Here is a 70,403-nt window from a genome sequence, read left to right as displayed (position 1 = left end):
ATACGGATCAAAATTTAAATTGGTGTAAAAAAAAATTAATTATTCTAATTTATTATTCAAACAGCGTCCACCAAGAAATGCAACCAAAACCAATGTACAACCTACTACATTAATACCAACACCAAGACCAAGGGCTAAAGATGATTCCCTCGTTGTTATGGCATTGATGATTTACGTATAAATTATTAATAAAGTCTAAGTCAAATTAGGATATTTGCCGCGGATTAAGAATTGAAATGTTAACAAACCAAAATATTTAATCCATTAAAGCAAGATTTATCAAAATATAATTAATTTATTTTTAAATTAAATGAAAGGATAATTCAATATAGAACAAAAAGGAATTTTACATGTTTATCTAATGGTTAGAGTGTCTAATCGTATTGATGTTAAGACTTTACCATTTTCTTATAATTTATAAAAAAAAATTCTTAAAATGAAATTCAAATAATCATTTAATCCATTATTTCACATAAAAATAACATTAAATCATTTTTTTAATTAATTGAAAATGGAAACCAACTCCTCTACTCCGTGTATTGTTGTCGTCCTCAATCAGAATAAAACGTGTCCGACTGATAAATTTTAAATTTTGTACGCCTAACAAAAATAAATCAAATTAAAGCTTGCTTAGGAAAGCAACTTTTGAAGGGTCCGTATAGTTTGCCTTAGACACTATATATAACTCATTTTTCATGTGTGTATGTGTGTCTATGTCTTCTTCTTTTTTTTCTTTTATTTGATATTTTAAACTCAAAACTTGCATATTAATCCAAAATCGTTGTTGAAAAAAATTAACTATACATGTTGTTCATGCTTGGTTATTATATCGTATGATATAAAATAATATAATCAATGTTAAATCAGTTGTTACGAAAATTAATTTAATCAAAGATTTCACATAAGTGTCCTTATCAATCTAACAACCCAAGCCTTTTTTTTTTAAATAATATCATAGTGTATGTACGCATTATTTATGATGTCAATGGTCGCACGGGGGAATTGGTCATATTGTTTTCCCTCAATCATTTGGTTGTTGTCTTTTATAATGAAAACGCAATTACAAGTCACTGTTTTCCCAGCAGCCGTCCATAAGAGTTAATTCCAATAAATGTCCTTAAATTACGAGCCTTAATTTAAATTCATCCTTAATTTTTAAAACATTCTAATTATATGTATAAATTATCATCATTTAGGTCCAGAATTTCTTTCTTTTTTTTAGTTTTAATTTTTTAAATTATTTTATTTTAAATTCTGTAGTATAAGATTTGATTGTTAAATTGAAGATTTTAATAATAGAAGGACTTAATTCATGTAATCTTAATAATTTTAAAATGTAATTAGAATGTTTTGAAGTTTGGGGATAAATTTAAAATAAGGGTCGTGGTTTGAGAATGCTCAATGCAATTAACTCTCTTTAAAAACAATTTCATTTGTCAAATCAACGCTTTAAAATTTCTTATAATTATTAAACATATATTAGATACCAACACTCTCAATGTGAGAATACAAATTCAATTTTAGAGACAACATTATTAAAAATAACAACCTCAAACATAAACAATAAAAAGATTTTTATTTTTAAAAACATACTAGATAAAAATAAGTATTAATTGTTGCAAGATTGAAAGATGATATAAAGCTCATAATAAAATGACATTTATTTTGAAAATAAAAAGAGGAAGCACAAAATAAAATATTGGATAATTTAATAACTAAAATTTCGTCAATCAATGATTACCATATTCAATTTATTCCGTAACAAAGTCATATAATTTATTAAAATTAATTGGTTCAAATCAATCCATTGCCTTAAGTGATAAAAAGAAGGTTAAATTATAAAAATAGTCATTTTTGTTTGTTTTGGATTACATTTTAGTTATTTATGTTTGAAATGTTACGTTTTAGTCACTTACATTATCGTTTTGTTACGAAGTGGTTACTCTACTATTAAACTCCATTATCTCCCTAATAACGGTCCTACGTTGTAATCCAAATGGATTTTAAATACCAACTTGGATGTCCAGTTCTTGGGATGAAAATAGGTTTTTAATTAAAATTTTTAATTTGGACTGCTACGTAGGACATCCAAGTTGGCATTTAAAACCTATTTGGTCTGCCGCGTAGACCCGCTGTTAGGGAGGTAATGGTAAATTGACCACTTCGTAATAAAATGATAACACAAATGATTAAAACGTAACATTTCAAACATAAATAATTAAAATATAATCTGAGACAAATAAAATAAACAATGACAGATACCTAATAAAATGGTTGAAATATTTCTATAATTTCTTCTAAAAGAAACAATGACAGATACCTAATAAAATGGTTGAAATATTTCAAAAAAAATTAAAAATAACATGGTTGAAAAAGTTACTCTCTATATATATCTCAAGCATTTATTTTCTCCTTTTAAATTAAAGAAAATTATTCCTTCCTATTTAAATTTTAAAAATCTAATAAGCCTTCTTTTTTCTTTAAAAAGAAGGAAAAGATAAAAGCTCTCTATTAAAATAATATTATCACAAATAAAGTTAAACCTTCAAATTTTCAAATTAAAATATCGCTTATTAGTAATTAATTTAATATAAAAATAGTTTGAACAATTCCTTTTCTTAATTTCCCCTGTATTTTGATGGTGACTTAATACCACACACCTCCGAAAAGCGCAATACGGCAACGTTTACGTTTACCAACCAAATCCCTACGAAGAGATAGCTGTTTGGCTTCCCACTATCCTATAAGACCACCAACAGACAATAAATAAGGCAGGGCGCAGGGGACCCTTTTCTTTATAATTCCTCCATTTACTTCAAAATGTTCAATGTACGTAATTAATAATAATTAATTTAGAGATTATCCCCAAATCCATGGGATAGCTCAATTTAGAAATTATCTTTATTTTTTTGATTTTCTTTTCATCAAAATGTGTTTTATTCTCTTTCATATTCTTTTTATGTTTATAATTATACATTTTATTATTAAATATTTTTTGTCCATTTTATGTTTATCTATATAATTTGGTGTCTTAATTCAACTCACTATAATCATTCAATTTTAATTTTAAATTTATTTAATTAAAATTATTATGCATTAACACAAAATATATAATCTCTTCGAAACATAATGAATAACATTTCCAGTTAAATTTAAATTAATATAAATAAAATATGTCGATGGGATTTCGATAATATAACTAAAGGTCAAGACTATATAAATTTAGAATCCTCGATTAAAATCTTAACACCCATAAATATTATATCTAAATTATCTCATATTATTTTAAATTTAAGATTGATCATGTATGGAGCAATCATAGTCACCATCATTTCCGGTGTTCATCTTTATTGCTAAAGTTTTGTTGTTGTTTTTCTTTTAATTGTGGATAATTAAGCATATGAATATGAGCACTTAATTTCTCCATAATTTTCTGCTAATCATTGTCTTTTAAATATTCCATTGTGGATTTAGGTGGTTAAGTGTTTTCTTAAACAATATGATATTGCTATTATCATTTTGCATTAATTCAGTGATCAAATGGATCTCTTTTTAATGCGCATCACTCTAATTGGACCACGATATTGTTCGATTATTTTATTTTATTTTTTTTATTTTTATGCAATTAAAGTTTGTTATAAGTCCTATATCATATCAAAAAGTTTGTCTTAACCCCTCTACTATTAAAAAAATTAAATTAGTCCTTACATGATAATTTTAACTTTATTGATGATGAAGTGACATGACTTAATCGTAATTAACTTGATATTAAATTTAAAGATTAAAGTCAATTAAAAAGTTAAACAACGGTTTTGATTCAAAATATTTTGTTTTTACCCCAAAATTGTTTTCAATTCAATTTTTTATATATAATTGTTGTGATTAAATTGTTTGTACTTTAGTTCATGTCAACCACCATTAAGTCATGTCAATCCATTTATTTTCAAGACCAATAAAGTGTTAATTTGATTTAATGTTAGGTCAGTCACTGTTAAACCATGTCATATAATTAATGGTAAAATTAATGTGCAATGATTAAAATATCGTTATTTCAAACGTAGAAGGACTAAAATGGATGTTATAATATTATATAAGTACTTATATTAAACTTTAATCATTCTTATGTTGTTTTAACTTGCAATTATTCAGGTCATTCAAAATTTAATTAGAATTATTTTTATTGAAATATATAAAAATAAAGGTGTCGGCCCATTAAAATATTAGGTTGTTTGATTCTGATGACAAGCGTTTAAGCTTTGATTTTCTTCTTTGGGTCTAGGCCTATTAATATTAGGCTATAGTTTACCATATAGATCGGTGTAATAATGTGTATAATTGATATCATTAAAAAAACCCATCTAGCAAGAAATTTAACATTCAGTCCAACAACTTCTTATTCAGTAATAAGAGTATTAAATTGTAAAATATAAAATTTTGGGTTGAATCCGAAAAAGAAAACCAACATTTAGGTTTGTGCAAAAAAGAAGAAGAAGATAGAAGTAATGATTTGGAGAAAAAAATTGTCATTCAACTTGTTAAATTATTCTAAAATTAAATATTTATCGAATAAAAGTAACCCATTTGAAATCGCATTCTGTTTTTAAAAATGTGAAATCAAAGTAATTGAATTTGTAAATTTTAAAATATACCAATCGAATATTAGTTTAATTGATATTGTTGCTATTACACAATCAATTCTCTCTATAATAATCACATGTTATAATAGCATTTCGCTATAACAGTTGAGTTTCTAGAAACCCAAATTTTTATGTTTTATTTTAACCACTTATGATAGTAACATCCATAATTATGAAGTATGTTCTTTATTAAATTAGTTTTCTATAACAACATATGCTCTAAATTTTTAAGTAAAATTATAGTTATTTCTTATAAGTAAGTCTATTAATTATTATTTATTAAATAAAAATTATTTTAATTAAAAATTATTTCAATAAAATGATTAAATTTCACTTGAATAAATATATTAATCATATTTCATTAATTGAACACAATCTACAATAAGTGAAATTAAAATATCAATTCAAGAAACTATTAAGTTCTTTGATTAAATATTTTACTATGGATTTGGAACAACATAGATTTATTAATTAATTACTTGAATTTACTAATTCATTATAAATTAATTAATTTAATTTGATAACTCATATTGATTAATTAAACTTATTAAATTTATGAACTTTATAAATAATCACGTGAAAGAACGTAGAATAAAATATGCATAAAAGCAATAATACGTGCATATGATATACATCTTTGAATTTTGTTGATTTGATTCTTACTTCCTTTTTTTTAAACATAATTCCCACCTTCTTTATTTAATGGAAATTCACGATATAAATTTTATAATAAACTTACATCGATTATCTTCCTATTTTTTGCGATTATAAGTGTATAGCAACTACTTTTTTTATAATAGATAAAAATTTAAGATAAATTAAACTGTTAGAGAAAAAATTGATTGGATAAAAAATTTGAAGGATAAGGATTGAAATATGCTTTAATGAATGATAAAAAAAATTGGATTATCTATTAATGGATTTAAAACAAACTCATTATTACTTGGTTTTTAATGTTTCGTTCTATCTAATAAATTATTTTTCAAAACTAATTAAGTTTGATAAGAGAGACAAGTAACATTTTAGGATAGGGCTGGCAGCACTTGCGGGCCTTGTCATAAAAGATGATGGGCTTTGGAACCATAAATTAGGGCTTTGGGCGACACAATCAACACGTCATAATCCCTAGCACGTGACTCTGCCGAGAAAAGGAGTAAAAGGCCAAAGGGAGCAGCACAGACCACTGACTCAGTCTCATGCTTTAGTAAGTTTATCTTTTCTATTTTTTTTGTTTGGGTAAATTCCAGTTCCAGTCATTTAATTAATGAGAAGTTTTTCCATCATTTAATTATGTGAAAGTTATGAAATAATCCCCAAAATTTTCTTTGTTAATTCAAAGTTGTTGTGACACAAGCTATGTGTTTGGAAGGAGTGATTAAGGGAGTGGACACCTTATTCAAGTACCGCAATAAATAGAAAACAAAATAGGGATACAAATGTTGTTTACATAGTTTGATTTTTTTATGTTTGCGGAGCCTGGCTCAATAAAATATAATCTATCTTGAACACTTACGACAAGCAATTCTAAATTTATCACACCCGTGACAATTTCCTCACTTTTATACCTTTAAGATTGATACTTTCACCACTAAATTTACCTCGTGAACTTAACAAGTAAAATCACAACACAAAATGTTTTACCATCAAAATGCAGTCATAAAATGAAGTTCATCACAAAAACACTTAATGCTCTATATACAATTTCAAAATATTATCTATTGATTATATAGAATATTTCATGACTTGCTAACATAAGAGATTTATCACAATTCCTATAAAACAATAATAAAATAAGAACTATCGCAATCAAGATAAAATAACAATAAGATAACATCTATCACAATAAATAAAAAACAACAATAAGATAATTTGAAAATAATAAAATAATAATAAATAAGGTAAACATAAATTCTTGGCAGCTAAAAATGTAATTGTAATAGGCCAATTTTGGCCTAGGCCCCCCAAAAAATAATAACCGAATAAATAAAGCCAAAGAATGCAATCGGTCGAAAACAAGCTAAAAATGGTCAAATTGAAAGACAATTATTAAATTGTGGCCTAATAAAAAAGATAGAGAAAGCCAATGAGTTATCAAATTTTGTTGACTTGGTAAAAAACAAAAAATAGGAAGATATTATTTTTATTTTATTTTACTAAATTAGTTAGGCTATTTTTAGTAAACCCTGTGTATATAAATAGGGGTATTTTGTTCTTTGAAGGGGAGGGGAGAATCTAGTGCAAAGGAAAATTTTCGAAAAAGTGATTTTCTTTTTTTCCTGATTAGACTCAACATCTCGTGGTTTTTTTTCTTTCTGTTCTTCTCTTGTTTTTTTATTTATTTTTTAAATCCATTTGCAAAGAAGAAAATAAAAAGAAAGGGATAAAATAGGGGTACCGGATTTGTTGATATGTCGTCGGAGTCTCTCCTTCGTCAAAATCAAATTCGACAGAGAGCCCTTTCTTTTTTATTCTTTGTGGTTGAGAATGCCAAACCCTTGAACAAGGCTCTTATGGGAGTGAAGAGGGGTGTTTAGTTTTTTATTTCTGCTTTTAAATGACTAAGTGTTTTAATTTTAGGGTTTATTTTGGTTTTATAATGTATCTGAAATGGCACCGTTTAGGGCCTGTTTCAGTGGCTCCAAAACGGTGCCGTATAAGGCGACCTGATTCAACCTGACCCGGTACCTATGAGGATCCGCGCATTTTGCTTAAAGGGGATATCTGCACGATTAGTCCCTTTCTTGTGCGCAGTCTTATGATTGGGCCCTATTCCAATTTTTTTTTATTTTGACACTGAAAGTTGAGCATTGTTTCAAATTAGTCCGCGTTTAAAATTGTGTTTCGAAGATTTGGGCATTTGCATTTTTTAACCTCGTGTGTTTTCGCGCACTTTATTTTGATCCTTGATTTTGTTTAATAACTTTATTTGTTTGTAAATCATTCATTTGATTTTGGTTTTTACTTCAATTGTGTCTGTGGTTTTTTTTTTTAGTTTATGTGTTTTATTCCTTATAATTTATTCATTATTTATCGTTAAAAGAAATTGTTTTAACATTTTTATTTTTTTCGCTTGATCTCGCATTGTTTTAGTGTTTTTATTACTTACTTTTGTATATTTTTATATTGTTTTTCAATTTTACTTATTTTATATTTTTATATATTTCTATGTTTTAAATATTTATGTGATATTTAATTTAAATATTCTTATGCATTTTATATATTTACACATAATTTAGCTTAAAATTATTTTCTCATTCTATGTATATATTATTGATGTTATATTATTTTATGTATATATTTTCTTTAAAAATCTATTTATATATAATTTATTTCCTATAAAGACCCTATTTTATCATATATTTTTGTTTATTTCAAATACTTTTATACATTTGTATTATCATGTATCAATTATTTATATTAAATTTTTATTTTACGATATTATTTATGTAGATTGACATATGTATTATTTTGTATATTACTTACCTTATAATATTTATTTTAAAATTTATTTGTGTATTACTATTTAATATATTATTTATTTTTACCTTTTATCTATTTTAAACTTTTATATCTATTACTTGTTTTAAAATTTTTCGTACTGTTTTGTATAGTGATGTTTTCAAATTTTCTTTCTTTCATATTATTCATTTTATTTTATTTTAAAACTTGTTATATTTTACTTGTGTAATTTGCTTGGAATTTCTTTTAAATTGGCTTTTAATTCATTAGCCTTTGATTATTAATATTAGTGTTTGTATAGTATATGATGGGTTGCCATTGCATGTACCCTAATTTGTTCCTTTGTGTTTTTATTATTTTTTATCATTCATGTAATATTATTGCCAGGTATTTTTATTTCATGCTCGATACTGTGCTTGTATGTTTCTTATTATTACATCAGGTTTTAAATTACAATTTCCATCCAATATCGATTGCCTTTTATCTTAAGTAAACTAAACGAATATTTTGAGCCGGTTTTATAATCGCTTATTTGAAAACTTCTCAAAAAAAGACTGTCGAAACCATTTTTATTTTGAAAAACGGGGATCGACTTTAAAACAAGGTATGAAGTCTCCACCAATCCTTTTTGTTTAGGTGTGATTGGGTCACCCTGTGGTCGATCATTTTAATAAAACATTTTTGGTTTATTAAAACAACGTTTTTGGTTTACGAAAAACTAGAAGACGGATTTGGGAGTAGGTTACGTGCGAGGAAGGATTAGCACCCTCGCAACGCCTAAAATTGGTACTGTATTGATCGATTAACGTGCTAATGTTGAAAATTTGAAAAGATTTTAAAATACAATCTTTAAAAACGTTTGGATAACTTGAATTGGATATTGAGGTTCTCTCACTTAGAAGGAACAAAATATTACGTCCAGCACGATTGGATACAATATTACGAACCATCGACACAAGATCATCTCAGGATTTCCAAAACACATGCACTTAAAAAAAAAGATATTTGGCTATTCGGCTCAAATAGTAAATCGAAACCCAGCACGAATGGGCACCATTTATCGAATTTCTAAATACGAAACATTGCCTTATTTTAATTTGAGAAAACATGGATAAAATTTTAAAAGGATATTTTGTATTTTAGTCGAATGGAAAATCGAAACCCAACACGATTGGGCACGATCTCCCAAACTCCCCAAATACGAAATACTGCCTCATTTTAATTTAAGAAAACATGGATGAAATCTCACAAGGATATTCCAAGGATATTCCATAGTTCAGTTGAATGAAAAAGTCGTAACCCAGCACGATTGGGCACGATTTCTCAAACTTCCAAACACGAAATATATTCTTATGTTGAGGGTTTTTCTTTTTTCTTTTTTAAAAACGCAAGTGGTTGTAAAATAAATAAAGATAAAAATAAAATGTAGAAAATAATGATTGATGAGAGTGCTTTTCAATTATGCTAAAGTAAGATATTTTAAAGTAATAGATAGTACATAAGTAAATCTTGAGAAAATCTAAATATGATACAACATGAGGTTTATAATATACATAAATAAAGCTAATGTTAATTTTATGTATGCAACAATATATAAAGCGATCTCATTAAATATCTTACATAATTCCAAAACCATATTATATGAGAGTTTTTGAACAATAAGAATAACAAAAAAAAGGGAAAAATAATAATAACGTTAATGAACCACTATGGTATCCGAAAATAATGGTAGACTAATAATAATAAAAATAGTACTAATACCACATATAAATAATAGTGTAAGAATACAATAATAGAAATAGTAACGATAATAATAATAATGTATAACAGTAAGGATAATAACAATAATAATATTAATGAAAAGAGTAAGAAAATAAATGGGAAAAAATGTAATAGAAATAAATAATAATCATGAAATGATACCAATAATAAAAATAGAAGGTAATAAATAATGATAAAAATAATATTAAAGCGAATTAATCAAAAAACCAAAAAATAATGGAAAAGACTAAATTGAACTTCAAATGGGAGTTTAGGGCGAACTTGGAAATAAGTAAAAGGGAATTGGACCAATTTGAATGCACACATAACAAAGGGAGGACAAAAAGCGAAATGATCCAAATCCCAAAAATGCAGTACTCAAGCATGGGCTAAATTAAAACAGTGTAGGAGTTTCGGGGGAAAATTTAGTAAATTTAAGAAATATTGAAACACGGCTCGATTGAACACTAGCGCAAAGGGGAAGGACCAGTAGCATAAATTTCCCCTACCAAGCCCAAAAGCATGATTCCATCCCACCCAAACGGCACCATCTCTGTCATAAGTAAAAAAAAAAAAAGGGAAAAAACTAAAACTTCATTTGGCAGACTTTCTTTCTGAAAAAATGGGTTTCAAATCTTTCTTTTAAAATTCTTTAACTTCTCCCCTCCCCCTTCATCAATCCATGGAATTCATCGGCGCATGCAGCACCTCCGTCCGTCGAGCGAAAGAGTAAGCAAAATTCCTCCTTTTTATAACCCGATAATATTCTACACTAATCAATAAATAAAAAAGAAAAAATCAAAACTAAAAATCTATGAAACCACCTTCAAACGAAATTGATTTTCTGCTCGATGGCATTCAATTTTTTGTGTGTATTCTTGCTTCGAATATGAATGTGTATTTTTTTGGTATTTGATTCCCGAAACAAAACCCCCCTTTACAATACATTTCTAAGGCTTTTATAGCCGATTTTACAACCTATTTCACTTGTTTGCAGGTTCATGGGCATGTACGTCTCTTGCGTGGAGGTGGAGTGATGCATGACGCGGAGATTTGCACGACGTGCGGTGCCTGGGGATTGTTTCGGTTGCAAACGGCAGCTCCTTGGGTTTTTTGTTGAAATCTGTTTGTGTTTTGGGCCATTTGGGTCGTGTTTGTAAATAGGTATTTAGGTTTGGGTCTGTTTTTGTTGGGTTTTGGTTTCTAGGGTTTTGGGCTGGGCAAATTTTGGGCCTTACAAAGACAATATTTTGTGTTTGGAGATTTGGGAAATAGTGCCCTAACGTGTTGGGTGTCGATTTTCCGTTTGACCAAATAACTGAGTATCTTTTTTTTTTAGGCATGAGTTTTGTAAACCCTAAGATGATTTTAACGTATTGGATGTGATATTTTGTTCTTTCAGAACAGGAGAATCTTAAAATCCAACTCGAGTTGTTCACGAATTTTTAAAGGGATCATATTTTAACATTTTTTCAAATTTTCAACGTTAGGACATTAATTAATCAATTGGTACTAATTTTGGGTGTTGCGAGGGTGCTCATGCTTCCTCGTACGTAACTTACTCTCGAACCTATTTTCTATAATTTCGTAGGTCTAAATCAATATTTTAAAAAAAAAAGTGTTTTATAAGGTGATCCAATCACACTTAAACAAAAGGATCGGTGGCGACTCTATTTTCATTTTAAAGTCAACTTAGTTTTTTAAAAATAAAAAATAGTTTCGACAGTAATGTTTCAATTCAATCCAATATCCACAATCCAAGGGATTAGATAAGGGTAATATTTTTTTTTTCCGATCAGGCCCAAAATGGACTTTAGCCTAACACAAAATATATATTTTTTTCTCAGCAAATAAACAAAATTTGATTTAAAAAGACATATATACTGATTTTATTTGATTCTAAACAATTTGATTTGGTTTTATTCAAATTGATTTAATTGCTCATTTAATGCAGATTTTGTATCATTATTCATGGATATTTTCAAAATTCTTCCATATTGAATGCCTCCTATAAAAGGCTAAGAATTCTTCAAAATTTCTTAGACAATTACACTCTCTCACACCGAACTTATTTTGCTCTTCAAAATTCTTCTCTTGCTACTATTTCAATCATCGTGTTGTTTGTATCCTAGGAGACAGTCGACCAACGTTTCTCCAAGTACCGTAAGAGCGGCCGAATCTATCTTTAGGAAACTTTGTAAAACAGACCTCAACATTTAGTAAAACTCGATTTTTCTTTTAGATTTCTGGTTTTCGTTAACTTATTTTTTTCATATATGATATTTTAAATATAAATTATTCAATTTATTTTATTTTATATAAATATTTGTTTATTTATGTTTATATATTCGTTCGCTAACGTGTTTTGTCCAATAATTTTGAGATAGAGCTTTATTATTTTGCAATTCTCTAATCCGAGGCAAACGAGACACCAAGGCAAAGAAAAAAATTGTTTTTATTTGAAAATAAAAATTAAGATTGAATAAAATCTGTTTCGAGCTGTTCAACAAATTTTATTTCCGTTGAAACATATTTTATTTAATTTTAATGCTTGTTTGGAAACAAAATCAAATATAGAATAAAATCTGTTGATCGGCGGGAACAAATCCCGAAACAGATTTTATTAAATTTTTGTTTTTATTTTCAAATAAAAAACAAATTTTTTTCTTTGCTTTAGTGTCTCGTTTATCTCGGATTAGAGAATTGCAAAATAATAAATCTTTGTCTTAAGATTGTTGGACAAAACACATTAGGGGAAAAATATATAAATATAAATAAACAAATATTTATGTAAATTAAATTAAATAATTATATTTAAAATATTAGATATGAAAAAGTAAGATAACGAAAACCAGAAATCTAAAAGAAGAATCAAGTTTTACTAAATGTTGGGGCCTATTTAACACAGTTTCTTTAAGACAGATTCGACCGCTCCCATGGTACTTGGAGAAACGTTGATTGACTATCTCCTAGGATACAACAATACGATGATAGAAGCAATAGCAACTTTACAGTGATCAATGAACAAACATTATCTTTTTCTATCACCGAAACGTTGGAAAATATGAAGAGGAAAATAGAAGAATTTTGGAGAGCAAAATAAACTCAGTGTGAGAGAGTGTGATTGTCTAAAAAATTCTGAAGGATTCTTCGCCTTTTATAGGCATTCAATATGAAAGAATTTTGAAAATATTCATGAATAATGATACAAAATTTGCATTAAAGGAGCAATTAAATCGATTTGATTAAAATCAAATCAAATTGATTGGAATCAAATAAAATCAAGATATATTCCTCTTTAAATCAAATTTTGTATATTTGCTGAGAAAAAAAATATTGTGTTGAGCTAAAGTCCATTTTGGGCCCGATCAGAAAAAATATATCTTGTCTCAATTGAACATCCAGGTTAGTATTTAAAACCCATTTGGATTGCCACGTAAAATTTTCGTTAGGGAGGTAACACATCTTAACAACAGAGTGACTATTTCGTTAACAAAACAATAACGGAAATGTAAAACGTAGCATTTCAAACATAAATGACTAAAACGTAATCTGAAACAAACAAAAGTGATTATTTTTATAGTTTACCCTTTTTTTTTTTATATTCACGCATTTTATTTCTATAAAATCAGAGTCAAATCATGGGGAAGATATGATTATCATTACATGTGAGGCATTCCATAAGGAAATATTTCATGGGGAAAAGAAAAAAAGCAAATTGCAAAATTTTCCGATCAAAGCATGCGATTTGCATATAAATGTATTGAAGGGATTTCTAGTACTATATTGCTCTAAATGCTTGACTTTAGCATGGATTATTTTATTAATAAAATGGAATTTACATATATTAGAAATCTATGGGATAATGGTAAAATTTATCCTTGAACTTTAATAAATCTTTCAATGTGGCACCTCTATTTCTAAAATGTTTGATGTGTTATTTGAACTCCGGCTATTAAACTAGTACCTCCTTCTAACGGTGTTAAAATCTTATTTCATTTGACACGTGATACTATGTTAAGTATTAAGCCTCTTCTTTTGCATGAAATGTGAGATTTTGTTGAGTTTACTCAAGTCTAATTGTTGCCTGATTGTCAGATCTAATAATCTAATCGTTTTTTGACTAAGAAATCTTTACATGTACATGTTAAGACTTTGGGGTGATAGAAAGCATTATAAGAAGTATGTTGAATGATTGAAAGAGGAGGAAAGCTAGCAACCTAACAACCTAGCTTTCAAGAAACGAAATTGTAAAGAGACAATAAAGATAGTTGAATGGTAAGACGATAAAAGAATGTATTATATTAACAATGTTGAATCATAGAAAAAGAAAAAGAAAAAATGGAAGAAAATGAGAAGAAAGGAATCTCTGATGGAACTACTGATTGTTAAGAGCAGTTTCTTTGTTATTTTCATCTATAAATGCACCAAATAAACAATGCTTAAGAATAAGCTCAATTAATAATTGTTAGAATTAAGTGACCCAAATTCTTATTTAAATAAAATACGATGGAAAATAAAATAAAAGTAAAATCCATATAGAACTAGACTTCTTTTATTTTATTTTAGAATAAGGTTTTAAACCTTATTAAACTCCATCTATTTTATATTGATTAGGATAAGGTGTTTCAATCCTACTAGAATATGGCTTTGCAAGCCTATAAATAGACATAGTCTATTCCTCTTGTATTTGTGTAAAAATTTTTCGACATAGTGAATTTTCTTCTCCTCCGCCTGTGGTTTTTTTCCGAAAGGGTTTCCACGTAAAATTTATGTGTTCTTTATTTTTATTTATTTTATTCTATTTTATTTTTCACAAATCGGTATCGAGCTTCCGGTTATTCATCTCGATCACGGTAATGGCGTCTTTGAAGTATGAAATTCACCGTTGGATCGCAACACCGATTTGCGTAGGCAAATTAAGATGCAAGCGCTTCTTGCACGATGGATCTAGAGGATGCCCTGCTAGGATAGATAAGATGCCTTCGACATTAACAGATGAAGAGAAGAAGCGTAAGGATCGAAAGGCATTAACACAATTACATCTGCATTTGTCCAACGAAATTTTGCGGGATGTGATGAAAGAGAAAACCGCCACGCATTATGGAAGAGGCTAGAACAAATATGTATGTCGAAAACTCTAACAAGCAAGTTGCATATGAAGCGGCGTCTTTATGCTCATCGCTTGGAGGAAGGTGCGTCAGACACGAACACTTAATGTTGTTTAAAGAAATTCTCTCAAACTTGGAGGCCATGGAAGTTCAAGATGATAAGGAAGATCTAGGGTTGATTCTACTTTGTTCGTTGCCCGCCTTATTCAACCTTTAGAGACACGATTTTATATAGCCGGAGTCTCTCACAGTTAATGAGGTTTATGATTCTTTAACCTCGTATGATAAGATGAAGCATCTTGTGGTTAAACCCAACTCTCGGGAGAGGGTCTCATTGTTCGTGGGAGACAAGACCGAATGTTGATGATGATCGTGGTAGAACACGTGAACGGAATCCTCGTGGTAAATCTAAGGGTAGATCGAAATCTTCAAACAGAGGTAAAACTTGCAACTTCGAAGAAGAAAGGGCACATTAAACTGAAAGTGCTATAAGCTACAAAATAAGATTAAAAGGGAGGTGCGAATCAAAAGGAAAACAAATGTAAAATTCCGTGAAGTCGATGTTGTAGAAGACTACAAATGATGGTGAACTTCTAGTTGCTTCTGTCAATGATTCTAAAGTAAGCGAGGAGTGGATACTTGATTCAGGCTGCACCTTCCACATGAGTCCCAATCGGGATTGGTTTACAACTTATGAAACAGTATCTGAAGGTGTTGTTTTGATGGGAAATAATGCTTCATGTAAAATCGCAGGTGTTGGAACAATTAAAGTTAAGATGTTTGATGGAGTTGTCAGAACACTTAGTGACGTGCGGCATGTTCCAGAATTGAAAAGAAATTTAATTTCGTTGAGTACTCTTGATTCAAAAGGGTACAGATACACAGCTGAAAGTGGGGTTTTAAAGATTTCCAAAGGGTCCCTTGTTGTGATGAAAGGGCAAAGAAAGATTGCCAAGTTATATGTTTTATGTGGTTCTATCATATCGGTGATGCAATTGCCGCTTCCTCTTCCTTGTCAGATGATGATATTACTAAACTTTGGCATATGCGCCTAGGGCATATGAGTGAGAATGGCATGGCAGAATTAAGCAAAAGAGGACTTCTTAATGGGCAAGGAATTTGCAAACTGAATTTCTGTGAGCACTGTGTTTTTGGGAAGCAAAAGAGAGTTCGATTCACTAGAGGAATCCATAACACGAAGGAAACGTTGGAGTATATCCATTCTGATCTGTGGGGGCCGTCCAGAGTGCCTTCGAGAGGTGGAGCTAATTATATGCTAACCTTTATTGATGATTTTTCCGTAAAAGTTTGGGCGTTCTTCCCAAGCGAAAAGCGATGTGTTTTCCACATTTAAGTCTTGGAAAATTATGATTGAAAAACAGACGGAAAATGATAAAATACCTGCATGCACAATGGCTTAGAGTTCGCTCGATGAGTTTAATAGATTGTGCAAGTCGGGGGATCATGAGACACTTGACAGTTCATCATACTCCACAAAAAAACGGCGTTGCGAACGAATGAACGAACGATCATGGAGAAGGTTCGATGTATGTTGTCAAATGCCAACTTACCAAGTCATTTTGGGCGTATGCGACTCTCATCGCATGTTTTTGATCAACCGATCTCCATCCGCTGCCATTGAGAAAAGACTCCACAAGAGGTATGGTCCGTAATCCCGCTAATTATTCGATTTAAAGATTTTGGGTGTCCTGCGATGCTCATGTTGATAATGGAAAATTGGAACCGAGATCCATTAAATGCGTTTTCTTGGTTATAAAGTGGTGTAAAAGGCTATAAGTTATGGTGTCCTGAAAATAGAAAAGTTGTGATTAGCAGAGATGTTGTTTTTGATGAAACCGCTATGCTATCTAACTTATCTCTTAAAGACTCTTCCAATAAAGAAAACCAAAAGCGGTGGAGCATCGATTAATACGTAATCAACTCCTCAAGCCAAGACAAAAATTGAGAATAGAGTTGCTTCTTCACCGCAATACTCTATCGCCAAAAACAAGACAAGAAGAGAAATTAAACCTCCAAAGAAGTATGCCGAGGTTGATCTAGTTGCTTATGCTTTAAATGTGGTGAAGATATAGATGCGAATCAAGAGCCATTTAATTATTCGAGAGCGATTAGTGTGAAGACTCGTAAAAGTGGATGTTTGCTATGCAAGAGGAGATGGAATCACTCCACAAAAACAGAACATGGGATCTTGTAAAACTTCCTAAAGGTAAAAAGGTCATTCGTTGTAAATGGGTGTTTAAAAGAAAGAAGAGACTCAGGAGTTAAAGAACCCGGATATAAAGCAAGGCTTGTTGCAAAGGGTGACAATCAGAGTGCCATCTTTCTTACAAAAGATCAAATGTTTCATGAGAGAACAAAACACATTGATATTCGGTATCATTTTGTTCGTGATATTATTGCTCGTGGTGATATTGTTGTGAGCAAAATTAGCACTCATGAAAATCCTGCAGATATGATGACTAAGTCACTTCCTATAACCAAGTTTGAGCATTGCTTAGACTTGGTTGGTGTTCATTGTTGAAGTTAAACCCTTAAGGGGTTTTTGGAAGAGGTGAAGAACTTGTTTATTGAAAGTTCGCGATGAAGAACTTGTTCATTGAGAATTTGTGTCAAGGTGGAGATTGTTAGAATTAAGTGACCCAAATTCTTATTTAAATAAAATACGATGGAAAATAAAATAAAAGTAAAATCCATATAGAACTAGACTTCTTTTATTTTATTTTAGAATAAGGTTTTAAACCTTATTAAACTCCATCTATTTTATATTGATTAGGATAAGGTGTTTCAATCCTACTAGAATATGGCTTTGCAAGCCTATAAATAGACATAGTCTATTCCTCTTGTATTTGTGTAAAAATTTTTCGACATAGTGAATTTTCTTCTCCTCTGCCCGTGGTTTTTTTCCCGAAAGGGTTTCCACGTAAAATTTATGTGTTCTTTATTTTTATTTATTTTATTCTATTTTATTTTTCACAATAATATTAGAAAGACTTCCTTTCTTTCATTATTTCTTCAAAAATTCATTATCATTGATGAATTCTCATATAAGGACACTTAGTGAGTGGTGACTAACTTTATCTATAAATATCCCCTCCTTCGTCATAAGAGACAATACCTTTTTTTATGCCAAAAACACTGCTCAACTGTCTCCATTAAGTCCGGCTTTCTGCATGATCACTTCTCTTCGCCATGTGATCTGTTCTTTTCTCATTCTTTGCCTCAATAGTAACAAATTTAAAACCATTGCTTTACTAGGATTAAATGAATGAAAAAGAACTAAAAGTACTCTTGAATAACAAAATAAGGAAACCCATTTGTTAATTTCCTACCTAAAGAAAGATAGGCCTGAAAAAAGGTACCTTAGAAGGTCCTTACATGCTTAGCTAGAAACATGGTTAAATGGTTCAAACATAAAATATAATGATAATACCATAAATGGACCATCTCGAAACATTAACAAGTTCTTAAGAGATTTTTTCTCGAAATCAAAGTAGCGAGAAGTAGAGGAAAGGGGAGAGATGTTGCGGGGAACAATGACGGGAGAGCAAAATTGATAAGAAAATGAATGATTTGTTTTTAATTTTTATGTTTTTTTTTTTACAATCTTCTGATCATTTAAAACAAATGATAAAATTGATATAATGTATAAATGTTGACTGTTGTTTTTATAATTAAAATCGAATCGATATAATATGCAAATATTGATGGCTAAATTTACTATTATACCAATTAAAAGCAAGTCATGTTTCAAAATATGAATTGAATTATAAAATAGATAAAATTGAGAAAATTATATACTTTAAAAATATTAATAATTGAGCGACTATTTATGTAATTTACTTTTTGGTAAACTAGGCTATTAGATTATTAGTAATTTAGACTTTAGTCACTTAATTTCAAGAAATTATAGAATGATCATTGATTAAGATTTTTTTATTTAAGTATGTGGATTGTTATTATTATTATTATTTTTAAAGTTTGATTGGTAAGTTTCAAGTAACAATTCGATGATCAGTACGATAGAACAAGACACACTAACAAATAGATAAACATACCTTAAATTAAAGTCAATATGATGACCAACATTGAAAATTGGATAAGAAGAAAGTCATTCAGAGATTGGTTAATAGATTTGTGACATTCAAGACTGTTTTATAAAAAAAAAAAAACCTAAACTGTGAAAGAGGAGTGAAAGTAGAAACTCCGATTGTACAAACAATGTAAACAGAAAAATCATAATTTTAACAATATAATAATTTAAATAAAAATTTCAAATAATTTAACGATATCTCATATATTTTTAAAGTTAACCAAAAGGTAAATTTACAATAACATTAGAGTTTGATAACAAGTAGGATTTAGATGATGTCAAATATCTTATAATATATAATATAATATTATAAAATAAGTATAAAAAATTTAAAACACATTATAATTTTTAACTCTTCTCTGGTGTTAAAAAATATTATTAAAGTACCAAAGATTATCTCTTTTTTCTATTATAAATCTTAAAGAAAAGTTTAAGAAAAAAAGCTTGTCACAACAACCGAGACCAAATTATGTATTGGGGGATATATTCTAGACGCGTGTCTTGACTGCGCTCAGGACTGGGGCCCATTTCTCGCAGTTATCCCGTTGAAAAATTCGAATTTGCATGGTGGGAACTGTTTTTCCCAACTAAGAATTCCGGAAAGAAACCAAGTCCCTCGATATGCTTTGCTAAAGACAAAATGAATCACACAAATTTCTTGTTTACCATTGTACAAGAAATGGTTCTTTGGTAATTACAAATATTTTTACACATAAAAAAGCCAGCTACACCCAGATAAGATCAAGGAAAATAAGCTTGGATTCCAAGAAGAATATTTGGAAAATGATTTCCTATTCCTAAAGAAAAACAATGGACAGCCAACCCAACAGAGTGTAAAGCTAAGCAAAGAAGCTTTAACTTCCAGTACAAATTAAAAGCTTACAAATACGCAACGGCTCTTTCCTAACTATTTTTTGTTCGACGGTCCATTTCCCTTTGTGCGTTTTTGTTTTTGTTTTCGTTTCAGATTTTCAAATTAGCGTAAAACGGACTCTAATAATTATTTTCCAAAAACAAAGAGAGTAAAGTGCGGAGGAGAGAGAAGAAAACCCTTAATTGGGGATTTGGATTTACCTTTTAGATTCAAGTTCAATTACGCCCCCTTTCTACAGGTCTGCGGCATCTTTTACCAAATCTTAAACCCTTTCAAGTACGTAACACTATCGCTTTCTCCGCTGCCGTTTTACTCTTTTTTGGTCTCGCCGTTTTGGATTAGGCGGTGGCGGAAATGAGCGTTGAGGGTGAGGCAACTCAACTTCGCGATGCTGCCTTGCCATAATAATATCTCAGTAACCAATGAACGACCCACTCGTCTCCCTCGAAGTCGATGTCGTCGTTGGCGTCAGAGCCGTGCCGGTATTGCCTTCGTTGCGGTTGCCGCGTTGCTTATCTCTACTGCCGCTTGGCTTTCTCTTGTTTTCTCCGGCACTACCACTCATCGGTGGCGTCGTTTTAAGTACTGGGAAGGGAGTCCACATTCCCTTTCCGGTTCCATACCCTGGTCTTCTTTTCCTGATCGGTTACCGATTCCTCCTCTTCCTCCTTGGTTTGATTCGTCACAAGACACTCCTCGTAACCGCAGTCTCTCTGAGCGTGGAAATGGAAAACGAGAGATTTCGTTAAACGACATCGTATTCGGTATAGCTGGATCCTCGCATCTATGGAAGCGACGGAGAGAGATAGTTCGGCTTTGGTGGCGACCTTTGGAAATGCGAGGTCACATTTGGTTAGAAGAGCAGGTCCCTCCAGAAGAAGCCGACGATTCGCTTCCTCCGGTCATGGTTTCTGAGGACATCTCACGTTTCCGTTATACTAACCCGACGGGCCACCCCTCTGGTCTCCGAATCTCCCGCATTTTAACGGAATCCTTCCGCCTCGGTCTGCCCAATGTCCGGTGGTTTGTTTTGGGAGATGACGACACGGTTTTCAATGTAGACAATTTGGTGGCAGTCTTGAACAAATATGATCATTCGGAGATGATGTACATTGGATCGCCCTCGGAAAGTCACTCCGCTAACGCGTACTTCAGTCACTCCATGGCGTTTGGCGGCGGTGGCATTGCCATCAGTTATCCTCTCGCGGAGGCGCTCTCTAATTTGCACGACGAATGCATTGAGAGGTATCCAAAGCTTTATGGAAGCGATGATCGTCTACACGCCTGCATTACTGAACTCGGTGTTCCTTTAACTAGAGAACATGGTTTTCACCAGGTAATCGGAGGATAAAGTTTTAGAAATTCTTCTAATTGATCTACTTAAATATGAAAGACTAATTGCTTTACGTGTTTTGATAGTGGGATATTAGAGGAAATGCGCATGGTCTTTTATCTTCTCATCCAATTGCACCATTCATTTCAATTCACCATGTGGAATATGTGGATCCATTTTATCCTGGATTAAGTTCGTTGGACAGTTTAAAGCTTTTTACGAAAGCTATGAAAACTGAACCCAGGAGCTTTCTACAACGATCAATCTGTTATGATCGTGAAAGGCATCTCACCTTTTCGGTTTCTCTTGGTTATGTTGTTCAAGTGTTCCCAAATATCGTGTTACCTCGTGAGCTAGAACGTTCAGAGCATACCTATGTTGCCTGGAATAAATTAGGACATCCCCAAGAATTTGATCATGACACTAGGAAGTCATACAAATCTGTTTGCAAAAAGCCAGTTCTGTTTTTTCTCAAAGATGTAATGAAAGATGGTAATGCTACATTGGGTTCGTATTCCCGGGCCAAAGCCAAAGATGATCTGAAAAGAAAGGTTTTCTGCTTTCCGCATCCGCCTCCATTGCAGTATGTGCAGAACATCCAGGTTTTAGGGTATCCTCTTGGAAAGAATTGGCATCAGGTGTGTTATATTCTCATACTTGTTTTCTAAGTTTTTCCCCCTTTAGGTAGTTTCAAGGCCTTTTCGGTTTCATGATGCTTTGTATGTACTCTGGCAGGTGCCACGTCGGTTATGTTGCAAGGTAAACAATACTGGTGATGAAGCCTTTCAGTTGATGGTTGGGCAGTGTGAAAAGGGAGCTCTTAGTTCTTTTTCTGATTCTCTGTGAATGATTGAGTGATGCTGTTGAGTATGTATATTCAGGCTTCAAGATTGGACCTCAGGCTATCTTGTGCATTATGCCTTTTAGCTGCATTGAAGTTTTGGGCTGTGCCTTGAGATCAACATTTGGCTTTTTTCTTATTTCTTACCTCCTATATCAACTATTGGAGTGGTTTGTTGTACACACTACACAGTTGATAGAGTTGAAGATTTAGGTTGCAACTTCAGCTCAGTCATTCAATTCTTGCCTTCATTTTTGTTCAGAAGGTAATTCATCGTATACTGATAGCTAACATTTTGAGCTTGTTGATGCAGTGAAACTGGTAGTTATTTGTGGATAACAAAGATTAAAGTAGTTAATTTTATTTCCAGTGTGCCTCAAGATCCTCGGTGTTGTGTACAACTTCATTAATTTTTATTGTTTTTGGTTGAACTTGCATGAATTGAAAAGAGTTGTTAGTCTTGAATAAACCTAATCGCCCCATCTAGGTGATTGGTCTTGTAAACTAATTATGATGGCAGAATGACTAGCTCTGAAAGTGAGGAATATTCCATTAAAAATGAACAATCTTATACCAAAACAGAATGAACAAAATTTATCAGTAAAATAGTTTTGATTTCCTTGTCTATTTTAAATTGTACGCTTATGGATCTCGAGCTCGACTTTGCTAAGAGCATTCTCTGTTTGTGGCTAGCTACACATCTCTATTAAGTTACTCCTAGTTTACCATTTAAGCCAATTGTATTGAACTAATATTTAGGTATATCCTATGAGGTTTTTGTCTCTCCACCAAGCAATTCCTTTACTTTCTCTATTTCCATTGTTTATTGTTTTACCATGACCAGATATTTCCGTTTTATTTTATACTGCTGTTGCAGTGCTTTTTCAAATATGAGTCCTGCATTGCTAGTATTTGGACTGTGAAATCCTAGATTCTGTTAATTTCTTCGTTATCGTATTACGAAGTTGCATATTGAGAGGAGGTTAAGAAAGGTACAAAATAGTGTTTTTAAATTAAAATTGGAAATATGTAGCAACTAGGATCAGGGCATTCTATATACTCGTCATTTATCAAGGTGAGCCTTTTAGTTGATCATGATTGATTCTATGTGACTGAACAAATGCCTCGTATACTTGATTTACATATCATATCCATAGTTGCATAATCCTTAGCCCTGTGGTTGCATGTAGAGAGGAGGTTAAGAAAGGTACAAAAATATGATTCGTGGACCATCTTAACTTTTTAAACTGCGCATGTATGATTTCTGTGGATCTATTTGTTTGCCTTTTCTTCTAGTGCTGTCAAGTTCTCTTGTAAAGACATTCCACTTGATCTACTATTTTCCTCTAGTGCCGTGTGATTTTCAAAACTGTAAGAAACATTTTTCCATTTCACTTTTCTATTTCTCAATCAACGGTTGTTATAAATAGTTGAAATGAGGACTATGGGTGGAAATGAAACTGCAATGTCTATCACTAATATTATGCCATGAAATGTACACCAATGGACAATCAGTTTCTCTGTGCTGAGATCATCTTGCTTGGTACAACACATTCCTTTTTCACTATTTTCTTCTAGTGCTGTGTGATTTTCAAAAATGTAAGAAACATTTTTTCATTTCACTTTTCAATTTTCACTGCAGTTCTATACTTTCCTGTGGTCTGTGATATGCATGATCTGGCATTCTGATGAAAGAAACCTTTTGAAAATGTGGCATTAGTCAAAATGTTCTCCTTTTTCCTGTATCTTTTTTTCTTTGTACTATATATCTCGTTGATACACTGTTTGGTTGAAAAACAAGATTAGCATATACAATATACGAAGGTAATAGAACAAGTATAGCATATTATCGACCTTACTGCATCAACCCCTCTAAACAGTAGGAGTTTATCCTTCTCAGATTAATAACTCTTATCAAAGTTAACTGATGGTGATGACCTGTGTGTGTGAAGATGGGTGAAACTAGGATTTAAGAAGTCAAGCTATCTAATCATTGCACTCGATGGCACATTTGTGAAACTATAGGTGTGTAACTTAGTCACTAGCTAGAAACACTAACAACTGCATATTAGATGCACCCTGTTATGTTTGTCTCTTGGATCATAGTTCCTTATGCTTTTGTTATGAACATTTTAGGACATGCTGAGAATTTTGATTGCATCAAAATAGGAAATATTCTTCTTTCTATTTCCTTGTAAGAAAGAAATATGCCTGTTTTTGATCTTATGGTGACTAAAAGGAGCGAGTCTTTGATAGCTAGGATTGCATTTCTCACCTTCATGTGTTTTTTGATGGTTGTGAACTTTTCAATATTTTAAGGAAAAGATTGAGTTTGACTCACTGTGTATCTGCTACTTCTCTTTGTCAATGCATATGGAAGGCAGAAAATTTTGGAAAAAGATAGAAGTATAGAAATATTAGTTATTGTAAGGAAAGCGGTGATATCCTATGTTGCTTCGACTCTTTTTTTTCTTTTTAAATACTTTTTTTTACTCATTACCAGCACATGCAGACACACAGGTACAGGAATTTAAACTTGTATTTAAAACATACTTGCAGCCGATATTCACACCCGTACTTGACATCTGAAATTTTCTGATCTTAACCAACCCTTGAAAACATTCTTTCAATGAACCCCCCCGAAAGAATTGTACCCTCCATTTTACATAAGTCACAGGGAAGCAGCCATTATAAAAGTGTACTTTTAGCTGATATCATTTCCTTTAAACACTTGTTAGATCCTCTGGAGGAAGACTGTTCCAATATTCCTTTCTCTCCACATTCAACCAAGGTAACAAACTTTCTTTGAAACATAACTTACTTTGACATATGGTCCTACTACTCTGCCTGTAAATGTTGACTTAAAAAGTAGTTGCTTAACGTTGAGGCAATTATTTAAAATTTGGGATTTTTGACCAAAGGAACCGCCCATCTCATTTCTGTCCCGGTTTCCAAATATTACTATGATTGATGTAAATTTGAAGTGTTTTTTCTTCCTTTTGCTTATTATTACTACCACGCGGTTATCTATTGGCCAACCATGTGATTATCATGGAATGAAAATGAGCCCCCCTTTCCCCTTTTCTCGAAAAATATGAAAATGTATATATTTATAGTTATACAAAATTTTTGTATTATTTCTTTCGGGTCCAAGTTGCTTTCAATGTTTAAGCTCAAAGGGCATAACATCTACCAAAAAAATCCAGCTTGATTTGAGAGTTCTGCTCGACATTGTTACGTGAAGTTATGAACCCCAAAAGTGGATTTGGATCACTATAGCACATTAAATTCTTTTGGATCACTATAGCACATTAAATTCTTTTGGGTTCAATTGAATGCAAATTTGGATCTAATAAACATACAAAATTATTTAAATCCAATCTAGGGTAAAGATAAAAGAAATTATTATTTTATAAAATGATCGGATATTTGGTAATTTTTTTACGTTCAATTCAATCTCTCATTTACTATGAGTTTGTATCTGATACACTGATAAGTTAAATATTATTTTTATTGTATAATATAAATATATGAAAAATAATTGGTACACTATCTCGTATTATTAAAAAAGTAAATCAAAATCAAAATTCAATAAAATTAATGTTTACTGTTTAAAAATATTATTTATTATTTAATATACCTTTTAGAAAGAATTTTGTGATTTTATAAATAGAATATTTTATTCGAGTTGAAATGTAATTAAATTTTAAAAAATAATAAATGTTAATTTATTAAAATTTGATTTTATTTGAGTTTTAATAATTAATGATTAAATTGATTATTTTTTAATAATGGAAGATTTAATTTAATCCGTGCATATAATTTATTCAAAATTTTATAATTAAGTAATTATTTTATTCAAATAAATAATATGTGACCAATAATAATAGATGTAATTTTAAAAGTGAAATTCATAAATGTGTTACTGATTTTTTTCCCGTTGTGTGGTTTATAATTGCGTTTGAGACGTTGAAAGCACACGCACTGTTTACAGTTCACGCCACCTTTTGATGTTTAAAGTATTAGTGACATGCACCTTGGTTTTTATGATATTTATTTTTTTGCCATACCATTTTTTTTTAAACTTGTTTCAATACCTTACAAAATTCCCACTAATGGTTTTATCTTTCTCTTTCAACAAAAAATAAAAATAAAAAAAGAGGAGGAAATTTTAGTGCAATTATTCTAAATTCCCAACTGACTATTTCAACCCTACCTTCTATGAGAGAGCCTATGGTCGGGGAAAATACCTGTTTTGAAGTAGCGGGGCAAAGTGAACCTGAATATTAAGTTATATATTTTTAAGAGAGTTAAAATATAATTTTTTAATATGTTGATATATATATTTTATATTTTTAAAAATTATAAAATTAAAATTTTATCATTTTAGAGAGGTCAAATCATAATTTTATTATTTATTTATTTAAAATTTTATAAATCTTGTAAAAACATAATTTTTCATTTAAAAGAGGTAAAAGACATACTTGACCCTAATAATTAGACGAGGCAAAATAACGATTTGGTTAAAAGAAAGTTTAGATTTAAATTTGGTAAGATATGAATGAGATAAACTTGTTTATTAGTTTATATATTAACAAAATATTAGAAACATATTTGATATTAATGATTATTTGTTTTATGATTAAATTTAAATGTAAATTAAGATATTTTAATTATTTAAATTAAATTGAGCAACACCTAATTGTTTAAGATAAAAAAAATTCACCCGAACTTATCTGAATGAAATTGAAACTCCAATTCATGAATAAATCTAGGGCGTATTTAGAAAATCATCAATTAATTGAATTTGAGTGTAATTACTTGTAATTATATGTTCGTGGTATATTGTTTGGCAACTATTGTAATTAGTTGAAACACTTCAATTACACTTTCCAATTAATAGGGATTAGGATGAGAATTGAAGTAATTATGCGGATAATTACAAATAATAATACTTAAATCTAATTACCTTATAACTTTTCTAACATGACCTACATGATTTAAGTTATAAAACTTATTTTATACAATAATAATATTTTAATTTTAAGACATGTTTTTATTTTCAGAATATAATTATTAGTTATTTTGCTAATATTATTTAAGTAATCTAAAAATTTTAATGACGACAAATAATTACTATACATTTTAACTTACTAATTAGATAACTAAATTAAATAATATTTATCATTAAATGTTAGATAATTTTAACTCAAAAATATGAAATGCTCGAATAAGTAAATTATATAGAATATTTATTTTTGTATTATAATTGAATATTTTCTTCTACTAATGTATTCTATACGGTGATTTAATCGATTTAATTCGATTGTAGAAAAATAAAAAAATTATATTTTCATTGTTGAAGCACATTAATAGTTTTATAATTGTATTTAGTTTCTTCAGTGGCTGGCAAGAAGTTACTAGAAGAAATCAACAGTCTACATTTGGAACACATTTGATTTCACATTGCTTTCAGGCTATCCCTAATTTAAATAATAAAAATAATAATTTAAAAAAAAAAAGGGAGACACCATCTGATTCAGATGTACTGGCATCAATAAAGCTTTAAATAAAGTTTAAAAAACTCACCACTTCCCACTAGGAATCTATGATATAATAAACCCCTTGAATAAATTACTTCTATACATGTACGTATACATTATTTGCAAACTACTACTACCATTTTTAATTAATTTTTTAAGAAAAAAAAGTGGACATATACCATTACCAACAAGCAAAGAATAATTATTGTTATTATCATAAATCAGAAACCCAAAGTGTGTAACTTTCTTCATCACCTGTCTTTTCTTTGTTTCAGTGAGAGAGGATATTGAGCTGCAATTTAACTAATGACAAAGAAAGATCAATTTTCAGGGTTTAAATCCCAATGTTTTTTTTTTTAAATCTAGAAATTTAATTTAAAATTTTAGTATCTATAATTATTATTTCAATTTATGATTTTTCTTCATAAGAATTTTATATATATGAAATGATTGGGTTAGTGTGAGACGCAAGTAACTACATGTGAAAGTGAAGAATGTGTGACGGGATGAAAGTGAAAAACAAAAAAAAAAAAAAAAAAGAAGAAGAGAGGCGAGGGGCATGTGCGACTGGTTGGGCATAGTATAACGGGGGTGGATCAAAGGATTAATTGCAGCCGACGTTCCCCCTAATTTTTTATTTGGTTTTTAAATTTTGAAATATTTTAATTCAATTTTAAAATTAAGTATTGTTTTTCATTCTCTTAATTCAGTCTTCAACTTTAACCTTAATTATATAATTATTGATTGATTTGTATGATAATAATTGTATAATATTTTTAGAAAAAACATTAAATTTAGATGTGCTCATGAGTCGATATAAGAATAACAATGGATAAAATGAGATAATATTATGCTTACCCGACTTTGATCCGTACTCCGAACTTTTTATACTATTTTCATCACCGACTAAGAAATGATTTATTTGAACTCATTGAACTCATCGTGAAATTCTAAATAATGTTTTATGATATACTAATCTTTAAAACTTTAAATCAAATATATAATAAAAGTGGACAATATAACAAAATATATAAATATTTTTATAAAATTAAAATATATATTATAGATTATTATAAAATAAAAATTTAATTAAAATGTATAAAAAATAGTTATGAAATTATTATAAGAGTATTTTGTAAATATATCATGTAGGTGGGTTAATATCACCTAAATTCGACCTTAAAAATCTTAATAGAAAAACCACCTTGCATTATTTCAGAACTTGATTTCTAGAAAGAATGAAAAAAGCTGCCTCTAACGGGTTGGGGTAGATTGGAATTCATTGGGTTCATTCTTTTTTTACCATCCCAAAGTTAGAGGCTACGCCATGCATGGTATCAGCACCATATATGGTTGCCTAAGCACTCAACCTAACTTGAAATATGGATTTTAAATTTTACCTAAACTTGATAATATATTTTAAATGACTAACTTAAGCTTATTTTAGCTTACCCATACTATAATTTTTATTTTTAAAATAAAATTATTTTTATTTAATATTTTAATTATATATATCTTTTACCATCATTATATATTTTTATTAAAATTCTAAACATGAACAGCTTAACTCGCTTTTAATATTTATATTATAATGTAAAATAATTAATCTTCATATGATATAAATTAATTATAAAATAAAGAAATAACTCATTATAAAATTAAAAGCGAGTTGAGTTGGATTGTGCTTGTATTTGAATTTTACTTACTACTCAAGTTTGCCCATACAATAAAAAGATATTTTTTTGCTCGAACCCCTCTTTCAAGTCTAATATTATTCTCCAAACCTTTTATGTTTCGAGAAAGCCTTTGAGCTTAAACAGATAACCTAATCCTTGAATCATTGTAATCATATCCAAGCTAGCATTTAGCGATAAACCCGATTAGACTGATAGTTTAGCTTAAGGATTTAATTGGACCGTTTTGAAAATTAAGGATGAAATAAAAACCAAAGTCATAGTTTGGGGAGGTATAGTGGAATTAAGCCGAAAAATGAAAGATGGATGGGTGGTGGGCTAATGGGATTGGCTGGCAGATGGGGGAAAAACGCCACGCACGTTCTTACCTTAGCACCTCATATGTATTGGGGCCTTTGACAGCTGTGTCAATGTGATCCTGTCCTGTACCTTATTATCCTCACTTGTAATTTCATATCAATATATTCAAATTATTACATTATACTCTTCACTTACTATTTTTATGTAATAATAAATCTAATTAATTAATTAAAAAAAAGATAGGTAGCTTAAAGATGGAGATTAGTATCTTACCAGCAAATATTACACAGATATTTGAGGTTCATGTATTTAAAAAAATCAAATGAAACAGAGTGGGAGGCGATCCTTCAGGGTGATTCTTAATATTTTAATTAATAATAAAACCAATGGCCCCAATCACATGCAACTTACTAACACCGGACCCACACCTTTGTTTAACTAAAGTAAATATTGTCTTTTTATTACCATTTGCCCACAAGGTAGATCTATTGCTTTCCTTCCATTTTTCTTTTTAATTAATTAATTTTTTAATAAAAATTAACATAGCAATTAACCCAAATTTAAAAGCGCAGCCCAAATGAACGTAGAAAGCATGCAGACTCTGCTTTAACAACTTCAAAACCCTAATTTTTCTGTTTTCTTTTTTTTTTAAATATTAATTATAAATTCAAATAAGGAATACTTTGGAGTGTATTATTGATTTAAAAATAATACATGAATTAATGAAATAAAAACCTAGAGTAATAATTTTTTTAATTTAATAAAAGACATATTGGGGAGGGCGGGGGCGGGGGGGCAAAAGTGGTTTTTAACAATTATTAGCTGTTACTCAAAAAAAAAAAAAACAATTATTAGCTGCAAAGTGAAAGCGGCTGACAACACAGCTCTCGCCTTTGTTTTATCATTTCATATTTTTTCATTTCACCATCTTTCTTTTCTTTCTTTCTTCTTCTTCTTCTTCTTCTTCTTCTTCTTCATATCTTATTCTCCCTCTCTCTTAATCATCATCATCATCATCATACTCCTCAAATCTCCATCCATTTTTTTTATCTATAATTCTCTCTCTCTCTCTCTTTCCTTCAATCCCTTTGCTTTATTCTGTGTAAAATTTATGCAGCGGGGTACTGCAGCTGTTTTTGTTGATAATGATTATGCCCTTCTGTTATTTGTTTAATTTTCTCAGAGAAAAAAAAAAGCTTTTACTTTATAAAGAAATGGAGAAAACAATAAAAATCTAAGCACTAACTCGTAGGAATACTCTTTCTGGCTTTCAGTCTTTCCAGTTGTCTTTCTCTTTCTCTCTCTCTCTTTCAGTTCCTTCTTTTCTTTTTCTTTTGATTTATTTTTCAAAAGAACAAAGAATTCTTCAATCGTATTTAACATCAACCCATATTTCACCAAACTTTCTCGAACTAACTGTTTTTGTTTAATTTCTCAATTATTAGTCTCCATTTTCTTTGTTTTTTTTTCAACATACCCATCACCTCCAAAAAGAACACCACCGATCCCCCTCTCTCGGTGTGCGGGAAGGACGAAATACAATTCAGCTGAATTGTGTACTAACCATTGATGAGGAGGAGAAGAAGAAGATCTTGATACACCATTGATAAAAGAAAATTAAATCGAAAGATCATTGTTCTTCAGCTTTATCGACATCACAATTAAATTACTGAAGGGGATATGCAGCAGGAAGGTGGTGGTGGTGGAGGAGGAGGGCAGCAATCTCAATACGGTGAGATGACGACTGGTCCTCCAACGACTGGTGCAGTAAGCGAGGCGTCGGAGCAGTTAGTGGAAGCGGCGTCGCCTATAAGCAGTAGACCACCAGCTGGGAATTTAGATGAGTTCATGAGGTTAGCAAGTGTTGGCGGTGGAGACGAATTAGGATTAGGGGACCGACATGGTAGTGGCGGCGGCGGAGGAGCTGGTGTAGCAAGTGGCAATCGGTGGCCACGTCAAGAGACTCTTGCTCTCCTCAAGATTAGATCAGATATGGATGCTACTTTCCGTGATGCCACCGTCAAGGGCCCCCTTTGGGAAGATGTTTCCAGGTAAATTAAATTAACTAAAACCCATAGATCATTTCTTCTTCTCTAATTCAACAACAAATAAAAATCATATAATCATTATCACAGATTCATAACAAGCATTGCTTGCTGCTCCCACTGAAATATTAACGGGAATAGTTATTTTTTTCTCTCTCAATCTGAAATCTGAACCCCAAACAAACAAACGCACGCACGCACATGGTTTCTATCTGTTTCCATCACGAATCACGAGTTGGGGGCATCTTCTTTCTTACAATTAAGAAATGGCCCAGATCCACTGCAACTACTCTCTAGCCAATCCTATCTTTTCATTTTTCCCCCTTTTTTTAGACATCTTATTCTCCTTTATTTATTATTTACTACTACTGTACCCATCTAAGTGATTTAAATGCCTATCTTATTTTATCACTTTGAAAATCCCGAGAGGAATTCTTTTTTTTCCCCTCTATTTATTGAACTTATCAGTCGCCATGGAAGAAAGGCCTCCCACACTCTCCAGTTTCACCCCATCAACCATTTTTAATTTTACTCCTTTTCTTTTTTGGGTTTTTTTTTTCAATCAATAATAAAGGTTACCATTGATTATTACTATGGAAAGTATAGATGAGGTCAGTTGGTAACTGTGTGAGAGCATTTTCATATTATATATATAACTTGTTCCATTGAGAGTAACATGGGAAACAATACCATAGATGAATTATATGAAAAAATAAATAAGGAGGGGCCTGGTTTTGCAGGAAGCTGGCGGAGTTGGGTTACAAAAGGAGTGCTAAAAAGTGTAGGGAAAAATTCGAGAACGTCCACAAATACTACAAGCGAACGAAAGAAACTCGTGCTGGGCGTCAAGATGGTAAGAGTTATAAGTTTTTCAGCCAGCTAGAGGCGCTTCAAACAACTTCCGGTGCCGCTCCTGCCAACGTGTCAATACCGGTGATTCCTGCTACTGTCGCCGTTACCGCTGCCAGCTTGGACGTGGCTCCTGTTTCGGTTGGGATCCCAATGCCTATTTCTTCTGCTGCCAGAATTGTTCCACCTACAACAGCTGTACCAATGTCTTCTTCCTCTTTCTTATCCATGCCTGGATCTGCTCTTGCTCCAGTACCTGTAGCAGTGCCAGAGCCAGCGATGGCGCCAGCGCCAGCGCCTCCTGCTGCCACCACGGCTGCTCCATTTGGAATTAGCTTCTCTTCTAATAGCTCTACCTTCTCTCAAGGCTTTGACGATGATGAGGAGGACGAAGATGAAGTTGGAGTTGGAGGAGAACCGTCAAGCATGGCTGGCACTAGCCGTAAACGTAAAAGGTCGTCGTCAAGAGGAGGGAGTGGTAGTACGACCAGGAGAATGATGGAGTTCTTTGAGGGTTTAATGAAACAAGTCATGCAGAAACAAGAAACCATGCAACAAAGGTTTTTAGAAGCCATGGAGAAGAGGGAGCAAGATAGGACGATAAGAGAAGAAGCTTGGAAAAGACAAGAGATGGCAAGGTTAAGTCATGAACATGAACTCATGGCTCAAGAACGAGCCATTGCTGCTTCAAGGGATGCTGCTATTGTTTCCTTTTTGCAAAAGATTACTGGCCAGACCATACAATTACCCACTACCGCAACTGTTATTGTACCCGCACCTGCACCACCACCACCACCTCCACCGACACAACCGACCGTCTCCGTTGTTCCACCAGAGGTCCCTATTGCTCCACCATCGCATCAAACACCGTCATTAACACAACAAAAGCAACAAGAACAACAACAGACGCATATATCTCACCATCAACCACCACCACCACAACAGCAGCCACAAGTTGTTCAACAGCAGCAGCAGCTTCACAATATGGAACTTGTGAGGCATCAACAACAGCCCATTACTACAGAAATAGTAATGGCAATCCCGGAACAACAGGTCCCACCACAAGAGATTAGTGGGAGTGGGAGCTTGGTGGAGCCAGCCTCATCTAGATGGCCTAAAGCTGAAGTTCTTACACTTATAAACCTGAGGAGTGGGCTTGAATCCAGGTACCAAGAAGCTGGGCCTAAAGGTCCTCTTTGGGAAGAAATCTCTGCTGGTATGTCCAGGTTGGGTTACAAGCGAAGCGCCAAACGATGTAAGGAAAAGTGGGAGAACATCAACAAGTACTTCAAAAAGGTCAAAGAAAGCAACAAAAAACGTCCCGAAGATGCCAAAACTTGTCCCTATTTTCACCAGCTCGATGCCCTTTACCGTAAGAAAATACTTGGTGGTGGGACTAGCAGTGGCAGCTTTAGTGACCATAATAGACCCGATGAAGAAACGTCACGGCAGCATCATGACCCCACACTAAGCACGGCAGCACCGCAACCATCCCAAAACGAAACCGGAGCTACTGCTGATGTGGTGACAAGCAAAGAAGGCTTACCTAGTCATCCCTTTGGAGAAGGAAACGGTGGAGCTGCAAAGAAGGTAAATTCATTTTCACATTGTTCATTAATTAATAATTATCATTGCATTTTGATTAGCCATCATTGTATGATGCGTATTGATTAATTGTTGGGTTGGTATTGAAGCCAGGAAGTACCGTGAGGGAGCTGATGGAGGAGCAGAGGGAAGGGTTACACCACCAACAACATCACCATCGAGGACAATCCTTGTTGGTAGATGGGTATGGTAGGATCGATGAACCTGATAGCGATATTATGGATCAGGAGGTTGATGAAGATGACGATGAGGAAGACAACGATGACGATGATGATGAAGAATTGGAAGAAGAACGAAAGATGGGTTATAAGATAGAATTCCAGAGACAGAATTCAAACACTCCCAATGGAGGAGGAAATGGGGCACCCTCCTTTTTCACCATGGTTCAATAACAATGGAAGGCAGTGATCAGTGTTCACCCCATCACAACAAAAAAGAAAAAATGTACCATATGTACCCCCCGTGTGTGCAGAAGCTCAACCAAAATACCCTAACAAATGTGTCCTTTTTCCCCATTTCTCAGTCCTTTACCTCGTATACCCTTTCTTTTCAAACCATTTCATTTCAATAATTCAGTATCACCTTCTTCATGAATCTCCTCATTGTTTTCAAATTAGCTCCAGTCCCATTAGCTGACATTGGCAGAGACGCAGTTCCACTTTTGCATTTATTGATTTGTTGGTGAATAAGGAAAATCCCGTTTTCAAAGGAAAAAAACGGGATCAGAGATTGAATTGAGCAGCGAGAACAAAAAAAAAATAAGCTTGGGTAAATTACCAGCAACACCACCAAAAAGAAAAAGGCACAAACAAAGCATAGAGAGAAAGAAAAGAGATTAAAAAAAAAAAAGTGATATTTTTATACATTTCTCTCTTACTTTGTTTAGTTCAATTTAAGAGTTTCATGTAAGAATATGAGTTTGTTTCCTTCAAAAGTTTCCTAGAAAATTCTTTCTTTTTCCATCAACTCTGTACTGACTTGTTTCTCCTTTGTTATCAAATTCTTGATTTATAATTTTATATCCAGGTGGTAAGGTTTTAGCAGTTTCAGATTTTTTTTTCCTTTTTGGTTTCTCAAAAGAGAATCTCACAGAACAAGTACCGATGGAATCAGTTAAATAGTTACTACTTAAAGGAGAAAGGGTTGTAGTTTTCATCCATCGTCATCGAACCCTTTTTTTCTCCCACTTTTTTCTTCCATATTTTATATATAAAGTCTTTGCTGTGTCAAGGTATTAAGTGTTCGTCTTCGTGGCCATGGAATTCAGTGACTGCACGCCCCTGGCCACCTTGTCATTTCTGCTACTGTGACTGTCAGTTAATATTATGCTTGCGTTTTATTAGATTTTATTTTTTAATCGAAAATCCATAAATCAAATTTAATATTAGTGTTACCGTAACAACTTTAAAATTTGTGATAAATATTTATTTTAATAATAAATTTATAAATTACGAAAAATTAATTATTGTACTCAAAATGATAAATTCTTCGAGAAATAAAAAAAAATTAAAAAGACAAACGTAACAAACTGAAAGAAACATTACTAACTGTGTTGGTAATCATAAATAATCCTTTCCAAAAGAAAATCATAAATAATTTGGGAAATGGGACCACTCGCCACTGCTCTGTGCTCACCACTCACCAGTCGATTGAAGAGAAATTTCAAATAATAACAGAAAAAGATGGCATTTTTTTGGTCATTTATAGCCGTTAGATATACATTTCAATCGTATCTATAATATTTGATGATGAATGAATAACATCATTAAATTAACATAATTAAACATTAAATATATTATCTATTATAAATAAGTATTAATAATTTTCATATTTAATATCTTCAATTAAAGATTTAGGGTCTAAAGTCTTAACATTTTTAATAATTAATTCAAATAAAGTTATTAATATTTATTTATAAATTCTCTACTATTTTTATTTTATTTAATGATGAGGTGTCATGTTATTATTCATCGTTAGTGCATGGAACTTATGCATCGACAACGCATCAAATATTCTCGCATATATTAAATCCCTTGTTGAATTATTGTTACAAGCTAATCTAATACCAACTTGATTAAATAAATGTAATTTCATATATTTATATTTATATAAAATTAATAAAAAATATGAGATTTGAACATAAAATATTATATTTTTCAAGTTTTTAACTTTACTATTATATTTTTTCAAGTTTTAACCTGATTTCTCTTTTGTTTCTATGTAATTTCTTTTTCAACCATATATATCTATACTATTATTTAAACTCTGGTTGAGTCGATGTTATTCTTAAAGTTTCGGAATGTCATTTCGTAATTAAAATATGTAATATTTTTCGAGGGTATTATGATATTTTTACTTTTTAGAAAAATCAATAAAATATTCATTTGGTACGCTTTTAAACCTCACGCCATTACATTAATAAAACCTTTAATTTACCATTCAAGTAAAGCAATTTTTATATATTTTATACATTTTAATTTTATTATCCATGCTTCATTACCTACATAAGTTGTATAAATATTTTATTAATAATGTATCGATTAAGTTGACGTCATAAGTTAACTTATCACCGCCTCAAGATTAACGACAATACAATGATAAACAATTTAATATAATTTTTTCATTTTAATAACGTATATATTTCAGATGTTATTATTAATTCTAATTTAAAACCATACATTTTATTATTTATTATATCTAATTTTAAATAGACATATATTTATATCTAATCTGTAATTTTCACACGTATATATGTATATATTAATAAGATATCTAGTATTGTAGTGTACGTCTCAAAAGGAAAATTCTTTATTATTGGTATTAGTTGCCATTTATTTTATTCTATTTTTCGTGCAGAACCCGTGAAAGTATTTAGATTTTTCGTCTAATAAAAAAAGTTTCATTATAATTAAAAAAAAAAACTTAGGGCAAATTAACAATATGCTTATTAATATTATTTAATTTGTATCAAACTCAATAAACTAAAGTTTTAAATAATTTAAAAATTCTAATTATTTTAGTTTAGATCAACTAGCACTTACAAAAATTAAATTCAAACCTATAATTCTATTTCCAACTAAAACCCCATTTGAAACCCTAATCTACCCCCAAAAACCTCAACATATGCCCCCTAACCATGTGCATGCAATTTTACTACCACCATAAACTCCCCCCTCCCACTTGTTTTCATTTTTTATTTGCTTTTTTTTTTTTAATTTCTATCTTTATTTATCAACTTACTAGTAATCCTTCTTCATGTGCCTCTGTTTCTATAAAGGAAAGTAATATTCTTATATATAAATAATATTAACATGTAAGTATATGTATGTGTATAGTATTAATGGAAATGCGTGGCCCAGCAGTGCTAAGTGAGTGATCAATAAGAATACATATATCATGAATTAATAATAATCATCATATGATTATTGATAGAAACTACAGCGTAACAGTAGTTCCATGTGCGTGTGGGTGCCTTTTTGGTTGGTGATGGTAAAAAGAGAAGGGGAATACACATTGGGCTGACGCCAATGCCAGCAAATATACTCTTGAGTTCAACCCGAATTATATAATGAATACGAATAAAAATCGAAAAAATTGGACATAAATACTTTTATGAAATTTTTTTCGGGAAAAGATAAAAAATCACTAGTAAAGATAATTTTATTAAACCAGCAAAAATCGAAAAGGAGAGTACAATATAGAGAAACAAATAAACCCTAAATTCAAAATATAAAATTTTCTCGAGATTCTCACAAACCCTTTTAATTTTGTTGTTGTTATTCTAAAACTATTTAGGGTTGCTAAGAGCCCTATTTATAGGTTAAGTTTTTTGTACAAATATGACTAAAACATCCCTAGAATAATTATAGTTAGATTGAAAAAAGATAACAGAGTTTAACTAGGAAAATAAACCTAGTTGAGTAGGAAACACGTCGCCACGTCACTATCAGCTCGTTAGGACGTTGTGGTCGCATCGTTGGAATAACAGTTCTTCCTCGTTACGACATCAATTCTGTTTCGACTAAAATGTGAGACACACTCTATATATATACCATAATTTATGCTGTTTAATTCATATTTTATAGTTATATATATCGAGAATTTACATGTATAAATATACAAACAAAAAAAGATAAACAAAAAAATAGACAATTTCTTTTCACAATAATTATGTACAATCAAACTAAAATTATACATATATCGATTTTATATGATATTACTTGAATTTAAATACTTAAAAGATTTAAGATTTCAACAATTATAGAATATATGGTTAGGAGGGACATAAATTGATGCAGCCATCAAATCTCCCACTAAATAATTATATCCTATTCTCTTTTTATTTTATCCTCCTTTCACTTAGCTTTTGAATTTGGGATTGGGAAATGAGAATCAAAAGCAAATATAACACTGAGCACATGGAGAACGGACAATGGGAGGACATGAAGCATGTGCAATGCGCTACTGCCCTTATAATGCGATTGTGAATGAATGAAAGACACACACCCTTCAATTATACCTATCCATAACTTCTTTCTTTTTTCCTATAATTAATATTATAAGTAAAACCTCTTTTACATTCTAACTCGCAATAATTTAAATTACTCAAATCTAAAATTTTAAATCGAAATATTTCAATTTCAAAATAACAATTGAAATTAATCTAAATATTATTCTATCAACTTGATTCAAATTAATTTAACTTTAAATTGATTCGATCTTTATTACGAGTTAATTGAAAAAGTATAACTCTATAAGTTTACACAATAATATTTAATCTTTCAATTGAGTTGATGTTACGAGTTAATTAAAAATTAATTTAATTAGAAAATATAAAAGAACTATTTTTAGATAAAATAATAAATATTTTTTGGATTTTTATATTTTATATATTTTAAAAAAATTTATAATTAATTTAGAAATATTAGTGCATATGTGAATATGAAAACCCATAAATTTTAAAGTTCAATTGCAACTATATTTAATTTTTATATAATTAATTAATATAAACTAATCAAACCAAAATAGAAAATCTTAATCTCAATTAACTCAATCAAAAATAAAAAAATAAACATTCACAGATTTTATTCTTCTATAAGAATTTTTATCCTCCACCACTTCCCTTTCGATTTTAATACTAGTTTTATATCTCGATGTTTATCATCTCCACTCATGTATTTTCTTTTATCTCCTTTAAATATTTTATTTCATAATGTGTAATTATTTAAATGATTTTCTCTTATTTTAGACATTATAAAAGCTGCATTTGCATATCAACTAAAACCCAAATCTAATTAATAAATCTTCGAAAATCTACAATAATATTGATTTAACCTCCAACCAACAAAAACCTTCAAATTTCTGAACTTATTCTTTAATTTAATCAACCAATAAATACTATCTGAAAAATAACTTACATCAAGGTAATTTGATCTTAAATATAATTTATTGTCTCATCTCATATACAGTAAAAGAAAAACTAAACCTAAAATTTAAATGCACCTAATAATAATCGAAAACACATCTGTCAATTCATCACATTCATAACAACTATGGACCAAAAATATATATAGAAAAGAAAACAGTAGAGAAGTACTGGCAAACAGAAAAATGTAGAAGACAACTCAAAAGGGGTTGATTAAGTTGCCCCACCTCTAAACAGTTGTGTATTAATTAATGTATGATGTACATAATAATAATTCATCTCCATATGATGAATCTGGGGATCCAACATTTAATAATGGAACAGTGACATGTGAATTAATGATTAACACCACCCTTTTAAGGTACCCAGTAATTGCTATAAAACGATTACAATTACCCATATTTACAGATGGGATTAAATTAAAGTTCACGCTTCTCTTTTTCGAGTAATTATACTTATTTCGAATTAATTTAACACGATTTATATTATACATTAATACATATTTAATCCACTTTTTTTTTTTTTTTTTACTCCAAACATGTGATATAACTATTAGAGTTGTTGAAAATCAGACCAAGCGCGAAATTGTTGAAAATCTGAGTCATCTCTGTTCATTCCATAGAATAGGATTGTTTAGTTAAAATTTATTAAATATATAATTTTGATAATTAAATAGAGTACTTAGTTAATAAAAAGTATGGATTTGACTTAATGGTATAATTTTTAGCATATAGATAAGGATAAAATATTAAAATTTCAAATTTCATCACTAATTTTTTAATAATAATAAAAAACAATACAAAGCAATGTTTTTATTTCATGGTTTGATAAATTGTAATAACGATATGACATTATTTTATACATTGGACACATTTTTTATCTATCTTTTATTGATTGGACAACTTTTCAACCAATTTTATATATACATTAGCCTAAACTCTGAACCAGTCCTAAAACATAATCAATGTTTTATTTTATACCCTTAAAATCCTCATTAACAAAACTCATGAAAATTAGTTGCATTACAAGCCAATTATTTGTGCCCAAAACAGAAGCCAATCCTTGGACTTGGCAATATCTTATAAACTATAGAGTTACAAAATGGTGAAGAACTTCAAGCCCAATAAGGGAAAAAAAAAAAGGAAATGCCAACAAATATGGACTGACCTTCACCATTTTTGGATCCAGGAAGCTCCCAGATTTGAGATTCCCTTCTTGACTTTTTGCAAATTTAAGTGAGAGTTCTAGGCATTGCCCGTTTCCATTTACAAAGGTGAACTGGCCATTGCCTCATTTAAACAAACATGTTCAAGACACCGTAAAACATTAGAAACAAAATGAGATCATAAACGCTATGTTAGGATTGAGCTAACAATTACAAACACCCCCTCTACAACTCTTGCTTGCCCTTTGTTTTTTTCATCTTTGCCTTAAACCTTGACTTGGCAACGAGTGTCTGTACCGTGTTTATAAAGTTCCCAACAGCCATAACAACCAAAAGTATGCCACAAAAAATTATCTGCCAAAACCCACATTTTTCTATCACTGATTACATTATTTTCTAGCATATATACAGCAGTAATACTTGTTTTCTGATTTTGATGTGTGTTTTTTAACAGCATAAATGAATGAAGAGAGAAGCTTTGAGAAGTGAAACTACCTGCCATTCAGGAACAACCCAAAAAAATGCTGTCTTGAGCAATAGTACTCCAACATATGCCTCGAAACCCTAAAATTATGTTCACAAGCACACGAGAATATGATAAGGTTTGATTGATCGAAAACTGATCAATTTATGAAATGCATAGAAGGCAAGAACGTACTTCACCTCAAAGTTGTATGGCCACTTCAAATAAGTTAAACAGATTACTTATTAGTCTAAAAGTGGTATGCAACTCAAAATACCGACTTATTTGTTGACTTGAACCATATTAATTTATGGAAATCATAAGGACATTTTAAGTTTGTGAGTTTCTGAAGGCTTTAGACCCTTTTAGTAGAACTACATAAAATGGAAAATTTCCCATCTAGACATTCTTACCAATTAGTCAAAGTTCGCTTGTATTACCTGCATAAGGAAAAGTATTGGACATAAAACCCACAACTGACCATCTACACCAGCCGTTTCTCCCCAGACAACATCCATTCTCTTAGCCTGAAATCAACCATGTTAAAGATTAGAACCCAGAATTCTCCATATTGCAAGGATCTGATGGAGGCATAATAGCTACTACTCATGGCCAGGATTTTGTAAGATGTAAAAACAAAAGGGCATTCAGACCAAGGTTATAACTAGTATGCAAAAAAAATTAATGTTGATGAAGGGGAAAAAGATGTTCTTGATGCAGAAAGAGCAATAGCAACTTTCCTAGGGCAATACGAGTATAAAGTCTTTGGCGCTGATATCTATTTTGAAGAAGCATGGCAACCCCTTGCATCATAGCCCATTGAAAGAAAAGTTCTACACCCCTCTGCAGAGGATCGAACAGTTCGTTAATCGATGACACAAAATATAATTACTGAAAAATAGTACAAGAAGGACCTGCTTCTGAGTACAATTAGGCTGTCCTTTAACCTCCCAAGTGATACTAACTAGGGCCATAGCCATGGCACAATAGTGATGGTATATCCACCTGGGAACGTGTCACAGTCAACAATTCAATTGCAAGACTAACCAGGAAAATATGATTCACAAACACAAATTACTGATAATAACCAAAAATGAACATTAGAAGTTTTAGAATTGATAACTAACACATGGGAACTTCATAATATAGGTAATAAATTTAACTCCCAAGCTGTCATAAGCCACAATCCAAGAAACATGTATCCGCACAAAACTGAGAACATATTAAATCTAGACTAGATAAGTAATTTCCACAAAATCATAAAATCATACTGATAAAGAAGATTCCACAAGGTACTGGAGGCTTCATGGCTAGATCCAGTTACTGAGTGGATTCAAACAACTTCAAATAACCCAGATAAAACCATCATGGATAAAACCTCTTTCCCACTGATTTTGACATGTTGAAGTTGTAATTAATGCAATTCAGCCCAAGCTAGAAGGGCTTATATAGCCAAGCAAAATGCACGTACACAATCACTAGCAAGACTACACACTCTCACAAACATATCATGCAATGTAGCCAAGACAATAAATCAAGAGGTTTACAGAAAGAGCAATAAGAGACTGTTCCAAGCACTAACAGCAATCGATCTAAAACCAATTACCTACTTGAAGGTCTAAATATTTGATTCCAACCAAGCAAGGAGTAAGATATAGATAAACCATCTACAGCACAAGAAATGGTTACAAGTTACAGCCAGTACATAACATCAGTTCTGATGAAGTAAACAAAGGAGAAATTTAACATTGAAATAGGCACCATCCATCCATGTCCTAACACAAACAAATAAGAATATCCCACCCCATACTGGTGACCTCTCACCTTCAAACTCTCCTGTGATGATCTTAGGACATCTTATTCTCCCTGATGCATTTTACTTACTAATTTCTACTTCTCCATTCACCCAGGTACTCACACACAAGCAGGAACTCTGTAGAAAGCAAATATCTCATCCAAGTGGTCCTATACAATAGCACAAGTTCACCAACCTAAGCATGGGAGAGAATTACAACATGAATTTGATTACTCCAGAATGAAAATGTGATATGGTAGGACGATTGGTGTTAGTGCATAAACATGAACCAGAACAATGACACCAATTGCTTAAATCTTTCAAGCATCGTACCTTAGCTAGCATTACATCAAAACTAGTCCCCTTAAATGAGAAACAGGAAAAAGAGAACCATCTGATAGCTAGGAAATGAGCTTATCTTCAAATATAATCTTGGCCACAAGTCGCCATTTGCCTGAACTTAAACTCACCTCCCAGGTTATTTTAATCTCAAAAGTACTGCATATCACAATCACATTTTTCATGACAAAGTCCCATTTTGACAGACAAAATCAACACTAGAAAGCAAACAAGCTTTGCTCTGAGGAAACTCCAGAAAGAAGATGATATGCAATTACCATGGACAAATATCACTTCCATTTGACCGCAATATGTTCTCACGTAAAGCCAAACCAGTGTAAAGGAACAACAACCATGCCTGACAAAGCATACACTTGGCATTAAATCACAGAAAATAAAAAGGAACTTGGATTAGATGCAAGAAATGAACTAAATCCCTGAGAACAAATCAACAACCTAAGGAAAAACATGTATAATACCTGGTACAGCTGAACTGGAAATGCAGGCAAGCATCCTTCCCAGATCCAAGATCTTAAAATAAGCAAAGTTAATGGGAAGAGAAGAAACAGAAAGGCAGTCCTATCCTGTTGAAGGAAATAGTACTTAGTAAGTAGAAATACTTAAATTTCAAATATTCCCACGTTTTTTCCCTTCAAAAAGCAATAAAGAAACCATGAATCCAGGAAATGCTACTACTAAAATTTGAAGTGTAAATATAAAGTGGTAAGCGATGACTGAAATGTAAAATCCACCTGCATGTGCATATCGGGGTAATGACATGCGATTGTGAAATTAAAGAACATATCGAATGCCAAGCAAAACACAATCAAATAAAAGAATTTCTTTAAAAAAGAAAAAGAAAAAAAAAGAGTCCAAGAGCATGATGCTTACTCTGTAGCTGTTATATTCCTCTTTAACTTTCAACTGGACGTCTTTGCGAGATGCACGCACATTTATTGTCCCAGAAACGTCTTCAAAAATTTTCCTGTCATCCCCAATTAGAAATTCATAACATCAGGAACTTCAAATTACTTCATTCAAAGTACAAAAAAAAAAATAGAAAAAGAAAAAGAAATTACAATACCCTGATATTTGGCAGGAAGAAAAGCAGCGGCATCTCCATCGGTTACAAAGCATCTGGCTCTCTCTAAATCCTCTTCGAGCTGTTTCAAATCCAAAATTTAATTAATTTTATTAAAAGATGAAACAATAAAAAGGAAGGTGCAAGCAATGTAGGGAGTTTCTTTTAACCTTGTCGGCGAGCTCGGGATCCAAAAGCTTTTGAGAGAGTACGGAAGTGATCAAGGAACGGAGGCGGCGAATAGAGGATTCGAGGGAATTAGCTCTTTGACGAAGGGATTGCTCCTCATTGGATAGCCTCCATAAAAGCGAAGCGCCTGATTCTTGCAACTCCCTCGTTTGCTCCAGCACTTCCCCTACTTCTTCTTCCACGTTACTCGCCAATTCCTCCACCTTCTCCATTTTTTAAAAACTTATTTTCTTCTCAGATTTTCAATGTAAAAGAACAAATATATATATACACACACACACAAACGAATAAATAGTTGGATGCTTTGCTCACTACTATTCTATGATATCACTCCCCACTTCTCTGTTTTTTCCTCTTTAAGCTTTTATTGCGGGAGACGATAGAAAAAAAACCAGAAGATAAATTATGATAGATAATAAATCTCTTAATCTCATATTGTTAAAATCCTCAACTCGTTAAATATTTGGAATTCGTCTTTATATTTTTATTTTTACAAATTTTATCTTCCTATTTTTAATTTTTAAAAAATTCTAATCTACCAATTACACTATTTGAAGCTTCAACTTACAACTGAATTAATAAGTATTATTACACCAAATTATTCAACTAAATAAATAAATAATAATTTTGAAACTGAAAATACATGTTTAAAAAATTTAAATTATTAATTTATAATAAAAATTCAAATTTTATAATAATTTTCTATTGAGTTAAACCAATATTTAGGGTCTCAACTTAACTATTCTTATATTAGAGTTTAATTTTTTAAGTTACACCTAGAATTTAGTAATTGTTTCCATACTGAGACTTATATTAGACAACTATTTATATTTAGGGTGAGCAAAATTTAATTTAATTCAAAAACATAATAAAAATTTTAAATTTTGAATTAAATAGTTCGAGTTATTCGGATAAACTCAAATAAAAATTAATTTTTTATTTAACTCGAATATGAATTGCACAATTTGACTTATCAAAATAAGAGAAAACAAAACTATGTCGTTTTGATAAATGATTACATTTTCCAAAGTTAAAGTAAAACTATGTCATTTTGATAAATGTTTATCCATTAAGTTAATCATTATATTGTTTATGTAATTAAATAATTTTGTATTTCATTTACTAGTTAAGTAATCGATCCATATAAACACAATATTGAGTAGCAATAATAGGATTCATTAACTCAACTCGACTTGACTCGAAATTTTTCAACTTGATTCGATTCAATTTGAAAATTTTCAAATTAAACTCGGTTGTTACAATAGGATTCATCAATTCGACTAACTCAAAATTTTTTGACTTAATTCGACTCGATCAAATATTCACCCCTAGTTTTCACATTAGGGCTTGAATACCTTTTTGTCTAAGTTAATCCCTAAACTTGGTAATTGTTCTTATATTGGTACTTAAACTTGACAATTGTTCCCACATTAGGGTTTATACTATGCAACAATTCTCACAACAGGGCTTGAACTTTTTTGGGTTCAAATTAATCCTTGAATTTGGTAATTTTTTTTCATATTGAGGCATGAACTTAATAATTATTCTCGCATTGGTGTATGAACTTAAAAAAAAAAACTACAATATGAAAACAATTATCAAATTCAAAGCCTAATTTGGACAAAACAAAATTCAAATTCCATAAACAAATTCATGATTTAACTTTAAAAAATTCCTAATTTTTTTTCATATTGAATCATTGTTCACTAATAGTGGCGTCCTGTGCTTTCGTTGTCTTTTCGGAAACATACCTTCTGAGAGTGGGGGCCTTTTTTCTATTAACGGTATTGTTAGACCGATCACGTAAATGCAATAGGAAACATTATACGAGAAAATAATGAAAGTATACTAAATTATAGAATATTTTTCTAATATATCAAAATTTATATATGATCTTATAAATATAATGTTAATTTATAATATTTTAATGTTCGACATCGCTCATATAACTCTTTTTTTTGTATTTATTAATTTATAGATGATAAAACAAATATTTTGTATTGTTTTTGTTGACATGAATTTAAATTTGGACCATCTCTTTACTTATTCTTGGTAAAAGTATAATTGAGAGAAGGGCAAGGATCACCTAAACTTTCCCAGGTTTTCCAATTGCCAATTCATATTTATATATACAAACAAATGATTTGTTGGGTGTAGATTTTATATATTTTCAATTTTGATGCTATTATTAATTTTTGAGTTGGGATAAATGCAATAAATGAAAGGTAGAAACATGTCAAACTTAATTATTATTCAATTGAGGTATTGTTTAATAAGAGATATAAAATTTGTTAATTCATAAATTGGCATGAACCAGTTGAATCAGATTAAAAAAATTGATTAAATCGATTAGATAAAAAAAACGATAATTTAATTATCTGATCATTAATGTGATTCCAAAAATATTAGAGACAATAACCTTATATCCCCACCCAATGCCAACAACCTGCATAAAGTGAGTTTCATTGAGGGATAAAATTGATTTCGGTGAGATGAATGACGAGAAAAGTTACTAAAAGGATGAGATTATATAATGTATTGGTGGGATTAAAATTAATAGTGGAATATATATTTAAAACATTGCTGGTCTCTAATAATTAATTCTAGAGCCCAAACATTAACCCACAAGTGTGTAGAAATTTTCAAGTTGATAAAGCCCATCTAAATTAACACCCAAAGGCCCAATAGTTCCATGTAACAACACTGCCTTCTTCTATCTGGGTTTCCTAAAACCCTTAAAATCTAATTGGGGAAGGACAGAGAAAAGAAGACTTTGGGGAAGAAAGTTAAGCTTTGAATACCCAGAAACAGAGTGGAGAAGATGTGGTTAGCGGGGTTGGTGAAGAACAACGTAAAGGGAGGGAATGGCGGCGTTGGGAGTCTACTGGTTCGATACATGTCGAGAACTAGGGCAGTAAATGTGAGAAAGATCAATCCAAAAGTACCCATTCCGGAAGCTAAATCCATCGCCAGTTCCCTATATGACCTCATCAAGCAACGTGGTCCTCTCACCGTTCCCAACACTTGGACTCTCGCCCAGGTCTTCTTATTATTGATTGTAATTTTTTTTTTGTGATTATCATTTTTAAAAAATGCCGATCGCCTTCACTAATTTGCATTATTTCTCCTTTATTCTCACTTGTTTCTGAATACATTAGTAAAGGTCTTAGCATTTCCTTCAAATTCATCTTGCATTTGTTGCCATGTTCGTACAGTATTGTCTTGTAGGTTTTGTTTATGAACTTAAAATCTGTTTTTTAAACTATCATTTCATTTATTGATATGTCAAAATTTTATAGAATTATGTCTGTACAATTCCATAGGATTCTGAATTAAAGAGGCAAAAAAAAAAAAACAAAAAAAAAACACTCTAATTTGTTAAAAATGGATTATCAAAGCTAGATTAGATCACTGCATTCATTTTCTCAATATCTCTTTGCCATTTATTTGCATTTTGTTTCCGATGAATCTAAATGAATTGCCATAGTATTTTTTACATCTATTACTAATAAAGATGTAATTTTCCTTTTTCTTTTTAGCTGTAATTTGCATTCTGTTCTATCGATCAAATGGGTTATGTCTTAACCTTTTAGCATGAATATGCTGGTAAAAACTGTGAGAGCTCTTTAGATAGTCAATATCCATTAATGCCTTGTACATGCTGAAAAGGCTTACTATATGTGCTCCGCAATGCCAAGCAACACACACCAACGCAGCAATTAGACATGTATCATGATGCAGTACTACCTATATTATAAGTAGTTGTCGTCTTTTGGATGTCATGCTGTAGTTGATGGTTTCTACTTAGGCAGTCGTTATGCTGGTTTACTCAGATTCTGCATTGCATGGCATTTTTTTTGTCAACTTCAATGTTGTTGTATTTATACTACATTCTTGTTTCTAACTTTGGTGCTTTTCATTCAAATGAAAGGAAGCTGGAATTGGTGGATTAAACAGCAAAACACACATGAAGATAATGCTCAAATGGATGAGGGGAAGAAAATTGTTAAAGTTGTTCTGCAACCAAGTTGGGTCCAACAAGAAATTTTTGCACTGTACGCTGCCGGAAGAACCTCGAACTGAACAATCAGAAAGCCTTCCAGAGCCTGTACTGCAAACCAAGAAGAAGCCTTCTGCTAAGAGAAAGAAGAAAACTAAAAAATGATTTATAATGGTTCTATTGCATGCAATCAACTTTGCTGCTATACAAAGATCCTGTAGGAATTCGAGTCTTACGTTTTGGGTGAATGCCTCTATCGTATTTTATCTGCTCCTTTACCTTACTTAGGCATTTATTTTGCAGGTTCCTTCTTCCTTTTTCTCATTAGAATCTTCTGAACACAAGCGTGATGAGTTTTAATCGGATCTGATGGACTGAAAGATGTTAAAGCATGTTTGCCTGGTTAATAATGTTTATGTTTATGTGCCTGCTGACTGTTATTTGATATTGGGTTGCCTATGTTGTCTTTAAACATGAACTGGATTTTATGACAGGTTTGTAGCTGGAGGTTTTAGACAACAATTTGATCAGACAACATGCTGAAAATTGTGTTGTGTTGTTAAGAAGGATACTAAGAATCTCAACTAGGAATTTTTATCAAGTTTGGTTGATTTGTGAAGATATTTGTATTCCAACACTTGATGATGCTAAATTAGAGTGCAAGAAACGATGTCAAAGTTAATACATAATTATATTGACCTTAATTCCCACGGTTGTCTGCGTTTAGTTCAATGTTCTAAATGGCAATTTTTTTTTTTTTTAGGGGGCGGGGTGTTGAAGATAACTGGTCAGTTGAATCAGGAATCGATATTCGGAAATAATTGGAATTGTTTTGAGCTAGTAAGAAATCGAAATTAAGAACTGGGAAAATTTGTTCGTAAAGAGTGATTGTTTAATTTTTTATATTTTAATAACAAAATTTTGGATGTTTTTATGTTGTTTGAGTTCATTTTTAATATTTTATTTGTAAATATTTCATTGGATTGAAGTGAAAGCTGGAATTTGAATTGATTTTATTTTCATTGCAATTCCTAAAAAGGGTCAATGTATTTGCAACAACTCCAAAGCAGTAAAACATGATTTTCCATCTCTAAATCGAGCTCTTTGGCTAACTTTATTTATTTATCATTATATCTTTTAACTATTTTCTCATACATATTTTTCACGATAATTTGCTTTTTGGATCCAATTACTTTTCAATGAATTGCATCATAAATATACTGTATATAATGTATATAGAAAGGCAACATGTGCATAAAGATCTTAATATGCTACAAAGATCACTCAAGTGTGCATCAAGTTCTTTTAGAAGGGGAAGGATTCTGCAGCAACTGGTGCTAGAGTTTGTTGGCAATTGATCTGTTCACCAAAGGCAAAAGGGGGCTTGGGATTGAGAAATCTAGTTGACTGGGATAAGACTTGTATATTACATAAAATCAGAGCCATTCTTTTTGGAGAAGGCTCCCTTTGAATTTCATCACTCAGAGTAAATGTTTTGAAGGGAAGGAGCCACTGAGATGCTACTTGTCATTCCATAAGCAATTGGAATTGGAGGAGATTTCTTAAGCTAAAGGAAATTGTTGCTAGGTCGTCAGTTGGTAATATCATCACTTCATAGATTTTAGAGGACATTAGAGTCAAGAATAGCATAGTTTCTTGGCACAAACTGGTTTGCTTAACCTTACATATCCTAAACGCTACATCATTGCTTGGTTGGTTGTGTTAAATTGGCTTCCAACTAAAGATAAGACTTATTTCTCAAGGGCTCAACGATGATGCAACATGTTTGTTTTGCGACATGGATGATGAAACAAAGGATCATATCTTTTTTGAATGTAGCTATTCTAAAAAGATCTTAGAGATGGTTTTGCAACTTTGCAACATTGGTAAGTTGTTGGATCTTGGAGTCAAGAACTGGCGTGGGCATTTTTACAGTTGAATGATAAGTCTCTTATGGTTGCTATACCCAATCTTGTTTGGAATGCTTATATCTACACTTTATGGTGGGGGTAGGCCCATTGTAACACCGTTATACCCGGTCTGACTATATAGACCCGGTATATGACTATTACATCTGGTGCCAAAGCGATTTTGGCTAGGCATTCTATAATTCAATCATTCATACATTGTGTTTTAACTTATTTAACTAAAAACAATTATTAATATAAATATCCGAAGTTATTAATGGATGTTTGTTTGCGTTTAGAAATAATTTAAAATTTTACTTTTTCCTCAAAACAGGGGCAAAATATCTATACCGCTAAACAAAAACGATACCAAAACTACTCTCTGTTCCTCAAAAAAAAGATTGATTTTTAGATCAATGTATCTTGGGATATGGTGACAAAAACAGTTTGAAAAAAATTGCTAATAAGCCCCCTGCACTAATTCAAAGCATTCAAACACTTCCAAACCAATTCAATTACCCTCAAACTCATTAAAATTCACCACAAAATCTATATAATAACATCATATATGCATGCATATGTTAAGCTATTATAAATTACTTTAAAAAAAAAAGGTGATACATATATTCACCTATACCAAAAACCTATATACATGCCATATTAACCCCAAAAGTCATACATACAATCCTGCCTCTTGGAATGGTGATGATATGGGATGCACACGACCTCGATATTGGCCCAAACGGATCTACTTCACCTACACATTAGAGAATTAATGCGGTAAGTCTATGAAGACTTAGTAAGTACTTCAAGATTTTTAAAATCTACTGTCATTAATAATATAAAATAAAATTTTATCCATTGTATAGACATGTAATTCTCTTTAAATTAGTCCCTAAAGTTTAATATATTTTTCTTAAAAATCACACTTAGCATTACTTACTGTAACCCATTAATTGATAATAGCCAAAGTATGACACTGTAGCCTAATGTAGACTAGCTGAACACTTAGGATATACGGAAATAAATCGATAATGCATTGTTAATGCATATCACATATTACTAAGCAGGAAGTGTAAATAACGATAAGCACCGAAGTACAAAGTAATTACGATAAGAACCAAAGTGTATATTTTACAACAATAAGCACCGAAGTGCGAAATAATACGATAAACGCTTTAATTTTTTCTTAATGGCATGCCATCAATATCCCAATAGTTCGAGACTCGTCTACATGAGCTTTTCTTATTATTAAATCTTTTTATTCATTCACTTGACAGGATATAATATAACTTTGTACTTTTTACAATTTAGTCTTTATCACAATAATAACACTAAAACTTGTAAATTCTCTTCATTTTTACCACATACAACACTATAACATTTTACGGCACTTTGTTTAAAATCTCTTTCCATATATTCATAATATCATAACATATTTTAATTTCTTTCGATTTAGTCCTTTTTTATTAGCGCCACAATACATCATATAATGGTATACTAATGATATCATTTATTTAGTAATTAAACTACTTAATTAACATAACTTAAACAAAATTACTACTTGAAGTACTTACAACCAAAATTTGGATGATTATTTTTTCTTCTCTTCTACTCTTTGGCCACTTCTTTTCCTTTCCCTTCACTTTTGTCCTCAAACTTATTCTATATTTCTTCAATTTCATAACAACATATAACATTTATAAGTTAAAATTAAAAATCAAATAACTTTTCTGTGCTAGATTATGAAAATAAACATGTATGTTATGAGAATTTCCATCATTCTTACCTTAACTTTTTGAAAACCTAGAACCCTAACTCATGTATTTATCTCTTTTAACCGTCTATGTAAGTTTCCTCGTGAAATAAAGTTGCTCACTAGTCTTCTTTTTAGCTTTTACTAAAGAAATTAAAAAAAAAAAAGTTTAGAGCTTAGCTAGTTCAACAATAGAAGAAGGACATGGAAGGAAATAAAAGAAAAGTTGAATGGATTTGGGGGAAGGTGAGTGACAGTTAGTGTATTGGGAAAAGTTTTCTCCACTTTTCTACACATTTCCATTAAAAATATCTCACTTTTTTATTAAATGGTCGATTTGCTAATAAGTTCTAAATGGTCGATTTGCTAATAAGTCCTCAAGCCATTCATCTTTACACTTTTACCCATCATCATTACACTTTAAAATATCTACTTGACTATTTACCATTTTATCCCAACTCATATTTTATAATTCTTAGGGTGACTTATACTTTACTTTGATTAAATTTCTTTTTAATCCTTCTTTTCTTTCTACTACCATTTTGTATCTCTTAACTTTCTAAATTCTCACTTCCACCACAACAATTCTTATACTATTTCAATTTAGTCTAAGCTTCTATTTAAATCTTTTCCATCTCGAAAATATTTTCTAATCTCCTATCAGGTCCTAATTTAAAACTAAAAATCTCTATTTAGTATATTTCAATTTTTCTCCACTATTTCCTGACCCGGTCCATCATTGTACCTAACTCGAAGCCAAAATGTGGTTGTTACACCTGTTTTCTAGGTCTGAACCTGAAAAATGGGCATAAAATTTTACCCAAGTCTAGTCGAGATAAAAAAATCCGATCCTGACCTAACTTGCCCGTATTAAATTTTTTATATTATTATTTTATATAAATTTTTTTTAAAAATATAATACATTAAACAAATTAAAATAAATATTCTTAACAAATGAAGAAAAATTGCTAGTGTCATATTGTTATCTTTAATTTTCGATGCAAGACAATTGAGTTTTCTGAGAAAATAATAAGAACACGATGAAAGAGAGCATAAAGGAAATAGAATATAATTCAATCATCGATAAAAAAAGTAATTCGCGTTTTTTCTATTTAATGCATTCATTTCATATGAGTTTAGCATTACGCTTTCTAATTTTTTTTTTTATATAGTGTCTAAAATTATTCATAACTCTTCCCAATCCTTAAATAAAAAGATACTGCGCTTTAACGCACTCGAACGAATAATCTTCTTGTATTGAAATATTAAAATAGTATAACTTTTTCTTAGTCCCACTGTTTAAATAGTTGATTTTTTTTTCGATTACGACGTGGTAATTCATGATGGAGTCACGGGACAAATAAGGCCAAAATTTAACACCATTAGTTAAAAACATCATATTGATAATCAATATCAAAATAAGCTTTTTCAAAGTAGAAGTATTGTACTAAAAGATTTGATAAATTTCAGGACCAAATATACTATTACCCCTACAGATATTTTGACTGTTCTCGAAGATTTGATAAATTGATGACAGAGACGATGACATATAAGAGACACCTTTGCATGAGTCATGCTTACAAGAGTATAGTTTTGGTTTAATGGAATTTAAGGATAGAAAGATTCAATATACATTAGATTACAATATACTTATTTATATATATTTATGAAAAATTTATGTAAAAATTAATGAGGTTGAGATTTAAATGATAAAGTTAAAAATTTAAGTCTTTAATTATATATCTATATATTATTATTGTGTTTATAACTTAAATTTATATAATATTATTTAAATTATTGGTTAAGTTAATTTTACGAGTCAATTGAGCATTAACTTAATTAGAAAAATAATAAAATATTTTTCGTAATTAAATTAATATATATTATTTAAAAAAATTAAATTTTTTATTAGAGTATAGTACATATTTTATACCTTATTATTAATTAATTAATTTCAAATCATATATATTATTTTTAAAGACATTCCTATATTTTAAATACTTAATTTTGATAAAATAAAATTTTAGTTGTTAAAATAAAATTTTTAAACACGGTGGCGATATTTTTAGCAATAAAAAGGAAGCGCAAGGCGCCGCCACCGTGGCCTTACAAGTGTTATAAAAGGTTATTATCACTGCGATTTTGGTGGAGAAGAAACAAACAAGTTACAGATTTAAAAAAAAAAAAAACCAGTGGAGGAGATTTTCTCCTTAGTCTTTGGGCTTTCTACACTCAGATTTATTCTTGGAAATATAAGGGTAAGCTTCTTCTTCTTTGTTCTTTTGCTTAAACCATCCATTTTCATAGTTCATATGTCTGTATGTTGAATCCCCACAGGAATTATCCATTGTTTCTTTTGTCTTTTCATTGGGGAATAGAATACTGAGTTTGTATCTTTTCTACGGTGGATTAGTTAGACCAATGGATTCCCAGACCAAAACAGAGAATTGCCTTGGATGGGCTGCTACAGATCCAACTGGTGTTCTATCACCATACAAATTCAGTCGCAGGTGCGTTTGGATCCATTTTTTTTTCTTTTACCAATTCCAGCGCACCATTCATTCATTTGACTATCTTCAATATCATCTTTTTCTTGTTGCTGGTAAACTGTATTCAGGCCTCTAGGAAGTGATGATGTTTCCATAAAAATTACTCATTGTGGAGTTTGTTATGCTGATGTTATTTGGTCGAGGAATATGTTAGGAGATTCAATATATCCTTTGGTGCCTGGGTATGATTTTTCTTTCATTGTGAATTTATGAATGCTTTCTTAAGCTTGATCTTATACTGATTTGGTTATTATAATTTCCTTCTGTATCAGTCATGAGATTGCTGGTATTGTGAAGGAGGTCGGTTCCAATGTTCAAGGCATCAAGGTCGGCGATCATGTCGGAGTGGGAACTTATGTCAACTCATGTAGAAATTGCGAGTATTGCAATGATGGCGTTGAAGTGCAATGTGTAAAAGGGCCGGTTTTCACTTTTAATCATATTGATGTTGATGGAACAGTCACAAAAGGCGGATATTCTAGCCATATTGTTGTCCACGAAAGGTAAGCATTTCTTGATGCATAAACCATATTGCCTCTCAACCCTTGCAAAACCCTTGTGTGATAGCTTTTAAGGATAGTACTTGCAATGTATACCCTTGTAATTTGGATGCTTTTGCACCTTTACATGATAGTGAAGTTGAAACTTAAATGTAATCATCTTATAATTGCTAAGTAAAAGATGCTATAAAACCAATGCTGGATTTGATGGTGTATGATAGTTTGGTTTTTTTTTTTTTTTTTTCCTGCAATTTTAATGTTTCAACAGATACTGCTTCAAAATACCAAACAACTATCCATTGGCTTCAGCAGCACCTCTGCTTTGTGCTGGGATCACTGTTTATACACCAATGATGCGCTATAACATGAACCAACCTGGCAAATCTTTAGGGGTAATCGGGCTCGGCGGTCTTGGTCACATGGCAGTGAAGTTCGGGAAGGCTTTCGGGTTGTCAGTAACAGTTCTTAGCACGAGCACCTCTAAGAAAGAGGAAGCTCTGAGTCTGCTCGGTGCAGACAATTTTATTGTCACATCTGACCAAGAGCAGGTGAAGGTAAAGACCTTATGGAATCTCAGCATCTTAGAAGCTAATATTTATAATAATTCTGATCATTGACCTTGTTCTGGAGCTGATGTTTTCGGTGCAGGGCCTATCAAAATCATTGGACTTTATAATCGACACTGCATCTGGTGATCATCCATTTGATCCCTACTTGTCTCTCCTCAAGTCTGCTGGTGTTTATGCCCTCGTTGGGTTCCCGAGTGAAATCAAATTTAGCCCTGCAAGCCTTAATATGGGTACGTAACAGTATTCAAACCTGATCAAAGTGTAAACTAAGTTGCTTGAAAATGACCATTTGGCTTGGCAGGTATGAAAACATTCGCAGGAAGTGTAACAGGGGGAACTAAAATGATTCAAGAAATGATAAGTTTTTGTGCTGCTCGTAAAATATACCCACAGATTGAGGTAATCCCTATCCAATACGCCAATGAAGCTCTTGAAAGGCTGGTAAAGAAAGATGTTAAGTACCGATTTGTGATCGACATCGAGAACACCCTGAAATGAGATCATGCCAAGAGAAAATGAATTTGTTTTCTACAATAAATAGCTTTTAGTTCCGCCTATTGAAGAACATACGGTGAACGCACATGTACCATGACTAGCATAAATCTTGGATGGTGGGCAATGCACTTATTATACAAATATTAAGGGATATTTGTTGAAATTTTAGACCTTTTCCTTTCCGTTCTTTCTTGCTCTTTGTAGTAGTCTTTTTGGTGGTAATAATTCGTAAAATAAGTTGATTTACTACAATTATGAAAACTTATAAATAATCTCTTAATTATTTGATTTTTTTAGTCACTTATCTATTTAAATTTTTTATTTTAATTACTGACTATTAAATTATTAACGAAAAAATAATTTGACAGATTTTAAAGTTTGCATAATAATAATTTTAATTCTTACCTATTATGTATTATGTCAATTTAATCTAAATTTTAAAAAATTAACCCTCAACTTTTATACATTATATAATTTACTTTTACATATTGTATAATTTAATTATTTTTCTTCGTAAATTATTTATAACATTGAGAATTAATTTTAAAAGAATAAAAATTATAAAAGAGTATTATTTTAGACTTTTGGGAGTTCATTTTGTTTTTTTTTGATATTTGGTTGGAAGGATACGATATATAATGTTGAAGCTTAGTTTTTTAAAATCAAGATTAAAATTTTTTTTTTTTATATTTGGTTGGAAGGATACTATATATAATGTTGAAGCTTAGTTTTTTAAAATATAATATATATAGATGTTAAGGGCTAAAATGACTATTATACCAATTTTAAAAGCAAACATATTTGATAAAAAAAAATCAAATAGTTGAGTGACTACAAATGTAATTTACCCACCAAGCTCAAGATATTATCCTTTTATTGAACCAACAAGCTAGGAAATAGAATTGTAAACTTCACCCATTTCATTTAGTACTAAAGATCAAACAGCAAGTCAAAATTTTCTAAAACAACAAATAAAGATAAACATCCTTCTACTCAGCAGCTGTAATCCAAATAAAGAGGTAAAACGACAAAAAACCATGGTACCAAAGAAATTACTATGACAGAAAAATAACATGGCACCCATAACTATGACTTGAGATAACAATCATTCCTCTTCGGCGATCCTGCCCTTTTCGCTAACATAGATACCGTCAAGAAACTTTCTAATATCCTTGTTCTTCACATGACATTTCTGTTCAATAATGAAAGGTCAGACAGTCAGGTCATGAAACATACACATCAGTTAAATGTTAGCATAAGGTGGGCAAGAAGAATGTTTAAACACACCTGGTTTATCAAAGCTGCTGAACGAGACACGAGTTCAATATCATTACCATCCAAAACGATCTCATCCTTAACCTTCTCGGATCGAGTAATGGAAACCCCTTCCAACATATCCACCTTACGCACCTGATGTTTGTCAAAAAGAGAATGGTGCAATATAAATATAATGTTAAAGAAGTATCAGAAACATCTTGACCTTCTTATATAACAAAAGGCATACAAATCAAGAGTGAACATGGTTCCTTTTAACCCCTGAACAAGAACAATTTGGTTGAAAACACAATACCTGACAATTTCTATACATCACTAAATTAAAATCGTGAAGAATTTCGAGTTTTCTTAGCGAGTTCTATGCTAAAATTAAAGTAAACTTGAACGAAAAAGATACTACCTTTTTAGTTCATTTGTTTTAGCATAAGAATGTTCTATATAAGTTATATTAGGCATCCAAAATGATAACTTTCTAGTGGAATTCATGGGAATTTGTCATTTTTCAACAATTTTCTAAACTATTATACAACACCATACACAAGCAGAAGAAACTTTAAACCCTAATACCGAAGCATCATCCAACAATCATTTAACAAATGGAGATCAGATGTTCATACTATAACAAAAAAAGTACATTCCTTAAATCAAATGGAAAAAAAAAGATGAAACGAGTCGGTAACAATCAGAGTTAGATTCACTAAAAATATGCAGCAAAATATATTAAACAAAGCAAGGAACGAGATAAAGATGGGGGACCTTCTTCTCGCCAAGGAAGTTACGGATCTCGATGGACTTGTTGCCGCCAGTGATAGAGGCGTTGATCGGAAAGTGAGCGTAGACGAACCTCATCTTGTACCGGTAACCTTTGGTGACACCGGTGATGAGATTCTCGATGTGGCTGAGGGCGGTACGGATGGCGGCGCTGGTCTTCCTAGTACCGAACCAGGCCTCGATCCTGAGCTTACGCTTGCCCGTCTCCTCGTCCTTGGTGAGGTGGAAATCGAGGTTGAGGTGCTTGAAGTTACGTGTAAGCTTACCCCTGGGACCTTCAACCTCGATCATTTTAGCCTTCACTTTGATGTTGACCCCATCGGGGATATCCATGGTCTCTGATGAGAGTATGGTCTTCATTTTCTCTAGCTCTCTGTTTTCCTTTCTCGACTCTCTCTTGGGCGGCTTCGAGGGGAGGAAGAACCGAATGCTCTGTAACCCTTACTTAACCTAAATGCCTCCCCATAGATACGCGCGTCTAGTTGGAGTCCTGAATCTAGGGTTTGGTTGGGCTTCTCCTTGGGCTTAAAAATAAAACGAAAATGGACCTCAAGCTATAGTGAAATGTTAATTAATAATTAACATTACTTTTTTAGGCCATCAATATATATTTCATGTATATAAATAGGATTAATTTAATCAAACGGATTATGATTTATACTTTAAATTGGTGCGTAAATTTTATAATATTGTAATTAATTTCGTAAAGTACAAATATTAATATTATATCAATTAAGTCATTTTATCAACTTAACATCGGTTTGGACATTAAATGCTCACTCGAACATGGTATATAATATATTTAAAATACGTGATTAAAATTTAAATAAATTTATATTTACTCAAACAATTTAGAGCTAACATGTTAAAAAAATATGATTCTATTAAAGTTTAAAAGGGTTTTTCTTCTAGATTTTTAACAAGTAAAATTGTACATTTGATCAATACAAATGTGTTTAAAACTTCATCAATATGATTTATGCTCGGTCAAATTCTAGCTAAAATTTGACACTTAAACTAATAGCTTAGCTAACAAAATTTTTTATTGATATAATAGTAATACTTTAAGGATTCAATTAAAAATTTCAAAGTATTATAACGATTTGAATATGAATTAACCTCTATAACTATTTATTAATTTTAAAAATTCAATTTCGAATAAAAATGACTGGTAATAAATATATACAAATGCAGCATTTAAACTTTTCTCTCCCAATATAAAGTGTATTGCAATTTTTTAATTAAAACTCTCAACTATTTATTTTCCTAAAAAAATTCATATAAAACTTAATGAATTTTAAAACCTAAATTATTAATGGATCCTTGAATATAGGTTTATGGATGATAATAAGTCGATGGAAGACGAGAATTTTGTACTATCAATGGGTAACAGCATGCATAATGCACTATTAAATTATGAACAATGTAAAAAGACACTAACATCCGATCTCCTCACCGGCAGGGACTTTCCCATTACAAAATGATATATGCCAATTCAGAAGTTACATGTCCAAGGAGTAAAAGAGAATACTGATATTCAGCAAGAGAGAAACATAAGTAAAACCACAAGGCATTAAACAGAATGATGATCATCAAGAACTCCATTAGCTTTTTGGTGACCTCTGACTGGATGAATTCGTTCTATCGTATCACCATTTTCAGCTGGATTTTCCACAACGGTCATATCGATAAAAAGAAATTAACAGTGGAAGAGATGCTGCCCACAAGCCGATTTAAAATGATCCTAAGTTGAGCAGGTAGTTGTAACCAGATTTTATCTTAAATAAAAATAAAAAAAGAAAAGGAACAGATAACAGGCTACCATGTTTCTGTTTCTGATTGTCTGGCAGAGAGTTATAGAAAAATTTAAACTTCACAAGCTATAAATAGTTCCTAAATGGCTAAGACAAGAAAGAACTGTTATTTAATTGATTCAATTTTCACTAAGCAATACTGGTGATATAAATTAATTGAATGCCAAGAGAAATTTCAGGTAATGATAAGTTCTTGTAAAAGATGGTACTTTCTATCTTTATTCTTGGCATTGGAACCATCACCTGAAGTTTTGCCTAAATGAAAAGGTTGTTCCAAAGGGTCGGCTACGAGCAATCAAAAAAAAAAAAAAAATGCAATCAGACCATTCAAAAAACTAAATAAGTACAGAACTCATATATTTGAAAATAAAATCATCACAGCATTTTCCCAATGCAATATTACAATTGACCAGAAAAGTGACTTTCCATGAGATGGCAATAATAATCACAGCATTTCCTTGCAGGCAATCTGATCCACCTTTGTGAAAGGTATTGAGAAGTCATTAAGGGTGATATTCTAACAAGAGAAGGTTTGTCAACGACCTGATATATTTATTACCAGTCACCCAATTAATACTATTATGTCTTAATTTACAACAAATCATTGAAGATACTAGCATGAAGAGAGAGATCTATAACAAGTAAAAAACAGCTAATCAAACTCTAAACAAGGTAAGATATTTACAGGTATGCTAGAAATCCCATAATGAAGTAATGGTGCAGTTCCAGCTCGACCAATCGACATTTGAGGCATTGCAGGGAGTTTTCCATAAGGGTTTGTAATAGATGGGTTGTACTACAGCAGCACTCTGTATGGCAGACCTGTTAAACACATTTTTCATAAAGCAATGCATTTTTTTTTCATTAATTATCTGAAACACATTTCAATCAACTAGTTTCCAACCTTGACATTTGAATATGCAAAAAGCTATCCTCATAGAAATATCAATTATGATTGGCATCCCAAGAATAGAAAAAAGAACTCTTATCCGGATTTTTAATAATCAAATGATAAGAGTCTACTTCTCAATCAACCATGGGCTCAGAAGTGAACAATTAGCTTGAATTCTCGATTTAATAAAAGAACGAAAAAAAATGCAATTCAGCATCCCTGCAGCAGCATATGATGAAAATGTACAGAAATAGATATCAAAGTTGAAGGCCAAAGAAACAAACATAATATCCATCATTCTATAAACAAATTACATGAACAAATGGTCATAAGTATGATAAAAAGGAAGAATGATAGTAAAGATTTCCTGAGCGACTTGCAGTTGCCGGGCCAAAGGCAGCTGGGTTGTTAGCAGGAGCCAACAGTAGAGGGCTAGAAAACATATTCCCGCAAAACCCAGTTGAAGGTGTGTTTAAAATGCTTGTTTGGTCAAAGCTACCAGTATTCTGTCCAAAAGTAGAGGTCACCTGCCCAATTGCAGGGGTAGAATTGAACAAAGGGGATGCTTGGCTGCTGCTAAAATTTAAACCGGTAGCAAATGCTGGCATTGCTGCAGGAACTGCAGCAGTACCAAAAATAGATGGTGAAGATGGAAATGAAGGAGTGACAGATGAACTAAAAAGAGATGAACCAGTTCCAAATGTAGGAGTCAAAGGTGAAATAAATACTGAAGTTGTTGAGGAAATTGGGTCAAAAAGGCTTGATGATGTTGATTGGGAAGGGTTTGAGGTAGTAGTCGAGGTTGCAAAGCCTACACTGCTGAAGGATGGAGATTTTAGACTAAATGGATTGGTACTTGTGATGGAATGAGGATTTGCAGATGTTTGGCCAAATGTTGGAGAAGAACCACAAGGACTTGTAGGTGCAGTTGACACACCAAAGCAAATCCCTCCAGGGGGCCGCGCGGTTGGCTGCAGTCCAACTGACAGTCAAATTATTACAGCAAGTTAGTTGATAATGAACATGGGAAAGAATAATGAATAACTTCCAGGTTTTCTTAATATTTTACAAAGGTACCTTTATCTCCTAATTGATAATCCTCCCATCTCAGCTCCTCATGACTTTTATCTTTGTAAACAGGCATAGCTGAAATTGACTCCAACTTCTCAGCAGGCTGTGTACCAATGCTACTATCAGCGTCAATTGTAGGTGGGTAAGAAGCAACTCTACTTCCCCCACGTTGAGCCCCAAAAGTTGACTGTCCAAATGCTGGTGCAGAACATCGGGGTCCTACATGAGAACTCAAAGAATTTTAAATAATATATATATGTATACGTATAAGAACTCCCTTGACCTTAAATCATGTAAGGCCCATGAAAATATATATTTCTGCCTAACTGTACAACTAGTTTTGAAGTCTATGATCAAGTAGGCTTGGTTACTCACCAAAAGAACCCTGTGCTCCAATTGTAGTTGTTCCAAAAGGACTACTGGCAAATGCTGGTGTTGATTGGCCAAAAGCAGGGCTAGACCCAGAGCTGAATGAAGGAGTAGAAGATGATCCAAAAGAAGGAGTGTCGGAAACGCCAAAAGCAGAACTTGACACTCCAAAAACAGGAGTCTTGGAAGTGCCAAAAGCAGAATTTGATGCTCCAAAAGCATGAGTGAGAGAAGTGCCAAAAGCTGGTGCGCTTGATGCTCCAAATGTGCCTACTGTTCCAAATACCGGGGAATTAGACACACCAAATGCAGTTCCAGTGCTCCCAAATGCTGAACTTCCAGTTGAACCGAAGGCAGGAGTGCTTGTGACACCGAAGGCAGGAGTGCTTGCAGCAGCGAAGGCAGAAGTACTGGAACCGAATGCAGACTGGGAAATGGTATCGGGGAACCAAATGCAGGCTGTGATTCCAAAAGGACTTGATTGAGTGGGAGTAGACCCAAAGCCAAATGCCGGCTTCTGACCAAAAACAGAAGATCCTATCCAAAAAAAAAAGAGTCGTCGATTTAAAACCAAGGAAAAGACACCAAGTTGCCCAAGAATAAATGGATAGAAAGTCAAGACAAGCATACAATTAAAAAAAGAGAAGGCTACCAAAACCTAGCAACTTCAACAATAGTAGAAGTAGAAGAAGAACAATTACCACCAAAAGATGCTGATGAGCTGCCAAAAGCAGGAGAAGAAGAAGATCCAAAAGCAGGCATAGAACTTCCAAAAGCCGGAGATGAAGAGGCACCGAAGGCTGTGGTTGACAAAAAGGGAGAAGAAAACTGGGCTGCACCAAACACTTCAGTAGAAGAACCCCCAAATATTGAACTCCCTGTTTGGAAAGCAAAAGGGGGTTGGACTACCAAAGGAAGGTTTAGGTGCAAACTGATTGCTACTTGCATTGTTGGTCTCCCCAAAAACAGACTGGGATGCAAATGGGCTGTTTCATGATTTCCCACAAGTTGTTTTAAGAGTTTCCAATAGTTAATTTAATTTTCCAAAAAATTCAGCAATGACAAAAAAATTATTCTCAAGAAAGGACGACATGCTATATGTATGTTAAAGATAACAAAAATCTGAAACACGAATGAAAAGATTTCAAGCATATATATCAGAAAAAAACGGAAGAAAAAAAAACACCAATCTTTAACCAGTAACAAGCACAGCTAATTAAAACTATTGTAACTAATAGCATATCAAGAAGGTAAACTATTATAACTAATAACACTTACCACAGAACAAAGCATTATCAGGATGCACTTTTTCTGCGACCAAATACAAAGCAAGCAAAAAAGTAATAAAAAATTATTAACTTTAAAAGGATACTGCCATACTGGTAAACACTCAAAAAAGAAGAAGAAGAAGATAGCAATAATTAATTGGTATCAAGGAATTATGAAAGCTTTTTGAAAACTGAAGTCAGTCTTCTATATAAAATACCAACCAGAAACTCGGAATTTCACAATGCCTATATACAAGTAATAGCACCAACCGCAAGCTTCAAGTTTCAAACAGGACCGGAAGCAATTATGCATTCATGGTACCGATTCAAAATATGATTTCCAGTAAAGTGTAAGAAAAAGACTTACGGCTAGTTGCACCAAACATCGTCGTTTAAGTAGTTATTCTCGCACCACAACTCCTTGATCTCAAACTGAGGCGGAAAACAAAAATGAAACCGAAAGTAAATTAAACAAACGAGGAAACTAAAAAGAAAGTAACAATGCTAGATAAAATAAAACGACATAAACGTGATGCCATGAACCAAACTTAGTGTCCATTTTATGATTTATTTGCGCACCAAACAAGCAATTACTCAGTGGCGATCGAAGCCTTTTTCCTTCCGATGCATTTACTTAAAAAAAAGTTACGCAAAGAAAAAGAAAGCATCGAATATTTCAACCTAGCAATTACATGTACTTGAAATTTTAATGCCTAAAAAAGAAGAAAAAACTAGCAAGTGCTATAGAGCAGCGAAGCAGTGGGAGTGCCAGAGAAAAATAACTAAAGAGATGAGAGTTCGAACCTCTTCGGACCGATCTGAATCGGGAGGGGGAGAAATAATGGAAGCTTACTGAGTTGGAAAAATTCAAATTAGTAGAAGGTGGAAGAGAGAAAGACCTCCTGATGAAGAAAAAAGAGTCCCAAACAGTAACGGTAGCGCAAAATGGAGCGAACGGACGGCTTTGTAGGGTCGGGTGAGATCCGCGTAGCGTTGTTTTAAAGTCCGGAATGAATTATAATAGACTAGAAAGCGTAGTGTTTTTTTCCGGGTCGTAATAGCGTAGCGTTATTTTGCAGTCTTGACAATAGTAATTGCAAGACTTAAATTTTAAGGGTAAATTGCACCTTTAGTCACTGAACTATGAGTAATTTTTTATTTTGATCACATAACTAAAAAATGTTACAATTTAGCCACTAATGTTCTCGAAATTATTTTTTGTCACCCGATTGTTAAGTGACACATTTTTAGTTGGTATAATAATAATTTTAGACATCAATTTTTATACTTTATGTCATATTTGACCTTGATTATATATATGTGAAAAATAAAATAGAATAAAATAAATAAAAATAAAGAACACATAAATTTTACGTGGAAACCCTTTCGGGAAAAAAACCACGGGCAGAGGAGAAGAAAATTCACTATGTCGAAAAATTTTTACTCAAATACAAGAGGAATAGACTATGTCTATTTATAGGCTTGCAAAGCCATATTCTAGTAGGATTGAAACACCTTATCCTAATCAATATAAAATAGATGGAGTTTAATAAGGTTTAAAAACCTTATTCTAAAATAAAATAAAAGAAGTCTAGTTCTATATGGATTTTACTTTTATTTTATTTTCCATCGTATTTTATTTAAATAAGAATTCGGGTCACTTAATTCTAACAATCTCCACCTTGACACAAATTCTCAATGAACAAGTTCTTCATCGCGAACTTTCAATAAACAAGTTCTTCACCTCTTCCAAAAAACCCCTTAAGGGTTTAACTTCAACAATGAACACCAACCAAGTCTAAGCAATGTTCAAACTTGGTTATAGGAAGTGACTTAGTCATCATATCTGTAGGATTTTCATGAGTGCTAATTTTGCTCACAACAATATCACCACGAGCAATAATATCACGAACAAAATGATACCGAATATCAATGTGTTTTGTTCTCTCATGAAACATTTGATCTTTTGTAAGAAAGATGGCACTGACCGTCACAAAATCTCGTGTTGATTTGAAGGTCTTCATTGAGTTCACTAAATAGTCCCTTCAACCAAATAGCTTCTTTACAAGCCTCGATTAATCGCCATGTACTCGGCTTCATGGTAGACAAAGCGATGTAGTTTGCAAAGTGGCTTTCCAACTAATTGCACAACCTCCGATTGTAAAGACGTAACTCGTGAGAGATCTTCTTCTATCAAGGTCTCCAAGAAAATCAAGATCAACATACCCTATAACTCCATCTTTAGTTCTTCCAAACTGTAAGCAAACATTAGTAGTGCCTCGTAAGTATCTTAAAATCCATTGAATCGCTTTCCGGTGTTCTTTACCGAGATTTGCCATGTATCGCTAATCTGCACCGATCGCATATGATAAATCGGGCGTGAACAAACCATAGCATACATGAGAGATCCTCTCTGCACTAGAGTATGGAACATGTGACATGTACTCAATCTCATTATCGATTGAGGAGATAAGGCCGATGAAAGTCCGAAATGGGTCGCTAAAGGAGTACTAACAGCTTAGCACTCTGCATATTGAACCCGCAAAGAACTTTCTCAATGTACCCTTCCGACTTAGGTATAATTTACTTGCTTTTCTATCTCGAGAATCTCCATACCAAGTATCTTCTTTGTTGGTCCTAAATCTTTCATCTCAAATTCTTCACTTAGTTGGGCTTTAACCTTTCTTATCTCTCTTTATCTTTTGTCGCTATCAACATGTCATCAACATAAAGAAGTAGATACACAAAAGAACCATCAACTTTTTTTCTTAAAGTAGACACAACTGTCAAAACTACTTCTTTTGAAATCATGAGAAGTCATAAAGGAATCAAACCTCTTGTACCACTTGTCTTGGTGATTTGTTTCAAACCGTAAAGGGACTTTTTCACAAGCAAACATAGTCCTCTTTTTACGAGACTATAAAACCCTCTGGTTGTTGCATGTAAATATCTTCCTCAAGTTCTCCATGCAAAATGCGCTTTTACATCTAACCGCTCAAGCTCCAAATCATGCATGGCCACAATACCAAGCAAAGCTCGAATCGAACTATGCTTAACAACCGGAGAGAACACATCTGTGAAGTCCACTCGGAATTTGATTGTAACCCTTTGCAACAAGCCTTGCTTTATATCGGGTTCTTCAACTCCTGAGTCCCTTCTTTCTTTTAAACACCCATTTACAACGAATGACCTTTTTACCTTTAGGAAGTTTTACAAGATCCCATGTTCTGTTTTTGTGGAGTGATTCCATCTCCTCTTGCATAGCAAACATCCACTTTTCGAGTCTTCACAGCCTAATCGCCTCGAATAATTAAATGGCTCTTGATTCGCATCTATATCTTCACCACATTTAAAGCATAAGCAACTAGATCAACCTCGGCATACTTCTTTGGAGGTTTAATTTCTCTTCTTGTCCTGTTTTTGGCGATAGAGTATTGCGGTGAAGAAGCAACTCTATTCTCAATTTTGTCTTGGCTTGAGGAGTTGATTCGTATTAATCGATGCTCCACCGCTTTTGGTTTTCTTTATTGGAAGAGTCTTTAAGAGATAAGTTAGGTAGCATAGCGGTTTCATCAAAAACAACATCTCTGCTAATCACAACTTTTCTATTTTCAGGACACCATAACTTATAGCCTTTTACACCACTTTATAACCAAGAAAACGCATTTAATGGATCTCGGTTCCAATTTTCCATTATCAACATGAGCATACGCAGACACCCAAAATCTTTAAATCGAATAATTAGCGGGATTACCGGACCATACCTCTTGTGGAGTCTTTTTCTCAATGGCAGCGGATGGAGATCGGTTGATCAAAAACATGCAATAGAGGTCTTCGCCAAAATGACTTGTAAGTTGGCATTTGACAACATACATCGAACCTTCTCCATGATCGTTCGTTCATTCGCTTCTGCAACGCCGCTTTTGTGGAGTATGACGAACCGTCAAGTGTCTCATGATCCTTCGACTTGCACAATCTATTAAACTCATCGAGCGAACTCTAAGCCATTGTGCATGACGGAGGTATTTTATCTGCTTTTCCGTCTGTTTTTCAATCATAATTTTCCAAGACTTAAATGTGGAAAACACATCGCTTTTCGCTTCGGAAGAACGCCCAAACTTTTCGGAAAAATCATCAATAAAGGTTAGCATATAATTAGCTCCACCTCTCGAAGGCACTCTGGACGGCCCCCACGATCGAATGGATATACTCCAACGTTTCCTTCGTGTTATGGATTCCTCTAGTGAATCGAACTCTCTTTTGCTTCCCAAAACACACAGTGCTCACGAAATTCGGTTTGCAAATTCCTTGCCCATTAAGAAGTCCTCTTTGCTTAATTCGCCATGCCATTCTCACTCATATGCCCTAGGCGATATGCCAAAGTTTAGTAATATCATCATCGACAAGGAAGAGGAAGCGACAATTGCATCACCAATAATGATAGAACCTCAGAAACATATAACTTGGCAATCTTTCTTTGCCCTTTCATCACAACAAGGGACCCTTTGAAATCTTTAAAACCCCACTTTCACTGTATCTGCACTTTTGAATCAAGAGTACTCAACGAAATTAAATTTCTTTTCAATTCGGAACATGCCGCACGTCACTAAGTGTTCGACAACTCTATCAAACATCTTAACTTTAATTGTTCCAACACCGCGATTTTACACGAAGCATTATTTCCCATCAAAACAACACCTTCAGACATCGTTTCATAAGTTGTAAACCAATCCCGATTGGGACTCATGTGGAAGGTGCAGCCTAAATCAAGTATCCACTCTCGCTTACTTTAGAATCATTGATGAAGTAACTAGAAGTTCACCATCATTGTAGTCTTCTACAACATCGACTTCACCGAATTTTCCGGTTGTTTTCCCTTTTGATTCGCACCTCCCTTTTAATCTTATTTTGTAGCTTATAGCACTCAGATTTAATGTGCCCTTTCTTCTTGCGAAGTTGCAAGTTTTACCTCTGTTTGAAGATTTCGATCTACCCTTAGATTTACCACGAGGATTCCGTTCTCGTGTTCTACCACGATCATCATCAACATTCCGGTCTTGTCTCCCACGAACAATGAGACGCTCTCCCTGAGAGTTGGGTTTAACCACAAGATGCTTCATCTTATCATACAAGGTTAAAGAATCATAAACCTCATCAACTGTGAGAGACTCATGCTATATAAAATCGTGTCTCTAAAGGTTGAATAAGACGGGGCAACGAACAAAGTAGAATCAACCCTAGATCTTCCTTATCATCTTGAACCTCCATGGCCTCCAAGTTTGAGAGAATTTCTTTAAACACTGTTAAGTGTTCGTGTACGACGCACCTTCCTCCAAACGATGAGCATAAAGACGCCGCTTCATATGCAACTTGCTTGTTAGAGTTTTCGACATACATATTTGTTCTAGCCTCTTCCATAATGCAATGCGTTTTCTCTTTCATCACATCCTGCAAAATTTCGTTGGACAAATGCGATGTAATTGTGTTAATGCCTTCGATCCTTACGCTTCTTCTCTTCATCTGTTAATGTCGAAGGCATCTTATCTATCCTAGCGGGCATCCTCTAGATCCATCTCAGCAAGAACGCTTGCATCTTAATTTGCCACAACGCAAATCGGTGTTGCGATCCAACAATGAATTTCATACTTCAAAGACGCCATTACCGTGATCGAGATGAATAACCCTAAGCTCGATACCAATTTGTGAAAAATAAAATAGAATAAAATAAATAAAAATAAAGAACACATAAATTTTACGTGGAAACCCTTTCGGAAAAAAACCACAGGCAGAGGAGAAGAAAATTCACTATGTCGAAAAATTTTTACTCAAATACAAGAGGAATAGACTATGTCTATTTATAGGCTTGCAAAGCCATATTCTAGTAGGATTGAAACACCTTATCCTAATCAATATAAAATAGATGGAGTTTAATAAGGTTTAAAACCTTATTCTAAAATAAAATAAAAGAAGTCTAGTTCTATATGGATTTTACTTTTATTTTATTTTCCATCGTATTTTATTTAAATAAGAATTGGTCACTTAATTCTAACAATATAAAATGATAAAATTTAAATTTTTTTAATTTAGAAATTTATAAAAATAAATAAAAGTAGATAAAAATTTTAAAAATAAATAAAGTGAAAAAAAATAGGAAATTTATTTTAAACCTTTCAAGTTTTCTCTATAATATTTGAATAGAAATTTCTAATACCCATTCTTTAAAAAACATAAAAAAATAAAAACATTAAACAAAATTCTTGGTTTTCTGCTTTTTACTTTTTCTGTTTCTTGATATAGCTTTTTCATTATAAGAAAAGAAAAAATTCATAATATAATTTACTTTTACAATTTGGGTTTTGAAAAGTAATTTAAATGAATTAAAATTTTGAATTGAGTACTGAAAAAATAAATTTGGTGGTATATTTTGTATTTTTTATTAGAAAAATGGCACCAGAGTTGATTTCGAAGCCTATGTAATATCAATTATGGATATTCTTCAATAGCATGGAATTCGACAAAAAAATTGCAATTTTGGGTTTTTTCATAT

The 70,403-nt window shown here is 32.0% G+C and overlaps 7 protein-coding genes and 1 long non-coding RNA gene across 19 annotated transcripts; 5 read left to right on the top strand and 3 right to left on the bottom strand.

The window, feature by feature from the left end:
• Window positions 1–10,387: 10,387 nt before the first annotated feature.
• Window positions 10,388–11,261, top strand: LOC108488745 (uncharacterized). Its single transcript, XR_001871810.2, has 2 exons — window positions 10,388–10,586; window positions 10,855–11,261. It is a non-coding gene; the product is annotated as an uncharacterized LOC108488745 (long non-coding RNA).
• Window positions 11,262–19,651: 8,390 nt separating this feature from the next.
• On the top strand, window positions 19,652–22,596 carry LOC108487091 (uncharacterized). Its single transcript, XM_017791324.2, has 3 exons — window positions 19,652–21,289; window positions 21,373–21,924; window positions 22,022–22,596. The coding sequence occupies exons 1-3, from the start codon at window positions 20,342–20,344 to the stop codon at window positions 22,130–22,132; spliced, it is 1,611 nt and encodes a 536-aa protein (XP_017646813.1). The 5' UTR covers window positions 19,652–20,341; the 3' UTR covers window positions 22,133–22,596.
• A 7,908-nt stretch (window positions 22,597–30,504) lies between these two features.
• On the top strand, window positions 30,505–35,182 carry LOC108489369 (trihelix transcription factor GTL1). Of its 2 annotated transcripts, none has more exons than XM_017793880.2 (3): window positions 30,505–31,715; window positions 32,450–34,148; window positions 34,257–35,182. In XM_017793880.2, exons 1-3 carry the CDS (start codon window positions 31,345–31,347, stop codon window positions 34,266–34,268), a joined length of 2,082 nt encoding a protein of 693 aa, XP_017649369.1. In that variant the 5' UTR covers window positions 30,505–31,344; the 3' UTR covers window positions 34,269–35,182. The 2 variants fall into 2 exon arrangements, with proteins under 2 accessions (XP_017649369.1, XP_017649368.1); XM_017793879.2 differs by having other exon boundaries at window positions 30,506–31,715; window positions 34,253–35,182.
• A 5,373-nt stretch (window positions 35,183–40,555) lies between these two features.
• Window positions 40,556–45,086, bottom strand: LOC108487071 (uncharacterized). The gene is given in 11 exon segments (XM_017791298.2): window positions 40,556–41,107; window positions 41,249–41,317; window positions 41,657–41,745; window positions 41,954–42,059; window positions 42,131–42,221; window positions 43,629–43,708; window positions 43,830–43,934; window positions 44,242–44,309; window positions 44,312–44,335; window positions 44,435–44,513; window positions 44,602–45,086. Coding segments are annotated over 11 exon segments (1,071 nt in total). The 5' UTR covers window positions 44,833–45,086; the 3' UTR covers window positions 40,556–40,978.
• A 2,251-nt stretch (window positions 45,087–47,337) lies between these two features.
• Window positions 47,338–49,658, top strand: LOC108487157 (uncharacterized). Of its 6 annotated transcripts, XR_008276048.1 has the most exons (4): window positions 47,338–47,660; window positions 48,552–48,837; window positions 48,924–49,022; window positions 49,115–49,324. XR_008276048.1 is itself a non-coding variant. In XM_017791419.2 (2 exons), exons 1-2 carry the CDS (start codon window positions 47,442–47,444, stop codon window positions 48,783–48,785), a joined length of 453 nt encoding a protein of 150 aa, XP_017646908.1. In that variant the 5' UTR covers window positions 47,338–47,441; the 3' UTR covers window positions 48,786–49,324. The 6 variants fall into 6 exon arrangements, 1 of the variants encoding a protein (XP_017646908.1); XR_008276049.1 differs by lacking the exons at window positions 48,924–49,022; window positions 49,115–49,324 and adding an exon at window positions 49,384–49,658 and having other exon boundaries at window positions 48,552–48,863; XR_001871600.2 differs by having other exon boundaries at window positions 48,924–49,324.
• A 4,691-nt stretch (window positions 49,659–54,349) lies between these two features.
• LOC108487213 (probable cinnamyl alcohol dehydrogenase 1) lies at window positions 54,350–56,668 on the top strand. 5 transcript variants are annotated; one of them, XM_053023210.1, is made up of 7 exons: window positions 54,350–54,541; window positions 54,697–54,793; window positions 54,901–55,014; window positions 55,105–55,335; window positions 55,601–55,880; window positions 55,981–56,131; window positions 56,203–56,668. In XM_053023210.1, exons 2-7 carry the CDS (start codon window positions 54,705–54,707, stop codon window positions 56,397–56,399), a joined length of 1,062 nt encoding a protein of 353 aa, XP_052879170.1. In that variant the 5' UTR covers window positions 54,350–54,541; window positions 54,697–54,704; the 3' UTR covers window positions 56,400–56,668. The 5 variants fall into 5 exon arrangements, with proteins under 5 accessions (XP_052879170.1, XP_017646979.1, XP_017646981.1 ...); XM_017791490.2 differs by having other exon boundaries at window positions 55,601–55,886; XM_017791492.2 differs by having other exon boundaries at window positions 54,359–54,541; window positions 54,662–54,793; window positions 55,601–55,886.
• A 571-nt stretch (window positions 56,669–57,239) lies between these two features.
• LOC108487023 (60S ribosomal protein L9-1-like) lies at window positions 57,240–58,927 on the bottom strand. The gene is made up of 3 exons (XM_017791224.2): window positions 58,428–58,927; window positions 57,684–57,806; window positions 57,240–57,588 (listed from the first exon to the last, which is right to left on the bottom strand). Exons 1-3 carry the CDS (start codon window positions 58,800–58,802, stop codon window positions 57,502–57,504), a joined length of 585 nt encoding a protein of 194 aa, XP_017646713.1. The 5' UTR covers window positions 58,803–58,927; the 3' UTR covers window positions 57,240–57,501.
• Window positions 58,928–60,582: 1,655 nt separating this feature from the next.
• On the bottom strand, window positions 60,583–64,910 carry LOC108487436 (nuclear pore complex protein NUP98A-like). Of its 2 annotated transcripts, XM_017791780.2 has the most exons (7): window positions 64,661–64,910; window positions 64,224–64,288; window positions 63,867–63,899; window positions 63,290–63,574; window positions 62,595–63,125; window positions 62,226–62,438; window positions 60,583–62,130 (listed from the first exon to the last, which is right to left on the bottom strand). In XM_017791780.2, the coding sequence occupies exons 2-7, from the start codon at window positions 64,240–64,242 to the stop codon at window positions 61,475–61,477; spliced, it is 1,737 nt and encodes a 578-aa protein (XP_017647269.1). In that variant the 5' UTR covers window positions 64,243–64,288; window positions 64,661–64,910; the 3' UTR covers window positions 60,583–61,474. The 2 variants fall into 2 exon arrangements, with proteins under 2 accessions (XP_017647269.1, XP_017647270.1); XM_017791781.2 differs by lacking the exon at window positions 63,867–63,899.
• Between the last annotated feature and the right edge of the window lie 5,493 nt (window positions 64,911–70,403).

This window comes from Gossypium arboreum, chromosome 12 (genome assembly GCF_025698485.1).
Source record: "Gossypium arboreum isolate Shixiya-1 chromosome 12, ASM2569848v2, whole genome shotgun sequence".
NCBI lineage: Eukaryota > Viridiplantae > Streptophyta > Magnoliopsida > Malvales > Malvaceae > Gossypium > Gossypium arboreum.
This window is presented reverse-complemented; position numbering and strand designations above follow the sequence as displayed.

Coding starts and splice junctions, on each gene's coding strand:
- LOC108487091 (XM_017791324.2), top strand. CDS start 20,342: ATGCTGCCTTGCCATAATAATATCTCAGTAACCAATGAACGACCCACT. Junction 21,290..21,372: donor GAGAACATGGTTTTCACCAG/GTAATCGGAGGA, acceptor GTGTTTTGATAG/TGGGATATTAGAGGAAATGC. Junction 21,925..22,021: donor TTGGAAAGAATTGGCATCAG/GTGTGTTATATT, acceptor GTACTCTGGCAG/GTGCCACGTCGGTTATGTTG.
- LOC108489369 (XM_017793879.2), top strand. CDS start 31,345: ATGCAGCAGGAAGGTGGTGGTGGTGGAGGAGGAGGGCAGCAATCTCAA. Junction 31,716..32,449: donor CTTTGGGAAGATGTTTCCAG/GTAAATTAAATT, acceptor CTGGTTTTGCAG/GAAGCTGGCGGAGTTGGGTT. Junction 34,149..34,252: donor ACGGTGGAGCTGCAAAGAAG/GTAAATTCATTT, acceptor TTGGTATTGAAG/CCAGGAAGTACCGTGAGGGA.
- LOC108487157 (XM_017791419.2), top strand. CDS start 47,442: ATGTGGTTAGCGGGGTTGGTGAAGAACAACGTAAAGGGAGGGAATGGC. Junction 47,661..48,551: donor ACACTTGGACTCTCGCCCAG/GTCTTCTTATTA, acceptor TTCAAATGAAAG/GAAGCTGGAATTGGTGGATT.
- LOC108487213 (XM_017791490.2), top strand. CDS start 54,705: ATGGATTCCCAGACCAAAACAGAGAATTGCCTTGGATGGGCTGCTACA. Junction 55,015..55,104: donor ATATATCCTTTGGTGCCTGG/GTATGATTTTTC, acceptor CTTCTGTATCAG/TCATGAGATTGCTGGTATTG. Junction 55,887..55,980: donor CTGACCAAGAGCAGGTGAAG/GTAAAGACCTTA, acceptor TTTTCGGTGCAG/GGCCTATCAAAATCATTGGA.
- LOC108487023 (XM_017791224.2), bottom strand. CDS start 58,802: ATGAAGACCATACTCTCATCAGAGACCATGGATATCCCCGATGGGGTC. Junction 57,807..58,427: donor ACTTCCTTGGCGAGAAGAAG/GTCCCCCATCTT, acceptor GACAAACATCAG/GTGCGTAAGGTGGATATGTT. Junction 57,589..57,683: donor CAGCAGCTTTGATAAACCAG/GTGTGTTTAAAC, acceptor ATTATTGAACAG/AAATGTCATGTGAAGAACAA.
- LOC108487436 (XM_017791780.2), bottom strand. Junction 63,575..63,866: donor TGATAATGCTTTGTTCTGTG/GTAAGTGTTATT, acceptor ATCATGAAACAG/CCCATTTGCATCCCAGTCTG. Junction 63,126..63,289: donor CTCATCAGCATCTTTTGGTG/GTAATTGTTCTT, acceptor TTTTTTGGATAG/GATCTTCTGTTTTTGGTCAG.